At 40.8% G+C, this 72,089-nt stretch overlaps 1 protein-coding gene across 17 annotated transcripts; it reads left to right on the top strand.

Annotated features, from left to right (window-relative positions):
- Positions 1–16,116: 16,116 nt before the first annotated feature.
- Positions 16,117–56,576, top strand: LOC144333621 (uncharacterized). Of its 17 annotated transcripts, none has more exons than XR_013402537.1 (4): positions 16,132–16,252; positions 27,796–27,883; positions 40,138–40,237; positions 54,186–54,922. XR_013402537.1 is itself a non-coding variant. In XM_077958721.1 (3 exons), exons 1-3 carry the CDS (start codon positions 16,207–16,209, stop codon positions 42,045–42,047), a joined length of 339 nt encoding a protein of 112 aa, XP_077814847.1. In that variant the 5' UTR covers positions 16,137–16,206; the 3' UTR covers positions 42,048–42,349. The 17 variants fall into 17 exon arrangements, 1 of the variants encoding a protein (XP_077814847.1); XR_013402535.1 differs by having other exon boundaries at positions 54,142–54,922; XR_013402525.1 differs by having other exon boundaries at positions 50,576–54,922.
- Positions 56,577–72,089: the final 15,513 nt, after the last annotated feature.

Below are 72,089 nucleotides of genomic sequence, written 5' to 3'. Positions count from 1 at the left end.
AAGGCAGGAGAATTGCTTTAACCTGGGAGGCAGAGGTTGCAGTGAGCCGAGATCACACCACGGCACTCCAGCCTGGGCAACAGAGTGACAGTTTGTCTCAAAAAAAGAAGAAAACAAGTTTCCTAGGAACCTCCCCTTAGTCCCACTTTCTTATGCTAAACATCAGGAGGAAAATGAGTAGTGCGCTAGTAAGGTAAGTGACTGATAGACCTTAATCTTCCTTCCTTGCTGTTTAATTTTAATAAAGACTAATACCGAGCTAACATTTAATGGGATATCGGTTTTATATATACAATAAACAGATTTGGCTGCGGAGAGAAGAGGTGTTGGAGGCATGTAATTATGTTTGTCAGAAAACCAGATTCACCTGAGAAAAGCTCCAGCTCAGTATCTGAGAGTTGTTTACTCCCTGCTTCAACCCCATACCCACAAGGTTATTAAAAGTTCTAAATATTCACCTTCTTGCAGCAAAATACTGGAGTTCCAGAAACAGTGATAGCTGAAAGAGTCACTCTCAAGTAGGTTTGAAATATTATGTATCTTGAAAGAATCATCATAAATCATGGGCCACACAGCACTGCCCTCCATTCAATGTACAGGCATTTTAGGCCAAGCCAACCTGGCCTTTCTCTCCCAGGCTCTTTTTCTCCATCATACTCACAGTAAGAGGACACACATGAAGGTGCAATGTTATGGACTGAATATCTGGGCCCTTCCAAAATGTATATGTTGAAGCTCTAACACTCAATGTAATGGTGTTTAGAAGTGGTACCTTTGGCAGGTTCTTAGGGTTAGATGACATCATGAGGGTGGGGCTCTCATGATCGGATTTTTATCCTTATAAGAAAAGGAAGAGAAACCAGAGCACTCTCTCTCTCTCTCTCTCTCTCTCTCTCTCTCTCTCTGTCTCTCTCTCTCTCTCTCTCTGCTGTGTGAGAACAGTCAGAAGGCAGCCACCTGCAAACCAGGAAAGGAGAGCCCTCACCAGGAACAGAATCTGCCAGCATCTTGTTCTTGGACTTCCAGCTTCCAGAACCGTGAAAAATAAATGTCTGTTATTTAAGTTGCCCAGTCTACCGTATTTTCTTATAGCAGCCTGAGCGGACTAAGACATGCGGAATTCAGCAGGAGGCTAAAGTTCATGCTCCCACAGAGCCAACAATAGCATCATCTTCAAGTAGAAACATCCCCAAAGTTCATAGTATCCCCATAGTAGAGACAGCTTTCTTTGTGGCCTGACTCAACTGCTTGGGGTGAATCACTCAGCTCAGCTAGTAGGGATAGAAGCAGCTTTGTAGGTGAGGTGGGTAGGGGTGGAAGAGCTGTGAGTTCCGCTCACTGGAATCCAGTCGCACACCCACATATCTCAGCCTCGAAAGGCCTGCAGCTCCCATGGCTCCAGCATGGAAAACAGCTGCTTCCTCTTCCTCCTCCTCCTTGACATTTCTCTGTCTCCTTGTCTTGCTTCATAGCATCTGTGCTGCAAGCTTCTCTCTCCAAATGACCTAGGTACAAAACACAACCTCTGTGACTTTCCCAAAAGATCTCATATGGGGCCACAGCCCCTTGGTTCTCTAAAGGGTCACTTAAAAAATCACTGATGTGAGGCAGATTGATGAACAGGAGAAAAGTCATACACATTTATTCTACGTGTATACACAGGAGCCTTCAGAATGAACACCCAGAAGCTTATACACCACCTTAGGTTTACAAAAAGAATCGGGGCTTGGATCCTGGTCAAACAGGTTAAGGGAGGTGGGAGAAGAAGAATAGAATTATATTGAAGGGCAATACACATTACTAAGGAGAATGATTGGATCCTAGAAACAGAGATTAACTTGTCAATAGTTGTTGTGTTTTGTTTTGTTTTTTGAGATGGAGTTGGAGTGCAATGGTGCTATCTCAGCTCGCTGCAACCTCTTCCTCCTGGGTTCAAGCTATTCTCCTGCCTCAGCTTCCCAAGTAGCTGGGATTACAGGCACCCACTACCACACCTGGCTAATTTTTTTTTTTCCCTGTATTTTTAGTAGAGACAGGGTTTCACTATACTGGCCAGGTTGGTCTCAAACTCCTGATCTCAAGTGATCCACCTGCCTCACCCTCCCAAAGTGCTAGGATTACAGGTGTGAGCCACCACACCTGGCCAATTTATAAATAGTTATTTTTGTAATATGAGTGATTCTTGGAGACAGTGATTATGCTTGTAAAAGGGTCTTCTCAGGTGTGCTTACATCTTGATCTTCTTTGCAATAGATAATGAGATAACAGGGAGGGGAAGAAAAAACAATCCTTCTCTTGGTGAGTCTGGAGCCTAGGCAGATAAAAGAATGTCAGCTTCTTCCAGAGAGACAGTTGGGTGGGGGTGGGGTCAGAGAGACCTTGAGGCATCTTCAGTTGAACATGTCAAAATGCCGTATTTTGGGGTATTAGTTTCTATGCTGCAGCACTGGGCTGTCTGTCTCCCATTACTGAGAATAAACAGAGCAGATCACACGGTTGCTAATCCCTGCTCTCAGGCCACCCTTTTCCTCCCAGCTGTGTATCCACACCCTATGCTGCACTCCCACAGCACTTGGGAGGTGAACTGAGTTTCAGAATGATGATGGGCAGGGTGAGCTGTTATGGTCTGATGTTTGTATTTCCCCAAAATTCCTACGTTGAACTCCCAACTCCCATTGAGATGATATTAGGTGATGGGGACTTTGGGAGGTGATTAGATCAGGAAAATAGAGCCCTTGTGATGGGATTAGTGCCCTTACAAGAAGAGACAACAGAAAGCTTGCTTATCCCTCTCTGCCATCTCCACCCTCCACCTGCAAACCAGGAAATGGGTCCTCCCCAGACCCTAAATCTAGCATCACCTTGATCTTGGACTTCCCAGCCTCCAGAACTGTGAGAAACTAACGTTTGTTGTTTAAGCCACCCAGACTGTGGTATTCTGTTACTACAGTCTGAGTTAACTAAGAAATGAGCTAAAGGGAGAAAAGCAAAGTCTCCCAGTTCTTTAACAGCAATGGACAGGAAGGATGGCTACCAAGCACCCACCATTTACTGAGCACTTGATGTGCATGGGATCTCTTGGGATCCATGTGGATTTCCTGTGAGGAAGCTGCCATCATGCCCACTGCAGAGAAGACAGCACTGAGACTTGGAGAGATCTGCGTATGTATGGGAAGCATCATTTGAACTGAGGTCGGTGGGTCTTGACAGCCCATGCATTTCCTATCACAGGACACACCTGACACAGTCAGACATACTGACACTGTCGGAGGGCATGATGTGTACTGTGAAGTGTTATTTATCTTCATTTGGAAGGGTCTGCTGAGTCTCTCTCCTTCAGCCCCACTATACACTGCCTTTCTTCATCTCTGACCAATTCAGCATAACAGGATGGTCTTGTCTTCTGCAGCCAAAATTCAGGCCCTGGTGATGTTCTTGATTTGTTGTAAGAGACTTCAGTACCCAGGGCACTCAGCCTGGTTGATTCTGTCGCAGTTCATGAATTCACATCAAAATGCACCTTTCCCCCTATAATTAAGTGAAGGCCTGACCTTCTAGACTCATCTGTGGCCTCTAGAGCCCCGTTTACAGCCTATAAACCCTTGAATTTCTAGGTGTTCTGAGCACTTATTAATTTTTTTCTTTTTTTAGATAGTGTCATTTTCTGTCACCTAAGCTGGCATGTCATGGTGCAATAATGGCTCACTGCAACCTCGACTTCCTGGGCTCAAGCGATCCTCCCACTTTGGCCTTCCAAAATGTTGGGATTGCAGGCATAAGCCACAATGCTTGACCCTATTAAACTTTTTAATTCATGACGGCTCAGCAATAGAAGCTGGATCCAGTCCCCCATTCTGAGCTAGAGGTGAGGGCATGCAGAGCCTGTGAGCAGGAAGGGAGCACAGAGTGGGAAAAGAGCAAGACACAGGGATGCAGGAAAGCACCGAGGGCACAGGTGTGACTCCACTCATCCTCTGCTCTTCCCTGAATTCATTCCCTTTCTTCTTCCTTGAATCACTCGTTCATCTGAATGTGGCAGGAGCACACCACTGTGCCTCTCCTCTTCCCTCTAGAAGGCTCTGCCATGGAAGGCACACAACTGGAATGGGAGTCGAAAAAAGTGTGCTTGAATCCTGGTTCTGCCAATATCTCCCTACCCAACCTCAGGCATGTGGCTTGCCGTCTCTGTCTGCTGAGACCATTGTGAATGCCAGTGAAATCCTCCATATGGCCTCTTCGCTTGCTGCTAATCCCTCTGTCAGCAAGGCTGCCACCATTCTCCGATCATCCCTGCCTCTGAGCCCTCCTCCCCTGGCAAATTGTCTCCATCATCTTGATTTGGCAAGCCATTCCATCCACCATGGCCAGGCACCACACGGGATAGCAGATTTCCATCTTGCCACCCGGACTTCCAGTACTTCCAGGGAAGACTCTGTGTCAGGGTCTCTCCTTGAGCCCCAGCACCCTTGCTTTTAACTAGCAAGGACCCATGACTGCCCTCTACTAATTAACTTAAAGTTGCCTTCTTATATATTTTATGTTCAGCCTAAATTTTTAAGTTCTCCATACCTAGTAAACAGCAACCTAGCTGGATGAATAAACAGACTTTAACCTACTCCTGTGCTAATCACTGAGTTTTAGCCAATCAGCGGTGGCCAACTGTTAAAACCAGTTGAAGTAAGACAAACACCAAGCTGTAAACAATCCAATTGTTCTGATGTCACTTCCATTTTCTGTACATCACTTTCCTTTTCATCCATAGATCTTCTTCCACCACTTGGCTACGCTGGAGTCTCTCTGAGTCTACCCTGAGCCTACTCTAGCTTGGGAGGCTGCCTGATTCATGAATTGTTCTTTGCTCAGTTAAACTCTGTTAAATGTAATTTGTCTAAGTTATTTCTTTTTAACACCTCTAAGCACATGAAGAGATAAACGAATGATTGAAGAACGAGAAAATAGTACCTGGGTACATGCCCTGCCAGAATCTCCATGCCCTTATGTTACATCTCTTGCCTTCAAGTCAAGTGTGGATGCTTCCAAGATGTAGAGAACCCTCTCGCTTAAAAGGAAATAGACTTGGGATCCCTGGGAATAAACAAGTCTGTGAAAATGTCCTGTTACCTTGACGGTATCCTTAATATCTGCTCCTCCTCCCCCACCCTCAACCCGAGGTATCTTTCCACACTCTGCTCTGTCATCACCCACTTGAGAAGTCCTCCTGTAGCTTGGGTCTGCTCCTCCCCTGTCCTGCCCAGCAGCCTTCTCACCTACTCCTTTGTGCCTTTGTGATTTGTTTTCATCTGCTTTCCTTACTCCAATCTGAGCTAGGGGTAGTCATCATTTCTCCATGAAGCCTTAATCACACAGCCCGGTGTAGATCTGCCCTTCACTACGATGCATCCATAGCATCCTGCACTCATTCTGTTCTAGTGTTGCTAAAAAATTGCAATGGACATTCACCCAGTTACCTGTCCTTCCACTCCACTGCAATCTCCACATGCCTGTCCTCTTGCCTGTTGTCTTTCCAGACCTCAGCAGAGTACTAGACACGTATACCTCACTTAACACATACATGTTTCTAAATGAACGCATTCACAGGGATCTCAGAAGTCTTCCTGAGATTCCTTGTGCTTACTTCTAGCTAGCAAGAATCCTTCTAACAATGGTTTTTCCTGTCTCTTTTCCAGTAAATCATAAAATACATGTCTTTCAGCAGATCAAGTTCCTGATACATACAAGGCTCTCTTTAAATGCCAAAGCAGTACATGAATGAAGGGAAAGTCTAAGTTCTGCCACAAAGCAAAATCTGTTTCTGGTCCTTCTGAAAAGTAGCTGGATGGTGTCTCAACTCAATGTAATCACGTTAGGCTGAGCATCACTGAGATGCCACGGCATTCCAGGAAGAGTGTGGGGTTTACACAACCTCAGGCTGAAAAATTTATCCTGCCTCAAACCTCATGTCCACCTGAAAGGGTGATGTGTTGTTTCTTGTTGACCCTACATATAGATAATGATAAATCTGGAACTTTGCCATGATACCAATTTGAGGGTCTATATTTTATGTTTACTTGATAACTACTTAATTCAACAAATATCTACTAAAAATATCAAATAAAATAGGAACACCAGAGAAAGTACCAGCTAAAAATATCTGATCGAGAGGGGATACAGTGGCCAATAAAGAGAGACATTACCTCCCCATGTAGCACGTTCAGTCTTCCAGGTAGCAGTCATTCAACAAGTAGGTATCAGCCAATGACCCAACTTTTAAAATAATAGTAAATAAAATTCTGTCTTTAGTTGAATGGAAACTTATGATATTGACGACAATCTTTTAGAAAACTGAAATTATAGCTGAAGGTTTTTTGTGTGATTTTCTTCAATAAGGTGATCATATAGTTTTTATACTGAACATCTTAATTATTAAGAACACCAGATAAAGCTAGGGAGGCTGAGGCGGGTGGATCATGAGGTCAAGAAATCGAGACCATCCTGGCCAATGTGGTGAAACCCTGTCTCTACTAAGAAGTACAAAAATTAGCTGGGCATGGAGGCATGTACCTGTATTCCCAGCTCCTCGGGAGGCTGAGGCAGGAGAATTGTTTGAACCCGGGAAGTGGAGGTTGCAGTGAGCCGAGATTGTGCCATTACACTCCAGCCTTGGTGACAGGGCGAGACTTCATCTCAAAAAAAAAAAAAAAAAAGTTTTACTCTGGTAAGATACAAACACATAAAATAATTCCATTAATAGTTAAAAAGATGGTGACTTGTTGATATTCATTTTGACTGCTCAAACTGCAAACAAACAGCTAAGGAGTAACTAGGACAGTTACCGTAATAATTGAGTCCTGTTCAAGATAAGCCTATGGCTTCATTTTCATGAGCAGTACCTAGAATTTTGAGAACATGCTTGATATCCAAAATGACGATTTATTAGATATTTCAACACAGTTTTCTGTCATTATTTGATATGTCATGATAGAAAATATGCTTAAAGAGTTAGGTTGATAAAATGGATTAGATTTTGCAAGAATTTGTACAATATCTTTTATTTTTCCTTGATATTTAGGAAGAAGCTATTCAAAATAGACTCTTTTCTAAAGGAAATACGTTGTTAAACTACATTTTCTTTTAAATGTTAATTAAAGTGAACTGAAATTGTATTTAAATATTATGGAAAAGATAGTATAAAGCATGCAAATATATTTTTAAAAGGGGAGAAGACCACAATCCCAGCATTACAATAAAATCACATTCATTTTGGCATCTTTTCTCCAGTCTTTTATATGAAGAAACAATTTTAGATTGTGGTATTTATAGCAGCATGCTACTATTTAGGTTTTTATCTGAATAATTATGACACATTTTTAAATAAGTTGAAATATCTATTAGAATCGTACAGAGAAATCTATTCCCTTCTCCCAGCTTCCTCAAATGGAAGCATCTTACACGGCAGGAGCACCATATCAATACCAGGAAATTGACCTTCATGCAATCTACTGATTACATTGCCTTATTCGAATTTCAACAGACTTTATAGGCACCTGCGTATGTGTCTATATATGTATGCCTGTGGGTATCACAGACACATACATGAGTGCCTATATATGTGTGTATTTTTTCTTTCTATATGACAGGTTTTTTTTTTGGGGGGGGGGATGGAGTCGTCCTCTGTCCCCAGGCTGGAGTGCAGTGGCGCGATTTCTGCTCAATGCAACTTCTGCCTGTATATGCATGTATTTTCTCTATATATGATAGTGTTTGTTTGTTTGTTTGTTTGTTTTTGTGAGACAGAGTCTTGCTCTGCCCCAGGCTGGAGTGCAGAGGCCTCGGAGCTCAACAAACAGTTCAGCTTGGCCTGACTTATACTCCAGTCTGTTGAGAATTTCTTCTGCACAAACATCACATGGCCTAGGGTGAGTCCAAAGGACTGATGGGCAGCAGAGGAAGCAATAGCCAGGCCTTCTAGAAATCAAGTCACTGCTATTGACAGAATTTTGAGGCACTTGATTGGGATAATACAATTGTCTCATTTTAACATTTCCACTGTTGTGCCAAATTAAAGAGCTAACTCTTGCAAAGGAGTGAAAATCAGGTGGGATGGCTCAAGTTTCCTCTGTCCTTCCCTGTGTCAAACATCCCAGACAGAACTGGGGTCTTCAAAAGCTGAATCTCTGTAAGTTGTGGGTTCCTCCAGTGCTTTGCTCTTTTTTGTTTTGTTTTGTTTTAGACGGAGTCTTGCTCTGTTGCCAGGCTAGAGTACAGTGGCACGATCTCGGCTCACTGCAACCTCTGCCTCCCGGCTTCAAATGATTCTCCTGCCTCAGCATCCCAAGTAACTGGGATTACAGGAATGTGCCACCATATCTAGCTAATTTTTGTATTTTTAGTAGAGACAGGGTTTCACTGTGTTGGCCAGGATGGCCTTGAACTCCTGACATTGTGATCTGCCCCCTCTGCCTCGCAAAGTGCTGGGATTACAGGCATGAGCCATCACGCCTGGCCAACTTTTTTCTTTTATATATTTATTAAATATGTATCAGCATTATTTAAGCAGTAAAAATCTATTGTCAACAGTATCATTAGACTTTCTACATACAAAGTGATCTATTTGTTTTTGCATTTTAAATTCATATTAGGAACATTTACTCCTAACTATTCTACTATACCATTTGAAATGTATATTATTAATCCAACTGAATGCTAGTATCAGGTCAATTTACTTTTCATAAAAAAAAAAAAACTGTTTCTATCATGAGCAGACCCAAGTTTGGACATAGTGTGTGCTGTGTGCTTTTCCAGAGCGAATGTGGAGCTGGGATAAAGGAATCCAGCACATTGCCATATTTTACCTATCTAAACTCTCCACAGCCTAAGGATCTAGTAAAACAGTAAATAGATTGATGCATTGGGGCATGTTTTGTCAATTTTAATTTCTGTGTTCCCCAAACTTTCATTTACTTCCCATTTCCTTCAGAACTAAAGAATACGTTACAATAATAATAATAACAATGGTAAATACTTGCACAGTATTTACTAATTCCAGGCACTGTTCTAAATGCTTTGCACAGTTTCACTCATCTTAACCTTACAACAGCCCCAGGAGGTGGGTGATAATTTAACTCCATTTTATAGGTGAGAAAAGTGAGTTGACAAATTTGTCCCAGGTTTACATAACTAGTAAATAAGTCCGTTTGGATTCTCTATCACAATTTAGCTCTAAAATTTATGCTTTTATTAACTAAACTATACTACATCCAAAAAAGATATTCTTAGCTTTATATTCAAGTACATTTTCCAGTTGTCCTTATACGACTTCCCAATCTCATCTCCCAGGACTGTGCTTCCCCAGCCCAGTGGAAACCACCCTCTTTAGACCTGATTTTTCTTCTGCAGCTGCCTGAGCTCCTTCATGATGCAGGCACGTCTCTTCCCATCCTGTTAACTTCTAATGGGAAGGGATTGGGAGAGATAAAATGAGACTCCTCAGAGATGTACTTTTGTGGTTTAAATCGAGTGTGATCAAGGACATGCCATCATAAAATTTCAAGAAGGAATGCCCCAGCAATTAATCGAGTGCAAATGAAGTAGTCTTCAATCAGAAGGTGAAGGAAGAGCACAGCTGGGAAGATTTCCTAAAAGAAGTGCCATTTGGCCAACAATTTTAAGATAGAAAAGGAATTCACCAGAAAGCAGTGGGGAAGATTTGTGCGTATGGGAAAAGTTATTGCAGACATATAGAGCAGCCTTTTGTTTTGTTTTATTTTTATTTTTTTGTAGAGACAGGGTTCTCACTATGTTGCCCAGGCTGGTCTCAAACTCCTGACCTCAAGTGATCTTCTCACCATGACCTCCAAAAATGCTGGGATTACAGGTGTGAGGCACTGAGCCCAGCTGAGTAATCTTTGTTAGCTTGTGAAAACACAAGCAAACCTGTGAGTAACCATGTGTAACCTGGATTCATTAAATTTATATGTGTATTTATATATTTATACACATGTGTGTATGGCCTAGTGAGGCAGGAGAACAGGACCTGGAGGCAGGGAACCTAAGGACTTTCAAGAACTAAATCAAGTGGAAACACTTCAGCTATGATAGGAAATATCCTCTGCATTTACATAGTGTGTACACCAAGTAAATGTCTTTGTAACTTGACTTCACTATTCATTTATATCAAGTAACCAATGGAAACCTCTAGAGGGTATTTAAACACCAGAACATTCTGTAACAGGGCTCTTGAGCCCCTATGCTTACACCCACTCCCACCCTGTGAAGTGTACTTTTGTTTTCAACAAATCTCTGCTTTTGTTGCTTCCTTCTTTTATTTCTTTGTTTGTACAGTTTTTTCAATTCTTTCTTCAAGACACCAAGAACCTGAACATTCTCCACCGGTAACACTGGCATTGTGACTGCTACTGTGTATGTGTGTACAATTATAGATGTACACATGCGTACTTAGTGTTTCCTTAATAACGGTCAGCATCTTCCTATTTTTACTCCCCATGTCCCTTGGTCTAGCATGATGCTTCATATGCAAACAAGTGTATTAGTCCACTTTCAAACTGCTATAAAGTGCTGTCTGAAGCTGGGTCATTTATGAAGAAAAGGGGTTTAATTGACTCACAGTTCCACACGGCTGGGGAGGCCTCAGGAAACTTACAATCATGATGGAAGGTGAAGGGAAAGCAAGGCATCTTCTTCACAGTCACAGTGTAAGAGATTCAGGCAAGTCTCATATGGCAGCAGGCAAGAGAGAGAGAAGGGGGAAGTCCCAGACATTTATCAAACAACCAGATCTTGTAAGAACTCCCTTGCTATCAGGAGAACAGCGTGGGGAAATCACCTCTATGATCCAATTGCCTCCCATCAGGTCCCTCCTTCAATACCTGGGGATTACAATTTGAGATGGGATTTGGATGGGGACACAAAGCCAAACCATATCAACAAGGCTTTGAAACTTAGCATGTATTTTGGGAATAAGCTTTTATTCTCTTCATACAGTGTCCTTGAGTATACCTCTGAAATCCTTGAGTAAGAAAGCAGAATAATATGGGTTTTTTATATAAGTAAGATTCTGAGTCTCATGAGAAAATTGTATCTGAACTATCCACAAATATTCTGCTGTTTCAATAAAACGGCATGCCTTCACCACAGTCTACCTGCAAAGTACATTTCAAGGTAAATCCTGTAGGCTATAGGGATTTTTGAAGATTCTTTTAGCTGATTATCCTATTATATGTTCCCTCTTGCTGTGGCAATCAGTGTGATACCTACCATCACAATTAAAAATTAACAAAAAAATTTACAAGAAATAAAATGATTTGGTGGATGCTTCCTCTGTATAGCAGTTTGCAAAATGTGTTCTGCTGTGGGCTTCTGAAATAGATATTTTATGAACAGGTATAAAATTCACAGGCCTGTCATGTACAATTGCTACAACTGATTTGTTAAATGGCTGCCATTTTCCTTGGGAAAATATTTGTGTTGTTTTTTTCTGCTGATAGCAAAGCTCCATGCCAGGAAGGCATTTGCTCATTCCTTGGAGCTGGCCTCACAAAACAATTCACAGCAAAATTAAAGCAACTTAAGAAGAAACTTGAAAATCAGAACAACCATGTGCTTAAGCAGGAGAAGACCCACTAATCTAAAACGGAGACAAAAAGCCTTAATTAAATGCCAAATCAAACCAACTCTTTTTTCCTTTTTCTTTCTTTCTTTCTTTCTTTTTTTTTTTTTTTTTTGGAGAGATTTTTAGCCTTTTAGTAATTCTCTTATTATTAGAAACAAAAGAGAGGGAGTTGCAGAGCACGGAGCTCTGCAGATAAAATGTCCCAACTTCCACCTTCTATTCAGCACAGGGGACTAGAAAAAGAGGATTTTACTCAACTTATACATAGGGATTGTTGTTTTAAACTACTGACAACTGTGCAGGAGAAAACCCACGCGGAACGCCTCCTTTTGACTTTCTCATTGGGAGCTTTCTCCTGCCAGTCAGATTCTGGCCCAGAAGTCCCCCCAGGCAGCTGTCACCCTACAGATTTGCAGGGATGAACTCTGTTACCGGGCCTCCAGTGGAAGTGAGAAGGAAGTTGATTTCTGCAGAGGAAGACAAGGAGATGACAGGTTTCTTTGATAGATGTTTGAATTTTGTTTTTCTAGGGCAAGGCAACTCATTTGGTGGACATAACAGGCAATCTGGCCTCCACACAGACAATCCAGATGGTTGTTATGAGTTGAGAGGAGTTGGCCATCGGGAGGCTCGGGCCAGCTCTTTTATTACAGGCAATCTTCTCCCCACAGCCTGCAGGCTGCATGGTTTCCTCCGAAGGACTGAGTGTTTAAAAATTCAAACATCCATACGAATCTTTATTTTTAAAAATTAAGTGCTATATAGAAGTATGCTAAATGCAAGACCGTGAAATACCATCCAGTTTGGCCATCTTCCTAAGGCAAAATGCTCATGAGTTTGAAGCTTGGGACACATTAACATAGAGCGAATCCTGGCTCTGACCTTAGCTCACTGTATGGCCTCAGACCACTCAAATCTCTTCTCTGGATTTTATCCACCTCTAAACGTAAATAGTCTTGGGTCCCTATCGGTTTTGACAGAAAATGATAGGTTTAATTCAGTAAGTCTGTCTCAATTTGAATCACTGGGTTTTTATTAGTACAGTAGTCTCTCCTTAATTGCAGGGGATACATTCCAAGACACCCTGTAGGTGGCTGAAACCACGGGCAGTACCGAACCCTATTGCCATCAAGTGGAACATGTTTCAGTTCATGTCTTCTATCCACAAACGTAGAGCCTTTTTCATCTTAACTAAGCATTTAACACACACTGCAGCTGTAACTTTTGCAACTTGAGGTGTGACAGCAAAACTAGCATGAATTTCTTTTTTTCTTCACAATTTCATGAGTAGAAGACTGAATCTTAGCAGCCTCAGCATACATTTTTTTTTCTTTCCTGAAGCCGAGAACTTCCCTCTTTTCACTTAAAGACAGCATTCTACGGCTTCTTTTCGGTACATCGACATTGCCAGCATTACTACTCTTGCGCTCTGGGATGGTTACGCAGTAAAGTCAGGGTGATTTGAACACAAAGCTTGGTGGCATCACCATAGTTGATCTGATCTCTGAGGTTGCTGCTCAGTGAGTCATGAGTGGGGAGCATGGATAGCGTGGATCCACTGGACAGAGACTGATTCACTTTCCAGGCGAGATTTCATCACATGACACAGGACAGCAAGCAAAGTAAATTTCCGAATTGTTTATTTCTGAAATTTTCCATGGACTATTTTAGACCACAGTTAACCAAGGGTAACTGAAACCTTGGAAAGAGACCCCTCAAAGCAAGGACTATGGCGTGCACTGGATGCCGGAAACTGACGGGTACACGCTCTCAGGGAACTCAAAAAATGCACTACTATCATCAATATTTTAACCTTGATACTGAGTGTAATTATTAAGAGTGTAAAGTCAAAAAAGAGGACTTGAAAAGTCATAGACATTCTGAAGCACTGACTAATTAGAGGACTCAATCGACACTTCCAGAAATACCTGGAACCCAATACAATGCGAAACAATCCAAGCGCTAAGCTAGGCTAAGCCAGCTTGGCAAGAGGTGAAGGTGAAATGGGTGAAGAACCTGGGAATGCAGAAGGAGTTAGAGAAGCTCTATTTGAAAATGCGGGAGTTGAATCTAACTACACCTTCCTTTACAGGAATGAAAGTGGAAGTGTATCCAACTGGAAGAATGAGTCCAAACCAAGGAGATTTTGAGAGTCAAACTTAGGGAAAACCAAGAAGAAACTAAGAGTCCAGAGATTGAACCACCAAATGTAAGAACTAATCTCCTATTAATAGGAGGAATCAACATGTTCTTTCCAACAGACCTGTAGTCTCTGATGGCACACAGTGTCACTGAGGTCAACTGGGTGGTCAGGTGTTTGAGCCACCTTGAAACACCAGGGGCAGAGGAAAAGAGCTCCTGCTGCACCTGCTGGGGGCTGTGAAGTTGGGGTTTCCCACTTCCCGAAGCCCTGGAAATGGGCACCCAGACATTTTCCAGAATCCTTGAGATGGACAGCCTGGAGTTTTCCAGGCCATTCCACAGGTCAATCCTGCTGGCTGATTCCGCCACACAGGAGAGTTTGCCTGGGAAGGGACCCCCAGTGGCTGCTACTTTGACTGATAAAGCAAGCCCAGGAAGATGGCTGAGAATGGTTTGTGCATTCCGATTATCTCTGACATTTTCCCAACTCACAGTTGGAGCAGAGCTATGACAAAGGCATGCATGTTGCTAATGGAGGCATCCTCTTGGCTGCTAAGGGCTGAATTCTGTACCTCCACATTCATATGTTGAATCCCTAACATCCAATATCTCAAAATGCGACTGTGTTTGGAGACAGGGCCTTCAAAGAGGTTGCTGAATTAAAATTCGGTCATATGGGTGGGCCTAATCGAATCTCACTTGTGTGTTTATAAAAGGAGATTAGAACACAGACATGCCAGGGGAAGACCATGTAGGGAAACAGGGTGAAGGAACTCCCTGCAAGCAAAAGAGAGGCCACAGAGGGAATTAACTCTGCAGACATTTCGATCTCAGGCTTCCAGCCTCCAGAACTATGAGACAATACATTTCTACTATTTAGCCACCCATTCTTCATACTTAATTACAGGACCCCTAGCCACCTAACAGACCAGCATAGGGTCAAAAAGCTATCATGACCAAGTGCCCACACTGGGTCAGCAGTCCCAGAAGCGGTATCAGAATCACCTGTGCAAATAAAACTCGGAAGTCCAAGAAAGAGCCATTGGCACACAAACAGGACCAGAACAAATCAGGGAACCAGGTGATGGCCTATACTGTCAGAGATGCCTGTATACAGTACAGTCAGCTGACCAGAGGGTTCTCAATCGTGGCCACATAGTTGAATCACTTGGAGAGCTGCTAAAACCCATGACACTAGGTCACAACCCAGACAAATAAAATCGAAATCCCTGGAGGGTGAGACCCAGGCATCAAGAAGGATTTAAGATCTCTGCAAGATTCAAATAGGCAGCCAAAGTTGCGAGCAGCTGGCTTAAAGGGATTATAAGGCTTTGTTACAGTATCTCAGCATGGATTACATTTCAATTTAGCTCTTTGCTATTATTCTTATCCTCTGAAATGTTTATGCCACACAATGGCCTATTCCTGGCTCTGAATTTTATATCATATATCACATAATAGATTCCTCACTTAAGTTGTAGACATAGACAAAACTTTTCTTGTTTTCGATGTAAGATAAAGGGAGAGAATGACTGGATCAAAACAAAAATAAGATAATAATACAAAATAAGTCATGGGATGGCATCACATTTTAAGAGTCTTCATTACTGACAAAAGCACAAACTTACTTGTTGGTGGCATGACTTTTGCCATTTTTCCTACCTTAACTGTTTAAGCTTGCAGCAATTTTATAGCTCACTGTACAGGCTAAGGCTGTTTGATGCCTTTCTTTTTCAAGCTGTGTCAAAATACCTTCAAGCAAAAAAGATGATTTGAAAGGTATAAACTTAACTAAAGTAATAGCACAGATACAGTTTTTGTGTTTGGGCAGATTTTAAGACATTTCTATGTATTTTTCTGACACGATGGATCCTACGGACTGCCATAGACATAGATTAGTCTGATTTTAGGCCATCGCTTTGTAGCATTATGCAGCTTTTATCTGAAAGACATTTCAAGAGGGGGAGCTAGTTAGCTAATTAATTAGAGATTGTGACTTCAATTTTGCAGACAAGAGATACTTTCCGAGTTTAAGGAAAACCCTAAGAAAGCTGCGATTCCATGTGTGCCATGGGAAGTCTCCTGTCCTGTTTCCACTCTGCCTTCTCCATAAAGCAGGCTGATTATCGGGGCTGCCACACAAGCCCAGCGTGGTAGCTGATTAAGGTTGAAAAACAAAAAGCAAATAGGATTTCTAATCATGTATCTCATAGAAATGGAGCTACAAAAACCCAAAGAATTGCCATTACACCCTAAGTCACGCAATTTAGAGCAACTCAGGAAATAGGTGCACACAAGCAAACCATGTGGTTAAAGTCTTTGGACCTGGTTTGGAGCAAAGCTGTAGGTGATTTGTCAAACTCATCTGCAAAACCAGATTTCTAGCACCTCCCTGCTGTGTATCTCATTTCTGCTGATGTGTGGTGCTTCCTAAGATGGGGACGTTAAGCATGCAGCAACTACAGTCATTTGTTCTCAGAGGTGAGTGTTGCAGTTCTTTTTATTACTTTTTCTCTTCTTTACTCTATTCCTCGCCTCTCTCCAGACATTCCTTAAACCACCTATCAACTCTCCCTTCACAGTCTCCCTTTTCTGTCTGCATTTTTTTGGAACCCAAATCTAACTTAGCTGCTTTTGTGGTTTTTCTATTCACTTTGTCATTTTCTCCCTTGGCTAGAAAATAAATTCCTGCTCACACTCACACCTATGCAAGGGCTGCCCTGACATAGCAGGAGGCCAACTTCAGCCTCAGCCTCTTGAACAAACATTCCCAAGAGGGAAGAGCAACATGAGAGTGTGTGTGTGTGTGTGTGTGTGTGTGTGTGTGTGTATTGTGTTTATTTGTGTGAAATGTCAATAGGGCATACTAATAGCTTGTGAACAAGTATCTATATCAAGATAGACACTCCCAATAAATTCAACATGTGTTGAATATTTAACATGAATCACACATTGCTTGTGAATTGTGAGGGATATAGTTGTACTCGTGTGTATAGATATGTGTACATTTATACACATACTCTCTATAGGGTAGCTTATAGCTTACAAAGTGATTTCAAATACATTTTCTCACTTGACCTAGAAGAGAGAATAAAGTAGAATGTGCACATCTCACTCCACAGGGAACCCCTCTGGTAGGCGGGTCTCAGAGCTAAGGTGGTAAATGGGGCCGGGCACAGTGGCTCATGCTTGTAATCCTAGTACTTTGGGAGGCCAAGACGGGTGGATCACCCAAGGTCAGGAGTTTGAGACCAGCCTGACCAACATGGTGAAACCCTGTCTCCACTAAAAATACAAAAGTTAGCCAGCATGGTGGAGGCAGAGGTTACAGTGAGCCAAGATCACACCACTGCACTCCAGCCTGTAGGACAGAGTGAAACTCCGTCTCAAAAAAAAAAAAAAAGATGGTAGATGGAGTGTGACAGTTTGTGTTGGAATTTTGGCTTGGCAGAATTAAAGCCTAAAGTGCAGGGCCCAAAAAAGCCAGATATGCAGCCTAGCTTCACCACTGCCTAACCAAATTGCCCTTGGGCACATTCCTTAATCTCTCTATGTCTCTGAAACAAGAGGAAAAATCTGTCTCTTAGAGTTATTTGTGCAGATTGAGCTACTATGTGTAAAATGATAACCATTATTGCATTACGTGAGTATGTACTATTAAATATAAGCAATCATTTGTGAAGCACTTTGAGATGCACATTGTCTAGATCCCTGAGCCACCTTGGTTGTCCCTTAGCAGTCCCCAAGAGTCCTTTCCTTTTCTAACATGGGTATGCCAGGGGAATTTGGTTAGTTCAGGTGGGATGAGCACAGTGGGGCAGGAACTGTGTCCAGTGGTTACTGGGCAGCTTTGCACCTGGAGCTATCACAGTTAGTTTTGTTGCACAAATATGTGCGGAGCACTTTTCATTGGTCAAAAGCTAAAGAATAGTGCGCTTGTAGGCAAGCAATGAGAACTAAGATGGGAATGGCAAGTCACGCTCCAAACTTGGGTGGCTTTCAAAGTTGGGAGAAAGCCTGATGTTTCTGAGGACAGGGCTAGAAATGGGGAGTATCCAAGCCTGGGCAGTGGATGGGAGTTGCTCATCATTGTATCATTGCCTTGATGTGTTTGCACCCAGACTGGAGTTTCTGCAGCTCTAGACACAGGAATGTAAAGGAGATGATACAGAGTTTTTGTTGTTGCTGCTTAATTTCTTGAGCCCCAGCTTCTTCAACTTCAAAATGGCAATAAGCCATATTATGCTTTATAAGGGGGAGTGAAAGTTAAATTGAATTGAGGTTATAAACCACCTATCATGGTGCCAGGTACAATTTGATGCTTAATAAATATTCATTCTTTTCTTACCTTCTACTCTTCCTCTTACCTTTTGGTATGGTTTGGGTATGTCCCCACTGAAATCTCAACTTGTGTTGTATCTCCCAGAATTCCCACATGTTGTGGGAGGGACCCAGGGGGAGGTAATTGAATCACGGGGGCTGGTCTTTCCCGTTCTATTCTCATGATAGTGAATAAGTCTCAAGAGATCTGATGGGTTTATCAGGGGTTTATGCTATTACTTCTCTCTCATTTTCTCCTGCTGCCACAATGTAAAAAGAGCCTTTCATCTCCCACCATGATCCTGAGGCCTCCCCATTCATGTGGAACTATAAGTCCAATTAAACCTTTTTTTGTTCCCAGTTTCAGGTATGTTTTTATTAGCAGTGAAAATGAATTAATGCACCTTTCCTCTTCCTCCCTCTATCTCCCCACCTCTGTCCTCTCCTAGCCCTGGGCCACCCAAAGTCAAAACCATGGGAAAATTACCCAAATCCTATGCATTATGTGATGGTTCTGAGCATGAAAACTGGCACAGGGAAAGTGACTGGCTCATTGTAGTTGATGTAGAATGTGCCTGTCATGGGGTGGGGGTGTATGGACATGATGATGCTCTACCCAGGTTGCTCTTCAACAAAGAACTAAACTGTCCTTGGGGCTGGGGATATTGGTGGACTACACTTTTGATATGAACAAGATGCAGGGACATACTAGGTAGAAAAGGGTGGGATCCTTGACAAGGCTCCCACCCTCAAGCCTAAACCACGGCCCTAAATGAGAACTTCAAATCCATTTTCCCACCTGAATGTTGCCTTTTGGCCCACTACACCCCTATCCTGTGCCCATAAAAACCCCAAGCTCCACTGGCAGAGGAGCAGAGTGGCATGGCAGAGAAGGACACACACACAGAAGAGAGAAGCATCTGAATGTTGAGAGGAGATGATTCAGCTGGACATTGGAGACTTCTTTGGGAAAGGAGTTTGACCAGGGATGGCTGACCTCCAGGGAAGACTGCCTTCTCACTCCATCCCCTTTCCAACTCCCCATCCTGCTGAGAGCCACTTTCACCATTCAATAAAACTTCCACATTCACCGTCCTTCAAGGGCATGTGGCCTCATTCTTCTCAAGCACCGGACAAGAATTCGAGACACACTGGGTATGGGAACCCAAAAGGGCTGTCACATTGGCCCTTTGTCCTTGCTGGTGGAGGACAGCTGCCCCACGTAATAAGGCAAAAGGCCCACTGAGCTGGAAAAATGCACTCTGGGACATCGGGGGTTGCAGACACCTCCTCCCAGACAGCAGAGCTAAAAGAGGATTGTAACACACTTGGACACTGCCACGAGGCTTGCACAGGGCCTGCTTTTGCTGGAGAGGCACAGCTGGCAGTTCCAGCATTCACTCACTCTGGTTCCTGCTCCTGTCCATGGCATGTTCCCTCCAGTAAGGGGTTAAGCTCAGCGGCCAAGTAAACAAGCCACATCCCTGTCGCAAGTCCTGTGAAAGGGTCATGGGAACTATCCTGTCTCATCTTCAGGGATTGCCTGGGCTGCAGCGAGCAGGCCCAAGATCTTGCCTCTTCTGGGGAGACCCACATGTATGACTAATCCATGCCAGGGGTTGGGGTAGAGGAGTAATAAAGCTTTGGTTATCTCAATCTCACTCAGACACTCTTCTGAAGAGCCACGTGAGTCCCTGAGCTTCCTAAAACATAAGTAAGGCTGTCTTGAGCCTCCATGGAAGATAGCTTTCCCCTCTGCCCCTCCTGCTTTCTCCTGTCCCTTTGACTTGTGCTTACCCCAATGCACTCCTTGATAAACATTCTTCACTTTAAATCTTTATCTCAAGGTCAACTTCACTAGCTCACCCAGCTGCAGGTGGTTGCATGGAACTCAGCCCTTTGCACTCATTTGTTCTTACCTTGCATAGTTAGAACAAGAGGCAAATGTGCAGAGGGGAGAGCCCGAGTTGAGGTCTCTGGATGCACGATGTGGAGACTGCTGCACAAAGAATTTATGGCAGCAAAAGTCATGTATACTATGAGGCTGAGAGAGGACTTTGAAGCTGTCCTGTAGAGGGAGAGTGCCACATAGGTGCCTAGCAGAATCATAAATAGATTTTTTAGGCTCTTATGCAAGACTCCTTCTTGCAACTGAGATAATTTTGGCTCTAGAGTTCCCACACCCCTTTCAGTCTTAACTGGAGGACAAGTGAATGGGGGTCCCTAGCCTCACCATCTTCAGGAACTTGCATCTTTGGTTCTGGTGGGCTTTTCTGAAGGGCAGAACAGAAACACATGATAAAGGTGGTGTTGAGACTTCAAAAGAGATCTTTACAAATAGAACAGGGCCAGAACCAATGTTAAGATTAAACTTTAAGGCCAGGCACGGTGGCTTACACTTATAATCTAGGAACTTTGGGAGGCCAAGATGGGAGAATTGCTTGAGGCCAGGTGTTCAGAACCAGCCTGGGCATCATAGTGACCCCCTATCTCTGCTAAAATAAAAATTAAAAAACTTAGCCAGGCTTGGTGGTGCTCCTCCATAGTCCCAGATGCACAGGGGCTGAGGAGGGAGGATCGCTTGAGCCCAAGAAGTTGAGGCTATAGTGAGTTGTGATTATGCCACTGCACTCCAGCCTGGGGGACAGAGCAAGACACTGTCGAGAGAGAGAGAGAGAGAGAGAGAGAGAGAGAGAGAAAGAAATGAAACTTTTGGAAGGAATGAGAGTGATCACCAGGGAGTGCTTCTGAGGAGGCTTGCTCTGATGGAGCTAATAAAGTGCCTTTATCTACTATGGACTAAGCATTACAAGCCAAAAATCCAAAATATGAAGTGCTCCCAAGTCCAGAATTTTTTGAGCAGTTACATGACACTCAAAGAGAATGCTTATTGGAGCATCTCAAGTTTCAAATTTTTGGATTTGGGATGCACAATGGGTAAGCATAAAGCACATATTCCAAAATCTCACGTAATTCAAAATCCAAAACACTTCTGGTCCCAAGCAGTTTTGATAAGGGATATTCAATCTGTACTACCCTACAATTAAAATAAAGTTCTACCAATAAAATGAGTTCTATGCTTAAGACTGAAAAGTTATAAAACTTTATTCTTTGTCTAGGAGAGACAAGAAAGCTGTAGGGAAAGGGATGCAATTATTATTGTTGGTTTTAACCTTTTTGAACTCAGTCTGATTCACAATGAGATTGATGACAGTGTTTATTGAGCTTTTCCAACGTGACCAGCAATATGTGAGGTGTGGCAGTCCTGATAACAACCTAAGAAGTAGACTTTCCATTTGACATATAAGGAAACTGAGGCTTGGAGGGATCAACTTGCCGAACAGCACAGACAGAGGAAACGGCAGCAGTGAGATATGCCTCTGGATAGTCAGTCTGGGGCTTGCCCTCTTCACAGTAATAACAGTAGCCACCCATAGGGGCCTGGTGAGGACTGGAGACAACACATGCAAAAGAACCAGCAGATTCTCGGCTCAGTGCCTTCATACATGTAAGAATGTCATGTAAGAAAGTGCCTGGAAAAGGGCGGCCTTTGCACATTCCTTTTGCACCTCGGAAAACTTCATTAAAGTACACCATGTAGCCAAATGGTTAGCCTGATTTGATGTATGACTGAGAAATGGGTGATGTCCTCCTGGCCTGAATTCAGGAAACTGCACATCAGGGGAGCAGAGCTAAACTCTTAGGGACCCCAAAGTGGAACTGCTTAAAGGCTAAATCACCCCCACACCGCACGCGGCTCTCCTTACAGTTAACGGCACAGGTTCATGTGTGCGTGCACACTGTGCGATCCTCCATGGGGAAGGGGAGCAGCAGTGTTCCCAAGGATGAAGCCCTTCCAGCCGAGCCCCCATTGGTAATGAACCTGACAGAGGAAAAGATGCTTCTGTTTTTGGGAAAAGGCACATTATATGAATCCAAGACACTAGTGGAATACAGCCGTGTAAGATATATCAGTACATTCATAAATGTGCTCCTATCATCCATCGAACAAAACGAATGAAATTAAGAAAGGAGCGGTCATCATAAGTCATATCTACTCAGAAAAGTATATTTAAAAGCAGGCTGCCTTGGACAATGCTTTGCTCATTAAGATTCTTTTTAGGTGCATTGTTTACTGTGTAAGCCCTGATTAATTTACAGTTTTTCTTTTTGCCTGACTCATAATTGCTCTATGGAAAATACAATTTTGGAAAATACAACAGTAACTACATAGGACTGGTATGAACAGTAATGGACCCACTGAAGGCGAGCTTTACTCTTCACTCAATGAATGTCCTTCAGTATCTCTAAATTAGCTGGAACAACACCTATGACTTTGGGGCCCATTTAAATAAATTAAAGCCAGAAATGAGTGTGCTAACTTTGCTTGGATCCAAACATTCGTCACTGTTTTCCTGTCTTCCCTTTTTACCATTAAATTCAACCTGACCTTTAGAATTTTTGTCCCCCAAGCAGAAGTTAGATGATTCCTGCGTATCATCCTTGCATTAAATGTCTACCATGCACTAAGCACTAGGAAAATAGGAAGGAAACAACACCCAGGATCCTTTTCTCAAGTAGCTCTCAGTGCAGTGGGCTTAGCGTGGAAACAGAAGCAGCAAAGATGTTGTGGGAATTGTCTGTGTAACCTGTGGCATGGCTGTTATTTAATCCCAATTAAATGGATGAGAAAGTTGAGGTTTAGTAAAGTTAAGGAACTTCCCTAGGTCCATAGCTAGCAAGTACTAGAGACAGAATTCCAAACCAAAGCAGTCTTAGTCTGCTCGAAAAGCCCAGTTTTGTCCCACCCGTTCCCTCAGCCTTTGGTCAAATGGGAGTGAACAATACATAAAACTGGCCGTGGCCCTTGGCTGACCTCAGATCTAGTGGTGGCCTTATACCCAGCATGCAAATTCTCACAGGGGTTCCCTTGCTAACTACTTCATGTGAGAAGGCAGCACCATTCCTGTGTCATGTATGAATGCAATTTTCCTAGGATATTTTTTATTTTCTGTTGCTTGTTTTTAAATAATTAATGCCATTGTAAGAGCAGCCTCTCTTAATTTAGGAGGGCATTTCCACTCTGAATTTCCAATTCCAAACATTTCAATTTTCCACCAAGACATCATTCTTGGGTTTGGGATTCCTGAATTTTCTCCACACAGAGGTGATTGCTTTCAGTGGAAAAGTTAGCAAAATTGCATTATTCTCCCTGAAGTATCTATGAAACTAAAACAATGTGACTGCCATATGACGTGCTGTAGGCATTCTCAATACATTTGGAAAATGCAAAAGTAACTGTGATCTAACATCTCAAACTGGCTATGGATTTATTTTCCTGTGGTCATGTCTGGACCAAAGAGAAACAAGAAAAGCTGGAGTCACACTACCAAAGGCCAAAGCTAAGCAACAGAGCTCTGGAGTCAGCTGCCTGGGTTCAGCACGCAGCGCTGCCGTGGACGATCTGTCTCTCTTGAATATATGACTTACCAGTTTTACTTTCAGTCTCTCCATTTCTAATTAAATGAGATGCAATAATACTGGCACCTTGCTATGATGTTTGCAATTATTATTTCTAGGAAACAAATTATTATTGTTACTCAGTATCTGGTACATCAAAACTAAGCCAGAAACGTTTAAAAAGAACAAAAGTATCATTTCTACTTAATTCCCAGGTGTTGGGAGAGTCAAGGAACAACGTCTATTGTTTGAACAGCAATAATCCAAAGTTGAAGTGGGACAATATTCACCATCGTAGCTTGATGGAATTAGCTTTTCAAAAGATCGAATTTATTTATTTAGAAACTGCCTTACTCCCTTTTTGTAAACATGTGGCAAATCAACAATGATGATGACATTCTTTTAATTCAAAGCATCCGTTCAATCTACAATCTGCTCTCCTAGATGGATTTTAAGAGTGGGGGTTTGTCTTCCAACTAATGTTCCACTGTCAATTAACTATCATTTCCTGTTCCTATTAATCAATTAGATCTTTTCCACTGCCTTAGACTATTCTTCATTCAACATTTGTTTTTTATCTAAAATGTCCCAGACTTTTCTAAGCATTAAGAGTAAAATGTCTTAGAAGACATAAATCAAGTCAAGTGGGTATCACAAACCACTCAACTAGTGGCCGAGTCAGAAATCTAAATGATGTTCTTAAGGAATCTTCCTCCGCCTCCCCTTTACCTGTCCAGCCATCCATGAACCTTGCTGTAGCAGCTTCTGAATACCAATATCTCTTGGGTTCCCCCACTCCTCTCCATTTCCACTTCTGCTCCTTTGGTCTGGACCCCTGTGGAGTTTGAGAGAACAGTCCCAAGTCTGCCCTCACCTCTGACACCAACTGCAAAATTAAGGAACAGTCCTTAAGGCTTCCCTACCTTCAACACCAGTTGCATGTTTGGGAGTTCCCAAGACCACTCTTCATTTTGATACTTCACTGCAAGTACTCACAGAACTCACTGAAAGTGGTTATACCCTTAGTTGCAGTTGAGTACAGGTAACCAGCACAGATGAAAGTCAGCCACAGGAAGCAGTGCATGGACCAGTCCAACAGGGTTCCAAACGTGGAGCTGCTGGCGTGCCCTCTGGTGGATGGTGGGCAGCCTTAGTTCTCAGGTAAGATGTGTGATAACATGCAGAGAGCATTGCCATCCAGGGAAGTTCCCCTGAGCTTTGGTGTCCAAAGCGTTCACTGTACTCAATCGCATGAAGCTAACTGGCCTCTCCTTTCATTGATCTCAGTCTCTAGTCCCTTGAGGGATGACTTCACGACCCAAAGCCCTCACCTGAAATCACATTGTTAGATCCTCCAGGTGTGAGCCAAGGCCCCCGAACAAACAGAAACACTCCTATTGGGCACAGTATTCCCAGAGCCTAGAGATTCCTTCCCAGGACCTGAGGACAAGTGTCAGACTTCTTTTTGGAAAGAGTAGATTCCTTACCTAAAACACATAGTCTTTCCATGGAGTCACACAATATTCTTTTCACTGGTTTCTCTGACTCCAGGCTTGCCTCTCTCCAATCCATTCTCCATCTCTCTAATAAATAGTTATTTTTAAAAGCAAATGTGATAAGGTCACTCATCCATCAACATTTGCCTGGGAATTCTTCATTACTCTTAGGATCAAGTTCAAACCCCTTCATGTGGCTTAAAGTACTTGATAAAGATGGAAGAATCAGAAACTACTATATATTTTATTTTTTTTTTAAATGTAAAGAGTACTGTCTAGAACATTCCAGAAGAAAAAACCAGTATCTACACAAAATGCTTGGTCAGGAAATCCAGCATGTAAGGAAAATTGGCATCAAATTGAGAAAGGGATGAATCAATGGTGACTAGAATAAGGCCTTTTTGAGGATACTTTTTTCTTTGCTAGGACTGACATCAGAGTATGTGAAACCATTTATCGGTATATCAAAGGCACTGACAGGGAAAAAAGGAGAACGGCATTGTGCAAGAAAAGATGGGCTTTGAAATCAAACAGCCTTTCAATGGCAACTGTGCCATATACTACATAACCTTGGGCAGCTTGCTAAACTCTTACAGGCCTTAGTTTTCAGATCTTTTAATGCCTTTAGAAATGCTTCTCTTATGGATTTGTTGTGGTCAAGATGCAATGAATTCTTGTACTATTTTTTTTTTTTTTTGAGATGGAGTCTTGCTCTGTCACCCAGGCTGGAGTGCAGTGGTGCGAGCTCAGCTCACTGCAACCTTCACCTCCTGGGTTCAAGCGATTCTCCTGCCTCTGCCTCCTGAGTAGCTGGGATTACAGGCAAGCACCACCACACCCAGCTAATTTTTGTATTTTCAGTAGAGACAGGGTTTCACCATGGTTGGCCAGGCTGGTCTCGAACTCCTGATCTCGTGATCCACCCACCTCAGCCTCCCAAAGTGCTGGGATTACAGGTGTGAGCCACTGTGCCTGACTAAATTCTTGTACTTTCTAAAGACTCTAGTGTATTTGAAACAGTCCTAGGCCTTAGAGAAACAACATCGAATAAGAGAGACCCAATCCTTCTTCTCATAAAACTTAAGATCCCTCATCAATACACTTGGCAGAGAGTGGGCATTTAAAAAAATTGTTTGGTTTGCTGATTCTCAGAGATCTTCCAAGTGAACACTCATGTCCAGTCCAGTCTGGGGGTTGACCCTAGTCCTTGACATGGGGTAATGGGGACAGCATTTCCTGAGGACTTCACAGGAGGCAAATCTATGTCAGATGTTTTGATGGTATGGAATTCATAATCTACAAGTGGGCTTTTAAATCATGTGTTATATAGTACACACTTAATTTTTTATGGAGACTAAAGCGGGAGAGAAACAGTGTCCTCAGTGGAGGGTGACTGGCTTTGGTGATCTAGAGCCCCTAGAGCCCATGGGCCACCTTGACACAGAAAGATCTGTGCCTGCCATGACTACAAAACATGTAATTTATGTGAAATAGTCATTAACTTTGGATTGGCGTTCTGAGGGTGACTTTTTTCCTTCTTTTCTGCATTTTCAATATTTTTTCATGATTTTTGAGTAAGCATTGCTTTAATATTAGCAAAGATAAAGCAGACTTCTTAGTCAAAAGTTAGTAAAAGTGATTCAATTGTTACATTAAGAGTAACAGCATGGTGTTAAGGAGGTAAGAGTGAAATTTGCCAGATATTGTCTACTATGAAAAGTGTTGTTTGATTGTGTTTGACTCTGGGGCTATGTATTTGCTGAGAAATATTATGGGGTGGGGATAGGGACTGGTCCTGCCTCAGTGGCTGTCATATGGAAGAGCTGGAGTTTAAGGAGCAGGAACAGAAGAAGGAGAATAAGGAAGTGCAGTATTTAAGGAGAATGGACTTCAGAGTCAGAAACCTGGGTATACTGCTCTGCTTACCTGTAAATCAGCTCATGAGCTCAGCTGCGTTTCTATGCCTCTGATTCAATAAGAATTAAGTAAGGAAATGCAACTTCATGTATGTTGTGTGCCTGAAACAAAGTATCTGAAAAATGTTAAGGCAACTCTGCAAAAACTCAGTGAGGAGCAATGCTGGCAATCCCCTCTGCAGGAGGCAGGTGGAGTCGAGGCCTGCAAGTCAGGCTGCAGAGAGCTTCCATTCAGGTCAGATTCTGAAAGGCAAAGAACTAGAGTCGACACAAAGGACCCAATGATTACAGTGAGTGAGTGAGGGCTGCTGAGGTCGTTGTGAGTAATTCTGTTCATACGGCCCATCGAACATGTTGGAAGGAGAAAAGAAAAGTAGTCGAGCTGCTGTTTAGAAATGGTCAGGGGGATAGAGAGATCACATCTCTGCTAAAAATAGAAAAAATTAGCTGGGTATGATGGTGCACTCTTGTAGTCCCAGCTAGTTGGGAGGCTGAGGTGGGTACATAGCTTGAGCTGGCGATGTTGAGGCTGTAGTGAGTCGTAATCGTGCCACTGCACTCCAGGCTGGGCAGTGACAGTAAGATCCTGTCTCAAAAAATACAGAAAACAAATGGTCTAGGGGAGCTAAGGAGAAACCTCTTCCTGGACTCTCCATGCAGCTGCAGAGGGACTGATTTTCATATCTCTGAGGATGAACTTCTTTGCACCCAGATGGAAGGAAACAGCATTTTATCAGATTGTTATGTTAACTCTCCCAGGCTATGGCTCATCCTAGGCCATGCCTATCTCAGTCTTCCCTTAGACCACCTGATTTTATGGTCTCTATTTCAGATGAATGGAGAAACGAAACTGGCTTTTGAAATCATGCTTCTGTATGATATGTCCACAGTATTTGGAAACCTAGAATAAGGATTTAATGGTAAGCAGGGTCACTTAGCCTTAGATGTGTATTGCTTGGTTCTTTTGCTATTGCCATTTTCTTCTTTTATTCTTATTCTGTGTGACATTTCAGCTTCGTTAAGGATTAAATGTATTAAAAGTAATTGCAAAAACCACAGTTACTTTTGCACCAACCTAATACTTTACTTGATGGTAAATTTCTATCTCAATTAGACACACTTTTCCCCCAGGTTTCTTTTCCAATAAACAAATTTATCCAAGAGTGCCAAGGCACAAAACCAACCAGTTCCGAATTGATTAGTGATAACAGTGCCAGATCCAAGCCTTCCCCAGGGAAGCAGTCTCCTCGCTGGTGCGCTCCCCAGTCGCAGGGCACACCCTGACTGAATCTCCAGTCAACACCTCTCTCTTGGCCACAGAAATGGAGACATCTTTCACCAGTCGCAAGGCTCCGTCCAAAGACAGCAGGGCGGGCTCCTCTTTCTGTGTGTTCTTCACACCAGCCCGGGCGTCTAGCAGGGACCAGAGCAGCCCTAAAAGAGTCTCTCTGGGAAGTGTCCACCAGGTCAAAGCTCCCCGCCGTCCTTCATCAAGGGCTCTGATGATGATGCAAGCTTAGCATGAAAAGAAGCACCTGGAAAACAAGATCGTAGACAGTGTTGCAGGAACGGCCCCTGCAGTCAGGACCTTATTAATGGAATATTTATGCATCTTCAGTCTTGCTTCAATAATCTTTGTCAGGGCAAGACAGTCTCCACAAAAACCACTGCGTCCAGTGATTGCTGAGTCTGTTAATTTCTAACACTTGGGGCTGTCCTGGCTGTAAATTGACAACTTTTCACTCAATGTCTGAAGCGACTGTTGAAAACTCTTCTCCAGCAAATGTCAATATATATCTCTGCTGAAATCACAAGGCACAAAGGGCAACTGCAAAGGGGTTGCAGCACTGTGTGGTTCCATCCTCCTAGGACCTGAGTACCTGGCTGCAAAGGACAACACCCCACAGCTGTGCCTGTGGCAGCCATTAGAATTCCTGCTGTCTCACAGTGAGATGGAGGCCCCTAGATAAGCATTCCTAAGTGCCCCAATCATGGTATTCATCATTAGCTGGACGGATTCCTTCTCCTCAGATAAACCACAGGCCATGAAAGAAGGTAATGTATAGACCATGATACAATGCAAAGGGCTGTTGTAGAGGTGTGTACCAGGTACAGTTTCACTACATAAGAAGGAAGCATCAGTTCTGTGTGCAAAAGTTAGGGAAGGCAGCACGGAGAGGGAGATTCCTCGGTTCAGTTTTGAATGATGAGCAGAAACTTGCATCTTTGCAAATGAAAACATATGGGTCTGTGCAGAAGCACCTTGACCCATGAAATGCAAGCACTTTCACATGTCATGTATGGAGAATCTGAGAGAAAGCACAGAGAGAAATGAGGCTGGGGTGCCAGAGGCCAGACCGTGGAGGAGCTTGAATATATCAGCTGAAAGGAGGTTGGCATCATCTTACAGTCAATGGAGAGCCAATTAAAGGTTTCAGTGGGGGCAGGATTATAATGAAGTTGCTGATTAAACAAAAGAAGATATGCCATATGAACACCAAAGATATCTTCTTAAATCCAAATGCATTTATGCATTTTTTTTAAACCAACATTCATTTACCCCTATCTCTGAGTCAGGCCAAGAGGTACAGCAAACTGCACCAGATAGTGAAGCCCATTGCCTGAAGGGCCTCACTTTCTAAACTTTGGGGGATCTGACAAGGAATGAGGGGTAGGTTTCCTATTAACTTCTTTAATTAGCAGACAGCCTCATCTCTGAACTTTGCTAACCACGAGAGAATAACTGTGTTTCTGAAGAACCCACCACTTCCTGCTCCTAGCTCAGATGTCGTGAGTAATGGCCTCCCACCTGTGTCTGTGAAGTGTCTTCCCTGTTTTAGGCTGCAGCCAATCCCTTGGCTCTCTGTGGTATCCCACAGCCTGCATGGTATCGCCTTAATTTTGGTTAGGTTCCCAGATCCCAAAGAAAGAAAAAGTTTTGCAGCCTGTGGTTGGTGATATCAGACCCACAACTAGACTTCCCCTGGGAACAGGCCACTGAGCTGGGATTCTAGGCCTTTAATATTTTCACAGCATCACACTGCAAGCTTTCTCATGGTATTAAGTTTCTGTGGGACTGATGATCGTTTGCAACAATCCTAGTTACCTACCTGTGGCTAAATGTTTCAGCTCTGCCGTAGTCCAGGATGGCAATGAACCCATCATGCTTGGTCTTAGATCTAATGTGTAACTAAATTTTAATCTAAATGTCATAAATGTAATTTTTTTTTGAAAACCAGCTGTGAACTCCAAAACACATTATAGAATGGTAATACCATCCCATTCTCATTCTCTCCCCATGTAATCTCTCCGATTCCAGAACTCAGACAAATAAATACAGTTTCCATAGAGAGGGTATTTTTCTTTGTTTTGATTTGTGGAGTGCAGGTTTCAAAAATGCTCCAAGTTTCTTACAATCCATTTTCCCCTTTCTGTCTGCCTGTCTGTTTGAGAATCCATGATTTGCTCAGAGTAAAGGATGCCATCACAATTGTGAAATCTTAAATTACCTTTGCTAGGCAGTAATCAAGATGGCAGTAGTAACATATTAAGAATGTTCTCCCAGTGGCAGTGAAAAGAATGCATTTTCAAACAAGGGTTTGCAAATATGAGGACTTACTATGCCAAAGTTGTGTGGAATTGGGGATGAGATTTTCTCATTTCTGGATGTGGCATTAGGCCCTTATTGAGATGCCAAAATGGATTGCACATCTACCAGGCATCAGACACTTTGCAGAGGGCTTTGAACATAGTGTCTAATTTAATTGTGCTAACAAAACTGCAGTGCAGATATTACTATCCTTCTTTTAAAGGGATATCCCTTGAAGCAGTTAAGGAACATTCCTGAGATTGTACTGGGGTGAGCTAGGATTTGAACCCCATCTGACCTCAAAAGCCATAATTTTCTATTTCACTGGTGTTTTTGTTTCTTTTTGTTGTTGCTGTTGTTTTGCTTTGTTTTCCATTTCAGAGATAGCAATCCGTGTTTCCAGGCAAAGACATTGAGTTCTGAAGATACAAGGAAGTTCACCAGACAAATGTTGAGGGGGGGCCTGGTGGAAGATGATTGGATTATGGGGGAGGATTCCCCCATGCTGTTCTCATGTGAGTGAGGGAATTTTCACGAGAGCTGAGAGTTTCAAGTGCGACACTTCCTCGCTCTTTCAATCTCTCTCTCACCTCCATGTTAGACGTGCCGTGGTTCCCCTTTGCCTTCTGCCACGATTGTAAGTTTTCTGAGGCGTCCTTAGCCATGTGGAACTGTGAGTCAATTAAACCTCTTTTATTTTTAAATTACCCAGTCCCAGTGTCTTTACAGCAGTGTGAGAACAGACTGATACATCCCCAAACACTGACACTTCCCCTGGTTAGAAGGATGCTGAGAGACATGAGATGTGGCTTTTGCCTTTCTGAAACTCCCAATCGAGTGGAGAAGATAGATTTATAAGTAAATAATTCAATCATTTGTTCATTTCTTAAGCCTTTTGTTCATCACTTATTTTTATGCCTGCGATTGTAGTAGGCATGGGAACAAACACATTGAACAAGTCAGACCCAGCCCTGCACCCAGGGAGCTTGCAGAATAGTGGAGGGGATATATACATCAAATAAACGTAAGCCAGATAGATACCAGCTGGGATCACCACGCCCTTAAGATCCAGAGAAGTCCTGCCCAAATGCCCATCTCATCAACCATGAGAAGCCCTTTGTTTTCAAGATCTCTGTAAGTCCTGGGAATTTTAGCTCTTCTCCTCACCTTTGGTTTCTAAAGGTGTTCTTATTCTTTACTTTTCTGTTGGGGGCCTGTTCTTCCACATGTCCCTGAAAGCAAGCAGGGACACGTAGCCCAGGCCTGATACTCTCTGGAAGAACAGCTCCTCTCACAGAACTCCTCTGATGCTGCCCTGCAGGGGAGGTGGTTACCGTTCCAACCAAGAGACTTAGAGCTGAGCATTAAACTCCCTGTAGTTGGAACAGTTCTCTTCCTTTTCTGGCATCTCCAGCTTGATCTGATAAATTACTCAAGAGCTTTGCTCATCTCTGTGCTCTCCCAATGAGCCCCCAATTCCAGCTTGTGGTTTATAATGACCCATTTTTTTCATCTCTTCTTGCACCTCCAACTCACGCTCTTAGGGCCCTGCTTGCTGTCTCTAAGTGTCTGATCTGTGCAAGTTCCTAAACAAAAAAAGCATCCTTCATGAAGCATATTTACGTGATGAAGTAATACTGTTTTTCACTCCAATACGTATGAAGTTACAAAACTAATGATATACTTACTGGTGAGAGAGAATGTGTAGGATGTCATGAGTGGTAATAAGGTGGATCAGTTAGAATAGGATGGGACCTACAGGGGAACCCGACAAACGGAAGCTAACTGACCTGGTTGGAGGGTGGCAAAGTTATTTAACCCCACCCCTCCCCATATGTGTTGCTGGTCAGTAAGGATCACTCTTAGTCACTCAGGAATCCAGGCTCCTGGAGGTGCTGTCTCAATGCACGCTTCTGTAATCACAAGAGCTGAGATGCAAAAAGAGCATAGCTCACCACACACTAATTCATTTGCTTTTTCTTTCTTTTTCCCCTTTCTTTCTTTAATTTAATTTAAAAAAGCTTTATGAGGTATAATTGACATACAAAAATTGCACATATTTAATGTATACAATTTGATGAGCTTGGACACATACATATATTTGTGAATCTACCACCATAATCAAGGCAATAATCATAACTATCATCCCCCAAAGCTTCCTTGGGTCCGTGTGTGTGTGTGTGTGTGTGTGTGTGTGTGTGTGTGTTTAAAACACTTAACATGAGATCTACCTTCTTAACACATTTGCAGGTGCATAACACAGCACTGTTGAGTATGGGCTCTACACCGTACAGCAGACCGTTAGTGCTCAAAACGCCTGCATAGCTGTAACTTTATGCCAGTTAAACAGCAATCCCCCATTTCTCTTCCCCCCGGGGCCCTGGTAACCACTGTATGTTCTCTGCTTCTCTGAGTTTGATTATTTTAGGTACCTCATTAAGTGGAATCATGCAGTATTCGTCCTTCTGTGCCTGATTTATTTCACTTAGCACAATGTCCTTCAGGATCATCCAATGTTGTCACAGATGGCAGGATTCACTTCTTTTTTGAAAGCTAAATTATATTCAATAGGATGTATATAGAAAATTTCTTATCCATTCATCTGTTCATGAACATTTGAGTTTATTGCATATCTTGGCTATTGTAAATAATCCTGCAATCAACATGGGAATATAGAGATCTCCCTGAGATCCTGATTTCTTTTGGGTATATACCCAGAAGTAGAATTGCTGGATCATATGGTCACTCAGTTTTGATTTTTTTTGTAAAATCTACAAACTGTTTTCCATAGTGGCTGTACCATCATACATTCCCATCAACAGTGTATAAGGGTTCCCCTTTCTCTACCTCTTTGCCAAAACTTGTTATATTTTGCTTTTTTCGATAATAGCCATTCTAACAGGTGTGCTTTAAATTTGCATTTCCCTGATAATTAGTGATGCTGAGCACCTTTTCAGGTACCTGTTACCTATTTGTATGTTTTCTTTTGATAAATCTCTATTCAGGTACTATGCCCATTTTAAAAGCTATTTCAAATTTTGAATTTTCATGTCTTTGCTCTGGAATTGTCTTAACGCTGGGTACCAAGAGCACACAATGAGGGAATTACAGTCTCCTTAAGAAATGATATTGGGAAAAATAAATATCCACATGCCAAAGAATAAGGTTGGATCCATATCTTACACCACACACACACACACACACACACACACACACAAAAAACTCAAAATGGATTAAAGACAAATGTTTAAAACCTGAAACTGTAAAATGTCTAGAAGAAAATATAGGAGAAAAGCTCCATGACATCGGTTTTGGCAGTGATTTCCTGGATACGACACCAAAAGCACAGACAACAAAAGGAAAAATAGACAAGTAGGGCTACATCAGCTAAAAATAGACAAGTGAGGCAAGGTCAACTAAAAATAGACGAGTGGGACAAGGTCAGCTAAAAATAGACAAGTGGGGCTACATCAACTAAAAATAGATGAGTGGGACAAGGTCAACTAAAAATAGACAAGTGGGACAAGGTCAACTAAAAATAGACGAGTGGGACAAGGTCAACTAAAAATAGATGAGTGGGCAAGGTCAACTAAAAATAGATGAGTGGGGCTATGTCAACTAAAAATAGATGAGTGGGACAAGGTCAACTAAAAATAGACAAGTGGGACAAGGTCAGCTAAAAATAGACAAGTGGGGCTACGTCAACTAAAAATAGATGAGTGGGACAAGGTCAACTAAAAATAGACGAGTGGGACAAGGTCAACTAAAAATAGACGAGTGGGACAAGGTCAACTAAAAATAGATGAGTGGGACAAGGTCAGCTAAAAATAGACAAGTGGGGCTACGTCAACTAAAAATAGATGAGTGGGACAAGGTCAACTAAAAATAGATGAGTGGGGCAAGGTCAACTAAAAATAGATGAGTGGGGCAAGGTCAACTAAAAATAGACGAGTGGGGCTACGTCAACTAAAAATAGATGAGTGGGACAAGGTCAGCTAAAAATAGACAAGTGGGACAAGGTCAGCTAAAAATAGACAAGTGTGGCTACGTCAACTAAAAATAGATGAGTGGGACAAGGTCAACTAAAAATAGACGAGTGGGACAAGGTCAGCTAAAAATAGACAAGTGGGGCTATGTCAACTAAAAATAGATGAGTGGGACAAGGTCAACTAAAAATAGACGAGTGGGACAAGGTCAGCTAAAAATAGACAAGTGGGGCTATGTCAACTAAAAATAGATGAGTGGGACAAGGTCAACTAAAAATAGACGAGTGGGACAAGGTCAACTAAAAATAGATGAGTGGGACAAGGTCAGCTAAAAATAGACAAGTGGGGCTACATCAACTAAAAATAGACGAGTGGGACAAGGTCAACTAAAAATAGACGAGTGGGACAAGGTCAACTAAAAATCAACGAGTGGGACAAGGTCAACTAAAAATAGACAAGTGGGGCTAGGTCAACTAAAAAGTTTCTACGCAGCAAAGGAAACAATCAGGTTACAAAGGCAACCTAGGGAATGGAAGAAAACGATTGCAAACCATGTATCTGATAAAGAGTGAATCACCACATTGATTCTTCAAGTGATTTCTATGCACTTCTCAGCCAAGGCATTGCCGCTTTCCCAGCCATGCCCTTCATCAATGAAGAAGGAAGCGTCCACTATGCATGAGGGACAGCAGACAGCTATCAACAGTGACCTTTCTGGTCACAAATACTACATTCACTTTTTATTTTCAAATTGCAAATACTTTCACTCCTTCTCCAAAAGAAACCATCCAAAGCCTACTCCTGGGTCAGGCTCAGAGTCCAGGAGCTTATGACTATTTCACAGGCAGGTCTGGCTGCAGCTCTTTTTGCTTTGGAGATCTATATACTGACCAAAAACAAACCCAATGAAACAAAACGCAAAAACAAAACAAACAAAAACTACTTTCTTCCCTACAAGCAAAACACAGTGATGGAAGGACTACATAATTTCAATGAACACTCTGAAATCCTGCTGACAGACATTGCTTTTTAAGATTCTGTTCTACTTCTTGAGCCATTGTTCAAATTGTTTCTTCTTTTTAATTACCATATTGACCACATATGAGGAGGTCCATAGGAAATACCTGTCTTTAGGGCTGCACAGGTTTCCTAGCATGCTCTCTCCGTAGAGAAGGTTGGGGGCCCAAGCCTCAACTTAAGTCCTGAATGGTCAGTAGCTTTTAGACCACACTGGTGGATCTTCAAAAATACAACTCTTTCAAATCTACTTTGTTTCAGTAATCACATTCAAAACTATTTTTCAGACATGCATTTTTGTTTCACTAAAGTTAATTGCTGATATTTTGAGCCTATCAGTTTCATGGAAGAACCAAGCCAATTCTCTTTATACCTGAAACATTGTGTCTAATTAAAGTAATTCAGTAAAATGTTGGTAGTTTAACAAAGAGGATAATGACCTTCTTGATTTGTTCCTTGCCTCAAGACTGAATTTTCATCAATCTGAGTCTGAAAGCTTGGAGACTGACAATCGGTTATATTTCTCAACCCTTCAAGTCATTGAATTAGGAACTTTCCATTCCTTTTCTTCCTGCTTGTAAATTGAACAATTTTTTTTCTGATCTCATCTCTTTTTCATTGACCTTTGTCCAATGTAACCATTAACAACCAAACCATGTTACCAAAGTCTCTCTTCCCATCTATTTGCCTAAAACTATGCTCTTATTACAAACTGATTTGTCTTCCAACTTACCATGGATGGCAGTTTTCCTGAGTGTTTCACTGCAACCTAATATGGATCACCATCCTTACAAATGTTAAGAGTTTTCTTTCTGCTCATTGTCCATTCTAAAGTCAATGTCACATAGTTTAGAGTTATTGTTACGAATAAATTCCTTCTTTGGTACCAATTGTTCTGCTCCAGTACTACACAATCCAAAAAACCAAGCAACTTAATGATAAAAAAAAAAAAGTTTATTTCCCACATTACATGCCCATCACACGTCAACAGTGGTATTCTGTTCATCATAGTCAAAAAAGGATCTGTACTGGTGGCTATCTCATCGTTGACACATGCATCTAAGAGCTCAGGGGTTGGAGAGGAAAGAGTATGTAAACAAAGCACCAGCTCTGAAAGTTGCCACCTGGAAGTGACACATTGGGAAAAGGTGAGTCACATGATTAAGTTCTGAGATACCTATAGGTGAGAAGGGATTATCCTCTCCCAGAGAAAAGTGGTACATATTTTTGAATGCAGAGGGTACATAAACTAGTAGGAAGTGTTAAGAAAGATCTTTTCATGGGCATTTTTAACCAGAAAAATAAGTGGGTTGTTAGTACTTTCAGAAAAAGGGTCAACATGTGTTATATACCAAAGACAAAAAGAAACACGGCACAATCTCAGAGAGAAAACCAGTATAGCATGAGATGGCTCGGGGATTGTTGGTGGGGCCAGACAGTGGCACAAAGTCACAGTGCTTTTGTAGAAAGACACAAAAACTACCATGGGGAAGGGAAGAGGATGTTCAGATTTTAGGATTTTTGAAGGTTTCTTGGAGAAGTAGGACAGTAGACACTGACAATATTTTGCAGACAGTCTTATTTGGGAACTTTTGGGGTAAAGGTTGGCATTTTCTTGAAAGAAGCATGCCAAATAGCCAAGCCCTGCTGTCCCAGGGCACAAAAAAGTGACAGCAAAGTTATCACCAGCCCAGGAATTAGCAGCAGATGTGGCAATAGGTCAAGGACTCGTGTCAACATATGTTAAGGCTCTCTGATGGCTGGGTATAACTTTAAATTGGCTTGGATTCATTTTAAACTCGTGATCTCAAACCTTAACTGATGCTATATAGTAGTAAAAAAAAAAATTATGTTTTCCCTGTACTAGTTTTTCAAACCTTCTTCTGTTAATCAGACCTCTACCATCCATCCACATGCACCCTCATGATCATTCCAAATAGAGATCATCAGGCTCAAAATCCCTTATATGCCTACCGCTAAGCCAATGACCTCTCTCTTCATGCACCAATTCATCTTTTCCCTTGCCTGTCAAAACAGAGGTCACCATGAACTCTCACTGGATTATTGCAGCAGCATCCTAACAGGGTTCCTAACTTACTTTTCTCTAATTTGTTCTACAACAGCAGTAAAAGTAATGTTCGTAAATTACAAAATGATATCATATTACTGTCCTATATAAATCCTTCCAATACTTTTTTATCCTCCTTACCACGACCTTCTCACCATGACCATCTTACCACAACCTTGTCACCATGACGTTCTCACTAGGACCTTCTCATCATAAACTCACCATGCTTACGATTCTAGGCAAGATCTGGCCCCTGCCTATCTCGCTGACCTCATTTCCTGCCACACTCCTGTTTGGTCAGAACCCCCAGTTACAGTGGTTATCTTTCTGACTCTCAAGCACAGAGCTTTATGGTTTTGGTTGTTGCTGTTTTTTTTTTTTTTTTTTTTTTTTTTCTTTTCATTTCTCTGGGCCTTTACAAATGCTGTTACCTGTACCGATAGTGGTTTCTGTTTACCTTTCATTTAACCGCTTCTAATTCTCAAAGCTTGGCTCTGTTTAAATATCACTGTCTTGAAGAGGACTTCCCTGACCAGAAGAAAACGGCTTTCTACTTAATATTTTTTAAAACTTATCTCGTTTTTTTATTCATTACACAATGCAACTTGCCAATGTTTTTATTCAGTCGACTTTTCTTTACTCGTGCTGCTGCAGAGTTTTTGGTTTTGGTCTTGGTGTCTCCTCTTTAAGATATGTAACCGAAAAGGCAGGAGCCAAGTGTCTTTCTCACCATTTTGTACTCATTGATGAGTATGCAACCTGGCACACAATAAACACTTGTTGAATAAATAAATCACAGGCGCGTAGCCCAAGGAAAGGGCTGCTCCACTTTCACATCTGTACCAATCAAAATAAACTGCCAGAACAGCTTCAAGACTTTGGAAAACAATAGATTTAGGGCTACAAAAGTGACAGTGATTTCTCTTCCTCCTTGTTCTCTTATACTGCTTTTAAGGTTATCTCCAAGACTGAAATGAATCTTATACTGACAAAACAGATGCTTCCAATCAGTAGAAGTTTCTACCAATTCTTCATGTTACTCAAGAATTAAAGGAAGCTTCCATTTAGAATGGCAGATAATGTTCCTTCCATCTAATTAAAACACCCATAAAGGCATATTAAAGTGAAATCTATCAACACAGTACGTTAAAGATAAAAATGGACAATAGACTCAAGAAGGGGCAATATTTCCCCTACATATATCTTCTATGTGTGTAGGTACCAAGAAATATATTCTTGGACTACATATCTCACTTTCTATCCTGCATGTCAAAATAAGCCAGATGGCTCCAAAAACGGTAGGAAAAGACTTTTGAACACTCTTCTGTTGCCTGCCTCTTCTTAGGGATCTCAGGGTTTGTAGTGTCTGTAAAATGAGCCAAGATACAACCAAACAATAAAAAAAAGGTAAACAAAAACAAATACTGATGAACAGAGACAGAGATCCTCTTGCTGAGTGAACACGCTACCTGAGTGGCCCAGGATCCCATGTCTGCTCACCTTCCTCCCGTCTATTCCCATTCGGACTCCCAGCCCATGAGACAACGAAGAAAAAGGGCATGAGCAGAGTAGCCTTGCATCTTGGGATACTGGCCTTCTAAGAAGAATGTTTTTTCCTTTTTTTTTAACTTAAGGAACTAGGCAGTGGCAGAAAAAGCTCATAGGCAATGGATGCAGCTTGTGTTCACTTTCTTGTAAAAATCAGCTCAAAAAAGAATTGCAGGATGCTTCAAACTCTCTACTATAGTTGAACAATGACCAATTGGAATATTCAAACTCAAGCTAGCAAAATGAAACTGATGAAATCCTTCAACCGAACATAAATTAAGGGAGTGCTATGCACTTCCATCTGAACTTAGAATCATATAGGAAAGACATTAGTCCATGGATACCTAAAACCCGGGAGAGGTCCCTCATCTAGTCAGAGATGAGAAACACACATGTAGCTCTGAAACAAATGGAATATGCATATGTAAACTAAATAAAAATAAAAATTAAAAAATGCCTCTCATTACAGTTATACACCATAAGGGGTGCTGCCAAATTTATATCCAGAGTTAAATTCATATCCTAAACTACCCTATTTATCACAGAATAACAAATAGATATGAAACAGAGATTGATTTCAAAAAAATTTGAAAAATAAAAGACAACTCTAAGGAAAACCAAAAGAATGAACTGAAAGTGAATAAAACTAGTCAAAATATAGAAAATAGCAAAATAGATCAGAAATTTTAAGGATCAATCTTTTGAAATAATGAAAATGAAAGAGCAAATCTATGACACAGAAAAATAGAAGTATTAGAAGTCATAAAGTTCATATAATAATAGTGAATAATAACAGTAGTATATAAAACCTGAAAGACTGTCAGATACGGGGTTAAATGCCAATTACTTTTACAATCTTGTTGTATGGATACTTTCCTGGAGATAGATATATATATATATATATATATATATATATATATATATATATATAATTTTTTTTAAATAGGATTTTGCTCTGTCACTCAGGCTGCAGTGCAGTGGATCACCACAGTCTCGACCTCCTGGACTCAAGCTATCCTCAGTCTCCTGAGCAGTTGGGACTAAAGGAGCATGCCACCATGTCCAGGTAATTCTTTTATATTTTTTTTGTGTATGTGGAATTGGGTCTTGCTTTGTTGCCCAGGCTGGTCTTGAACTCCTGGGCTCAAGCAATCTTTAGTCTTCCTGTTTCGGTCTCCCAAAATGCTAGGATTACAGGCATGAGCCACCATGCCTGTCCTGGATATTTTTAAGTTGCCAAAATAGTAGAAAGAATGAGTAGAATGCTAACAAGGATAACACTATGGATTTTTTTGTTTCAAAATTTAACAAAGGATTAATTGTGAAATAGTTAATAAAATCCAGAGCACAGACACATGGACTGCTACCCAATTAATTTTATAAAACTTCAAAAAGGTTTCTATCAAGATTTGAGAATGCACAAAAATAACAATTGTGAAAAGAAAAGCCTTAGACGAATTAAATTTCATGGAGGTTAATTGAGCAAACAATGATTTGCAAATTGGACAGTTCCCTGAACCAGAGAGACTCTGGTGCTGCTGGGTGATTGGGGAAGATTTAAGGACTGAAAAAGAGCCAGGTGCAGTGGCTCACACCTGCAATCTCAGCACTTTGAGAGGCCAAGGGGGGCAGATCACTTGAGATCAGGAGTTCGAGACCAGCCTGGCCAATATGGTTAAACCCCATCTCTATTAAAAATACAAAAATTAGTGGGACATGGCAGTGGGCACCTATAGTCCTAGCTACTCTCAAGTCTGAAGCAAGAGAATCGCTTGAACCTGGGAGGCGGAGGTTCAGTTGCAGTGAGCTGAGATCATGCCACTGCATTCCAGCCTGGGCGACACAGCAAGACTCCATCTCAAAAAAAAAAAAAAAAAAAAAAAAAAAAGAGACAGAGAGAGAGAGACAGGGTGAGACTCTGTCTTAAAACAAAAAAGACTGAGAAAGGAAATCCCAGGTACAAAAAAACAGAAGTGAGGTCAGAAACAGCCAGATTGGTTACAGCTGGGCAGTGTCTTACTTGAACTTGGTTTGGACAGTTGGCTGCCTTTGATTGGCCAAAACTCAGTAATGGGCACAAGGGTATGTTCCAGTCTGTTTACACATCTAGTTAGGTTTCAGTTCACTATGTATGAATAAACCTTCAGGCCTATTTTAAAATATGTAAGGAGGCAGCTTTAGACTAAACTTTTTCAGCAGAATTTAACACTGGGAATTAAAAATAGGTTATTAAGCTAAAATTTTTGTGTTACTTTAAAACATGCAAAAATACATTTGTTCATCATTAATTCAGTATAGGTCCAAGGTCTTTTCCTTGAAATGTCTACTGATCATAATTGTGTATTACATGTTGAACAAGTAACCTATCATATACATTTCAAGTGTTGGTATTTTGAAAGTGAAAAGTGAATTTAAAGACGTTTACAAAGCAATCCACGTCCAGAAACGTCGTGATGCTGCATTGGAGAGGCTGTGGGGCTGCCAAGAGAGCATGGAGGTTCCATTAAAATTCAGACTCTGGAACAGGCCCCGTGTAACCACTAAAACGACAATTTTAGCCGTCACAGATGCTCTACAGCCGTAAAGTGCCTCTAAACAGCTAATAGTGTGAAAGTGTGAGGAGAAGTGAGAGCTCAACCAGAGTTCCTGAAGGCCAGCCCTGTGATATCTGTTCCCACCACAGCGGGTGGCTGTTCCCATATCCAGCCACAGCAGGGTTCCAGACCCTCTGTGCAGGGGAGAAAGATGTGGACCCTGAGGATGCTGACAACCTGGGTGCAGAGCAAGGTTGGCCAGGGATCTGCATGGCCTGTCCTCAGCAAAGACAGCCTCGAGAGGACCAGAGTGGGAAGGTCACGTTGAAAAAAGGGATGTGACCAAGGGACAGGAATCCCCTGGGGCTACATCTTCAACTGCCTGCTGAGGAGCCTGGGAAGCCCTCCCCCACGAGATGGCTAGAAGACAGGAGCAGCGGATCCTACTGAGGTCACTGAGCGCCTGAGGCTGGGCAGGATGCAGCTGAGCAAAGGCTGGCTTGGCAGCTCTACGCTCTTCCTGTTTAGTCATCCAACAAGAAGAAAGAAAAGTGAAACTCTAGCAGTAAGATTTTTCTTAAAAAAATGGCAACAAAGACCTTTCATTGTTCTATATACAACCAAATAAAGATGTAGAGAACTCATTTAAAATTTGTATTTAGTCTTTTCAAGGTGAATTTTTCAAAGTAAAAAACTGCAAGCACTCTTAATGTCTAAAATCAAATTTAAAAAATAGTTCTGAATGTTCTAGTGAATGAAAAAAGGCAAGAACCAATATAACTGGAACTATTTGAAATAATAATTAAAAAACAGTCCATTTATAATTCAAAGAATTTACTTAGATTATACCTTAGATAGCCTAAGAGAATCAATTGAAAAAATATTAGACTTACTAACTTTGATAAGCAAAGTAAACAGATAAAATATAGATACAGATTATTCAATAATTTTTTGAGAAATGAACAGTAAGCTTTTAGAAAACAAAATGAAAAAAAAGACCCTATCCAAAATAGTAATAGAAACATGAAGTACGTAGCTATAAATTTTGTAAGATTTATGCAGAAAATATATGAAAACAAAAATATTTCTATGATCTATAAAATACAAATAATACACAGGGATTTATTATAGTTTGGATGGAAAAATGGAATACTATAAACAATTTTTATAACAAGCTTTTAAAAAATTCTTCCACAATTAATTTATGTGATTAAAATAAGTCAGACCAAATTGCTAATGACAGAACATTTATGAGAATGAAATAAACCACAAGCTGTCATCTTTGCAACCAAATGGAGAGTGATAGAAGAAAATGGAAAAAAAAATAGGTTACTGATTTTTGTAGAGAGATGGAAGCATTGTTTAAAATAACACGCTAAAACATGCCTGGAAATCCATATCCACCCTGACTGCCTATGAAATGAGCTAGAGAATTGTCCTTATTTTTATTTTCTAAGCAGGTTTGAGTTATGTGTCTGCGTCTATCAATTGCAAATGAAAGAACATAATTGCAACTAGCTATTAATTTATAAAGATAAAATCTAGCCTCTATAGCAGCTGAAATGCTTGTAACACTGGGAGTGTCCTGTTCTGAGATGCTCAACACTGTGGCCACATGTGGCTACGGGGCGCTTGAAATGTGGCTGGTGCAGCTGAAGAGCTGAATTTTTTAATTCTATGTAAGTTAGTGAATTTCAAATTAAATTATGTGGCTGGTGGCTACAGCTTTGGACAGGCCCGCTCTATAATGATAAAATCTTGTAATTAAGGTAATAAAAGCTGTTTTTGCATTACAAATTAGAAGTAACTTTGGAAGCCTCTTAATGTTGGAGAGCATGACATGTGAAAAGAATTCTCTCATTTACCTGTAAAAGCTCGGATCTGTACACATTTGCAATCTTTTCCTAGAATAATATGTCAATTTTTATCAAGTACAAAACTTTAGCCCAGTAACTCTAGAAACTTCTAGGGAATCCTATCAAAATAGTCAAAGATGTTGATAATAATTTGTGAATAAAAACTATTAATACCACATCCTTTATGATTTTAAAAACATAAAATACATTAAAATGACAACAAATAGAAATAATTACCCATTAAATGAGTAAACAATGGAAGTAATGAAAATTTGGGAACTTGGAGAAGATTAACTATTATACCTTCACCTAAAGTCAAGTTTACAGGAATTATTCATTAAATTGCAAAATATTTACAACATAGCATTTTTAAAAAATACAAATATCTCTCTGTATAGACATATTATATATAATATATAAATATAACATACTATATGTGTTATATTAATATAATTCAATATATGTGATTATATTATATATCATGAATATTTTATTAGTATGTCATATATTAATGTTATATTTTATATATTAACTAATATATATTTTATAAGTATAATGGAATATATTATATATAACATGACATGCTATATAAACATATTAGAATACATAATATTCGTATTCACCAATATTTCAAAATAACTTACAGAATATGGAATTTTAAGAAAACTTGCTTCACATTTGTTATAGTTTGTCCACTTAAGAAGTCTTCAATAAAACAATAACACTGTAAATGAAATTAAGCCTTCACACTTTAATAGTAGTTTTTCATTTACAAAATATCTTCACATTTCTTTTTTATCTATTAAGATAAAACAATGTAATTAAATTATTTGACCAAAATTATGTATTTTTCCAGTATTATAGCCCAAAAGAGAATTCAGCTGTTATATCTGTCATTTTTTAAATTGGTGTTGAATTTAGTAAGATCTTAGAGGTGGCATGAATCTTTTTATTTCTGAGTTTGCATCTTTGTCTGATAAGTTGCAATAATCTAATACATAATTCAACTACTCAAAAATAAATTACACGGCTATTTTATTTTTATTTTACTTTTTGTATAAAGAAGGGTCTCATTATGTTGCTCAGGCTAATCTCAAACTCCTAGGCTCAAATGATCCTCTTGCTTCGACTTCCTAGAGTTCTGGGATTACAGGTGTTAGGCACAGCACCCAGCCAACACTGTTAATTTAGAGTCAAATTCATTTTGTAGTCAAAAGGATGCTTTCTACTTTCATGTCTTTGGAGATACTTTAATCCCTGTGGAGTATGTTCTCGTGCATGTTTTATAGCTTGTCTGTGCTCAAATTCTCTAGCATAAAAATAATGTATTAAATAGATAAAGACACAGGCATAGACACACAGATTGTTATGTGCAAACTTGAACCTATGCTTATTAGGTCAACATTTCCTTCAGCAGTAACCCGGCAATTTTTACATTCAGTCTTTAATGCAATTAAATTGAAGCTGGATTGATAATCTGAATCACTTTATTCTCTGAGGAGTGATCAATATATTTTAAGGACAGGATTTACCCCTACTTTTTTACCTTAGGATCAAACTTGTTAATAAATGAAAGCTTGGGATTGTCATGGTCCTTTACCAAAAATAACTCAAGGTATTTTATAAAAATCATCTCAGAAGTTCTTTCCAGTACTAACACCGTGTCTTCTTTTGAGAATAAGTCCAATTTCCAGATGGGGAAGATTTACTTAAAGCCTCAAATTATTCTGTCATTGACTGTTAAGGTTAGGGGATATGATGAAGAGCAGATGGACTAAGCTTGTCACATTTCAGATGAGAACACTGAGAACCCCAGCTAGAGCAATGAGGTGCCTAAGGTCACCTGAGTGCCAGAAATGGCATTGGGAACCAGCCTTTCCAACTCTCTGCTAGTTTTTGTTACCAACATGCACTCACAAGAGCAAAGGCAAACCAACTCACCTTTTCTAAGCTCCAGACAAACACAGTTTTAATCAGCTCTCTAATTAAAAACATCTCTCACAACAAAATGCCGTTTACTTGGTTGAGTTGCAGCATGCCTTTTGTTTGAGATAGAAGATGATGAAAGCTTCTAATTGGACTTTTTCAAGTATCACATTTCCAAAAATCAGTAAACCATGTTAATAGCCTGGTGTCCACTCTCGTCTATCATTCACACAAAACAGAACAATTTTTGTATCTTCAGATTAAATGTTCTTTGAAATAATAGTGTTAATATTATTTCCCGCATTTGTATGCAGCTTTTTATAGTTACATGCATTATTCCATTTTAGGGTGCTTTGTTTGGCAGCAATAAATAACTAAAACAGAAAGGGGTCTGGAAATAGGGCACTGCTATCACAACGACCTAAGATGTGTATACTCTTGGCTTTGGGAAGGGGCAGTGGTGGAGGCTGACACCGCAGTGAGGAGCTTGATAATGGAGGCTGGAGGTGCAGTAATGAAACTGATAGAAAGCTTAAAAGATGATGACCCATGTGTTATAGTTATGAAAGAAGTGGTAAAACTCCTGGGAAATAGAAAATGTACCAAATTAACCTATGCATGCAGATAAGATTTCTAGGCAGAGTATTGAAAGTGCCAATTGGCTTCTGTTAGCTCTGTATGAAAAGATATGGGAAGATAAATATGAGCTAAAGAGAGAACTATTCAGTATGCAAGAGGAATTTCCAATTCAGACTTACTGGGTTGGAAAATCAAACTGTTTCACATTTCCAGGCTCTCTAGCTGGCAAAAGACTCTCAAAATAAGAAATGGCCTCTGGATAAAGAGTAAATCAAGGATGTGTTCATAAGATCCTTTGTTAAGACCCTGAAAAGACCTCTGCTTAGAAGACTCCTTCAGCTAGAGAAAAATCATTCTAAGACTCTTAAAAGTGTTATTTCACTGCAGCTGTACATATGGCCTATGGTTCTCCCAAAAAGAATCATGGGTGTGGTTTTTGGGACATGGAGTGAATCACAATCAGATTTATAAAATGCCCACAAACTTTTTTAAGGAGTTGTATAAGTTTGGAACAAAAGAGGTAGAAATCACTCAAAAAATAAAGATGCTCTTGAGCTCTCAACTTTCCACAGGAAACAAGGAGGCTCTTCAGGTGAAAATATGACCTGTTTTTTATAGGAAGAAATACATGTTTCAGAGGTAAGAATCCCAGAGGATTTCTTTAAGAAACATGGTAAACCATTAACCACAGAACTACTTCCAAGGGACAGAATTGAGCCTAATAGAGAAAAAATTTCTATGATCAAACACAGGTTCCTTACAATACGTGATCAGCTGGATTTCAGAAATGCTATGGACAGTGACCTCTATGTTCTTCTTGTTCCTCCTCCTTTTTAATAGGAATGTCTATTGCACATATCCTGCCCTTGTCTCACCATCAGGTATAGATGTGTAGAAGGCAGATAGCATGGTTTTTTTTTAAATTCATGCATCTCTGAATCAAAGAGAGAAGCCTAATCCACACCTGGGCTGATGTAGGTAATAAGATCAGTGGATTTTAAGCTCAATGTTGTGGTTTGATGAGTTTTTAGGGGTCATGAGTATGTTTTGCACATGGAGGAACATGTACCGTTGGGGCCAGAGGCTAGATTATTGCAGATTGTTACACTAAAGTTGCCAGGTGAATCGCATCTCCCGGTATCCATGCACATGTATAATCATCTCTCAAACTGATGCTGGGTTTGGCCATGGATATTGTTCTGGCCAATGGGGCATCAGCAAATGTGATGCAAGCAGATGATTAAAAAACTGCTATTGTGCTCGGGGCCTTGCCTTTCTGGAGCACCGCTGACTGCATGAGAAAGAGGTCCAGCCCAGACAAGTCCCCTCAGGGATGAGGTATCACAAGCAGAGAAAGACTCAGCCATCTCACCCTCCCCGTTCAGCCCAGTTCGGCTGAGTGTGTCATGTTAGAGAGCACATGTGAATCCAGCCAGAAAACTGACAGCCAACCCAGAGAATCCTAAGAGATAATAAATCATTGTTTTAACAATGGACTGGATAAAGAAAATGTGGTACACATACACCATGGAATATTGTACAGCCATAAAAAAGAACAAAGATCATGTCCTTTGCAGGGACATGAATGGAGCTGGAGGCCTTAACAAACTAACACAGGAACAGAAATCCAAATACCATATTTTCTCACTTATAAGTGGAAGCTAAGTGATGAAAACATATAGGCAGATAGAGGGGAACAACATACCGAGGCCTTTTGGAGGGTGGAGGGTGGACGATGAAACGTGGGAAGAGGTAGAGCATCAGGAAAAATAACTAAAGAGTACTAGGCTTAATACCTGGGTTATGAAATAATCTGCACAACAAATCCCCATGACACAAGTTTCCCTATGTAAAACCTGTACATGTGCCCCTGAACATAAAATAAAATTTTTAAAAATCATTGTTTTACACACTAAGATCTGAGATGATTTGCTACTTAGCAAGAAGTAATAGAAACAAGAGGTTTCAATAGCAACAGAAGAATCTAGAAAAAATGAGCAGCATCTTTAGCACTATAATGAGAAAAATTATTTTTCACCTGCAATCCTATTTGCATTAAAACCATCAATTAAGTGAAAGGATACAATGATGCCTTCAGACAAACCAGTTCTCAAATTTTTACTTCCCATGAAATCTTTGATGGAACACGGACTACAATAAATAAGAAATTAAACCAAGAAAGAGGAAAGGATGGATTACAGTGAAGAAAATCAAAATGTTTCACCCCAAAATAAACTTCTGTGACATATTTTGAGTTGGGTATTCAAAGAGCCAGCAACCAGAATCAGCCCCCAAAATCTGTCTCTTGGGAGGAGATTTGCATCTGGTGAGAATCTACATCAATGCAGTCAGGTTTTCTCTGACACCTTCCCTTGTCCAGATGTAGGAAAGACGAAGAGTTTGGCATTTTTAAAGGCCCAAAAAAACGTTTGCCATCTATTTTCTCTGAGAGCTGTGATCTGGGAGATTTCACCTATACAACAGGACCATCTTTGTTCTTCAGGCTTCCTCTTCTCCCTCTCTCATAACTTTTATCAGGACCCAACCCCAATTCTTTCTACCTCAGGATGGTATACAAGCTTCTAAACCCCATTGGGGGGTTAGGGTAATCACTGTGGTTCTCCCCCGTATGTATGTTAATAAATTTTTATGACTTTTCTCCAGTGAATTGGCCTTTTGTCAGGTGATTTTTCAGTGACTCCTCCTAGTGTGAAAGGGAAAGCTTTTCCTTGGCTCTTACACCAGAAAAGAAATATCTAACCCACAAGATACAAAAATATGTGAATAAGCAAATTTCCAGTATGTTTATAAAGAAAATTCCCATGGGAACAACTATGCACAGGCCTGGCTTATTTGAGGAGGATTACAGAAGACTCCTAGTGGATGTCTTCAAGGAAAAAACCTCAATATGTTAAGAGAAGGTTTATCCTTCTGTCAGGAAGGTAGACCATGCATTAATTAACAGTAATTAGAGATCTAAACGGATAGAAAGAGACAAAGCATTAGTTCCAAGGGAAAACAAATTCTACAAGAAAGAAAATGATCATCATAATGGACCCAAATCAATACATTTTTGGGAAAGGGGGAAGGGACGCATCTATACAGGCATGTACACATATGTCTGCATTGGGGTGGTGTTACGAGAAAGCTGAATCTTCATCTTACACCTTAGGAAGCCATTGGTACCATCTGAAACTGAAGACTTAAGAAATAGAAGTATATGGCTACTTTATAGAAATATGTTAGTCAATGTATAGTAAATATATTCTACTACAGGAAAAATCAGCTGGATGGGTTGGAAGTGGCCACCTCTTTGAGATGGTAAGAGACTTGAGAAAGGTAGAAGAATTAGCTGTTTTTGTTATAAACGTTATAGAGCTACTTGACTCTAAAAACTATGTGCTTGAACATCTTTGAATACATGAAAAGAAAATGTTATTAACTGAACATCTGTGTTTGTGATTGAAATTCACAATCACTGCAGAAGCTAACCGTTCTTATTCCTCTGCATTAGCTGGTAGTCCAGGGATGCTTTGCAGAGAGGCATAAGAAATAATGGGAGAATAGCAAATGACCCAAAAAACAGAAATTCTGAAAGGGATGGAGGGCAAAATCTTCAACTTTATCAAACAATTTATAGCACATCTCGGCTAAGGAGAACACACTGCAGGGCACAGAAGCTTCAGTCCTAGTTCATGAACTTACAGAGCTGGAGGATTTTGGTGAGCAACAAGGGAGGTAGATTCTGAGCATGAGCTGAGGTTGTTCTTGTGCACAGCCTGTAACAGGATGCCTGAAATTAGAGACTGAACAGAATTTATGTAAGTAAAACAAATTCTATACCATGAGATTTTGAGGAAAGAGATAATTAAAATTTAACTGCTGGAAGAGGAAGACAAGTGTCTTGAACGCATGGAGGATGGGAGAAGTAAAGAGAAAAAAAGACCAAGAATGCTAGAAAAGAGATTAATAAAGAATTATCCATGAGCCCAGAGTCCAGGTGAAGGGCCCATGGAGGACAGCAACAGCTGCCACTCAGAGCTCTCTCTCAGTTTTCAGTCTCTATTACAAAATGAGATCATTTCAATTAAATAAGTGTATGTGACATAATCATGTGCTGCCACCCCTTCATTTTCTAAATTGCTGTCCCCAGGACAGAGGTCAGAGAACAGAAAGAACATCTGCTACAAAATAAATCATAGAAACTCTGGTTCATTGCTCCTGCATCTGTAAAAATGTTCACTGGTTTCTGCTATCTCATCTTGGGAAGAACAGTTTACCTCGTTCCCTGGAAAGGTTGGCCAACCTCTCAGGTGTTTTCAGGTTGTGTGTTTGTTTATTTCCATATTAAACCAGTATTGTTTCTGCCTTCATGGAAATATTACTTGAAAGAATGGTCATAGGTAAAAATAAGCAAGTGGGGAACACATCTGATAGTGAGAGATGGCATGTGGAGAGCTGCTGTAGAGATGACAACAAGCTTTAGATACTTTACATTTTGTGGTCCAGGAAGGCTGCTCTGTGCAGAAGATTGAAGCTGTGAACTGAATGTTAAGAAGGAGCCAGCCAATGATAATCACTGGGGGAGAACACCCTTAGGAGGAATACATTCGCTTTACTCAAATCATGATCAGTATGGTCAGAGTGATAAAAGAAGAAGTTGGAGAACTATCCCAGGAAAAGGATGTACATTTCAGGATAATGGAGATGTGAAGACCATCAAGTCTTTCTGGATGTATCCACGTGGTGTAGAAGTCATTTCAAAAGTCATATGTCTTTCAAATGTGTTCATCCTCATATTATTCATGTCAAAATAAATCGCCACTCAGTTGCTCAAGTCAGTATTCAGAATCCTTAATTACTTCCTTGGCTTCACTCCCAAACCCAACTTATTAGCAAAATTAATCGATTCTTTTATCAAAGCATGTGTCATATCTAATGACATCTTTGTCTCCACATTCATCCTAAGGTTCGATGTTTTCTCCTGCCTCCTTACGACTTACTCTTCAAACAGTGATGAAAATTATATTATATAAACAAAGTCAGATAATGTCATTTATTTTCTCACTGCTATCGATTGCTGTCCCATTAATATTCTGTAAAACAGTAGGTCATTGGATACATTTGAATAAGCTAGATAGCAGGGAAAGTAAATGAATTGCTTGAGATCATACGATTTTGCTTATTAAATAATTCAATAATATTTATTCACTGTCTACTATTTCTAAGTATACTGGGTATACAGTGGTAAGCAAAAATAAATAAATATTTTTGTGGTTCTGTCCTCAGGGACCTTCAACACCAGTGAGAAAGAGACATTTCATATAGTATCAGACAAATAAATACGTAGCTACAAATTGTGATAAGGGCAACAAAGAAAAAGAACAGAGTACTACAAGAAAAAATAATGAAAGAGAACATTTGGATTTCAGGCAGATTCTTTTTGAGGAAGTGACACTTGAGCTGGAACCTGAAAGATGAACAGTAGTTAGGCAAAAAATTTCAGGCCTTAGAGTTTGGTGTGTTTGAAGAAATACACACATATTGGTATACTTGAAATATAATGACCCAAAAGCAAAGGAGTCTGAGTAGAAGATGGGAAGATAGATGGTAGCTAGATCATGTATGGTCTTGTAGCCTTACATGCTTTTGAGTTTCAATTGGAAGTGGATTGGGAATTTACTCAGGAGTTATAAGTAGATATTTAAAAATTTTCCAAATATGACTTTAAATTATGGGTAGAAAATGGGTGAATGGGAGAATGGCATTAGAAACAAGGAGACTTTAGAGAATGTCCTTGCAAATATTTAAGAAAGTGATGATGGATTTGAATAGAAGCTTTGGGAATGGGGAGACAGGCAGATGTGAGACATACTTTAGGGGTAAACACAATAAGGTTTGGCAATGAGTTACATATGGAGATAAGAAGCAGGTGACAATTTAGTTCTAGAGTTCAGGACTAGGCTGAGGATTCTGGACTGTCATTCTTTTCACCTATGCTTGCTGGCTGTCATAAAGCAATAGAAGACACTTTTCCTTCACTCTTGATTGTTGGGCTCTCTTGTGTGTAGTATCAATCTCTAATAAAAGGATAATTAAAGTCATATATACCGACTTTTGCTAGGCTTTTAGCTAAATACTCTATGACTAGTTAGTAACAGAACCTGAACACCAGTTTCCACATTAAAAGCAAAGCCAGGTTTTGAAATCAATGTTCATGTAATACAAATTTTTTTTGTACTTTCACTGAAATATATGAGAAGGGAAACAATAGTAAGAACAACATTGGATAGTCATTTCTACCAAGGACTTGGATTCTTAAATGATTCAGAGCTCTGAACTGACTGTCTGTGAGACCTTCCACTTGCCAATTTTTAAATTAATTCCAAATTTTAAAAGGATCGCAGTGTTTATGCTGGGTTTTACCACAAATAGCCATCAATTAAAGTAGGTCCCCAAATCACTGCAGTTTAAGGAAGAAGTTTTCCAATACTTTCTCTTGCTCTGTTGCTGCTTCTATTAATCACGAGACTTCTGACATGGCAAGGATGTTTGATTAGTGGGTCCACAGCTCTAAATACAAAAACGTATGTTCCTATAAATTTTAGAATCAGCACGTCGAGTTAACAGACACACCTTTAGGTACACACATGCACACACAAATTCAGTTGTGCTATCCATGAACATGGTACATCTGTTTATTAATAAGGTCTACTTTAATATCTGTTAACAAAATTGTGTACTTTTTCCTAGAGTTATCTTACTTATATTTGTAAATATTGCAAATAATGTTGGTTAAATCTCATTTTCTCACTGTTTGTTGCTGGTATGTAGGAAAAAAAGTTGATTTTTATACATTAATATTGTCTTCAGCAAATGAGCTAAATCTGATATTTTTCTGTAAATTGTTTACTGCATGTAAATGCATAGCATTTGAAAATGATGAGTTTCTTCCCTTTACAATTTTATAAGTTTATTTCTATGATGGGTAGAATCTTCAGTTTAATAAAATGATAGTGGTCAATCTTATTAAAAATCACGAAGAGAAAACTTTGATATTTCCCAATTATGTAATTTTACTATAGATTTTATGATACTTCTAATTTTTAATTGATGTGAAATATTATAAGGTATAACATTTTGTATTTATTAATATAATCATTAATTTTAAATCCTTTAATTTTATATGTGGTAAATTACATTCAGCCCTTCTTCTTTTCCCCCCACCTGAGTTAAAGAACACAAATTTTGCTTCAGTATTCTTTTCATTGCAGAAGTTTTGGTTCATAGCGTTTTTATCATTATTCAGTTCCAAGTATTTTGCAGCTTTTACTATGATTTCTTCCTTGACACACTCAAAACCTAGGAGTGTAATTTTTATTTTCCAAACATATAGTAATTTTCTAGTCATATATTTCATTATTGATTTTCACCAAAATCACCTGGTTATCAGAGAACATAATCCATATGACTTTAATTATTTGACATCATCTGTTTTCCATTCTATTTTCCAAATATACAAATGTACTTAAAATATATTCAACATCTATTAAGTGTAAAAGTCTATGTATTTGAGAGAAATTTGTTATTCTAATTATTCAAATCTACTATATAATCATTGTTTTTGTTTAGCTTACTTTATAAATCTGAAAACATTGGGAGTTTGAAATTTTACTTTGTCAGTTTACTTCTTCTTGTAAATGTATTAAATGTTTTCAGTTCATCTGACACCATGTTATTAGAAACATGTACTTGTAGAATTTGTCATCATTATAACTCATTCTTTTATTCTTATGAAATCACTTGTATTTTACAATGCTTCTTGACTTAGAGTTCATATGATCTGATGCTGAAAAGGAATTTTTTTTTGTTTCTTTTAATTTCAACAAATAATATATTTTATTATTCAGACTTCTAAGATTACCTCCAATTTCCTGGAATTCACAATCTTTTGCAATCTCCAACCCTTGAGTTTGGACTAGTTATTCACTGCTAGATATAAAATACAGCAAAAATAATGGGATATCACTTGTAATATTAGGTCATAAAAGAATGTGACTTTTGCCTTGCTTTAGCTCCCTCTCTGACTTTTCTCACATGTTCACTTTGATGAAACAAGCTGTCATGTGGCAAGTTTCCCTATGCAGAGGCAAGAAACTGAGTAGCCATTTGGAAACAGGCCACCAGTTCAACATCACTGAAGGAGATGAAAACCCCCAATAACCACGTGAGTAAGCTTGGAATCGGATCCTTCCTCAATCACATCTTCAGATGAGATGGACTCTAGCACAGCCAATATCTTAACTGCAGCCTTGTGAGAGACCCTGGAACAAAGGATCCAGCTAGACCATGCCTGGATCCCTAGTCCACAGAAATTGTTAGATAATAAGCGTGTGTTGCTTTAAGTCACTAAGATTTGGGAGAATTTTTACAAAGCAATAAAGGACTAATATACTTTTATATAAGCTGTGCCTGCTTCCCCCGTTTTTTTCCTTTTAAGACGATCTTTGTCTTTTTATTAAAGAATTTATTACTTGTTGCTTTAATGTAACTACTTTTATATTTGAGTTAAATTAACCATTTTATTTTGTCTTGTTTAGCTTGATGGAGAATTTTTACCATTCCAATTTTTGCCTCTTTAGCAACTTGGACATTTGGAAATTTTGTGAAACTCCCTTGACTTACAAAAGTTTAATGTTAATAAGTTCGTTTGCTCCCTCTTAGAAAAAGACCTTTATATATAATAGGCATACCTACTTCAGAGTTTGTGTATGTTTCCCGTATCTGAGTCATTGTATTACTGTTGTTTATTGTTTTCTCTGACTCGCATGCATAAATAAACCTTTATTTATTGTCTGTTTATCTTTGTGTGCTGATCCTAATATTTAAAATTATTCCTAGAAATAATTTCAGGTAATAAAAATGTAATATTTCTTAACAACATATTTTCTTTTCTTTTTTATGGCTACAGGAGAAACATTCTACTATCACGTTAATTTCAAATCCAGGAGATATTCTGGAATTCCAGGACATGCAAACCTAATAGAACCCACATAATAATGGAATAACTTCAAATTATGTTTAATTTGTGGTTGTAGCCATTTTGAATACCAGCTTACTGTGTGGGTAGGCATCAGACAGATACTGGACTTTTATTTTATTTTTCCATCCTATAATCTACATTTTGTTGCTGTTTCTTCTTCATTAGCAAATGTCTCCAAGAAAAAGAAGCACATTTTAATGGAATTTATCTGTACAAAGTATCATCTTCTGTTAGATTTTAGCCCAGCTATTTCTTTTTGTTAGCTTTAAAAAATTTTTATTAAAATTTTCAAATGTATGTAACAGTAGAACATACAATAAAACCCCCTAGGTACTCATAACTCAACTTCAACAGCCATCAACGTTTTGCTATACTTGTTTCAACTATCCTCTTCCCCTCTTGTATTATTTTTTTTTAATTTTAAGAGTCACAATTTATATAAAAACAATTTACATTAAAGTTACTTTTAGATGTACAAAGAGGTTTTGAAATAAATCAAAGTAGTAGCAATAGAGCACTTAACTATTTTGTTGATTGAAAGTAAATGCAAGAAATTCTATTACTTAGGATACAAAATGATACATTTATTCTACTTTGGAGGTTTACCTTTCAAATATATATTTAATCTAATTTCATTTGATATAAGTATTCTGTAATCACTGACAAGGAATGTCTAACATACTAACTCAATATTTACCAACTACTAATTTCCTTGATATGTTTCATAACTTTCCTTGACTCTAAAAAAGATTCTTTTTAAAGATATATTTCTATTTCCAGGTTTTGTATTTTGTCAGTAACAGGTCTAATATTTTGTTTCTATAAATTTATTAATATGTTTTGTTGGCACACCTCAGCAATGAAGTGAGTATCCTCATAAATAAAGCTTAGATTTTAGACTATAAAATTTAACCAATATTACATAACAGGATTTGACACAAACTTTGGTTTGGTCTAAGTTATGGCAGTTGTTGTTTTGCTTAAAAAGCTTTCATGAGGTACAATTCACATACCATATAAATCACACATTTAAAATATACAATTCAGTGGTTTCAATGTATGTAAATATATGTGCAACCATTCCCCCACAGTTATTTTTAAACCATTTAATCTCTTCACAAAGAAACTCCATATAATACATTTTTTGCTATTGCTGTCCTCTTCAAGAGTTTGTTTTATCTCGCCTGACATTTCTAGAACTGAAAGTCTCTAAATCAATAATTTTTATAAAAAATTTTCCATAAACAGCTTTCATTAGATGTATTTTTATGTACGTTATAGTTTTGTCACTATTATAAGTACTGTATTTTTTACATCTAATTATTTGCCTTTGCTGGCATAAAAACTCCCTTTTTATATATTACTCATATATTTAGCAACTTTCCTAAACTATAACTATTTCTTATAGCATGTTTATAGATTTTCGTGAATTTTGTATGCAAACAAGAATTTTGTTACTATCTTGCCGATTCTTGTATTTTCTGTTTTTTTTTTGTTGTTGTTGTAATGCATTTTCTAGTACTTGAAGAAAATATTGAAGAATAAGGAAGAAGTGTCAATGATTGTTTTAGTTCATTTTCACACTGCTGATAACGACATACTCAAGACTGGGCAATTTACAAAAGAAAGAGGTTTAATTGGACGGAGGAAAGCAAGGAGGAGCAAGTCACATCTTACATGGATGGGAGCAGGAAAAGGGAGAGAGTTTGTGCAGGGAAATTTCTGTTTTTAAAACTATCATATCTCATTAGACTTACTTGCTATAACTGGAACAGCATGGGAAAGACCTGCCTCCATGATTCAATTGCCTCCCATTAGATTCTTCCCACGATGCGTGGAAATTCAAGATGAGATTTGCGTGGGGACAGAGCCAAACCATATCCTTCTACTCCTGGCCCCTCCCAAATTTCATGTCATCACATTTCAAAACCAATCATGCCTTCCCAACAATCCCCCAAAGTGTTAACTCATTTCAGCATTAACTCAAAAGTCAACAGTCCAAAGTCTCATTTGAGACAAGGCAACTCCCTTCCACCTATGAGCCTGTAAAATCAAAAGCAAGTTAGTTACTTCCTAGATACAATGGGGGTACAGGCATTGGATAAATACAGCTGCTTTAAATGGAAGAAATTGGCCCAAGCAAAGAGTCTACAGGCCCCATGCAAGTCTGAGATCCAGCAGGGAAGTTCAAATCTTAAAGCTCCAAAATGAGCTTTTTTGACTCTATGTCTCACATGCTGGTCATGTTGATGCAAGAGGTGGATTCCCATGGTCTTGGACAGCTCTTCCCCTGTGGCTTTGCAGGGTACAGCCTCCTTCACAGCTGCTCTCATGGGCTGTCATTCAGTGTCTGTGGCTTTTCCCGGCCCATGGTGCAAGCTGTCATTGGATCTATTATTCTGGAGTCTGGAGGATGGTGACTCTTTTCTCACAGCTCCACTAGGCGGTGCCCCAGTAGGGACTCTGTGTGGAGGCTCTGACCCCACATTTCCCTTCTGCACTGCCCTAGCAGAGGTTCTTCATGAGGGCTTCACACCTGCAGCAAAGTTCTGCCTGGGCATCCATATATTTCCATACATCCTCTGAAATCCAGGCAAAGGTTCAAAAACTTCAATTCTTGACTTTTGTGTACCCACAGGCTCAACACCACATGGAAGCTGCCAAGGCTCAGCATTTCCATCCTCTGGAGCCACAGCCCAAGCTGCAACTTGACCCCTTTTAGCCATGGCTGGAGTGGCTCAAACACATGGCACCAAGTCCCTAAGCTGTAAACAGCATGTGGGTCCTGGACCTGGCCTAAGAAACCATTTTTTCCCCCTAGGTCTCTAGACCTGTAATAAGCGGGGCTGCCATGAAGATCTCTGACATGCCCTATAGACGTTTTCCCATTGTCCTGGGAATTAGCATTTGGTTCATTGTTATCTATGCAAATTTCTGCAGCTGACTTGAATTTCTCCTCAGAAAATGGAACTTTCTTTTCTATTGCATTGTCAGGCTGCAAATGTTCCAAACTTTTATGCTCTGTCTCCCTTATCAAACTGAACACCTTTAACAGCACCCAAGTCACCTCTTGAATGCTTTCTTGCTTAGGAATTTCTTCCACCAAATACCCTACGTCATCTCTTTCAAGTTCAAAGTTCCACAAATCTCTAGGGCAGGAGCAAAACGCCACCAGTGTCTTTGCTAACACATAACAAGAGTCACCTTTGCTCTAGTTCCCAACAAGTTCCGTATATCCATCTGAGAGCTCCTCAATCTGTATTTCTTTCATTGTCCATATCATTGCCACCATTTTGGTCAAAGCCAATCAACAAGTTTCTAGGGAGTTTCAAACTTTCCCATATTTTCCTGTCTTCTTCTGAGTCCTCCAAACTGTTCCAACTTCTGCCTGTTGCCCAGTTCCAAAGTTGCTTCCACATTTTCGGGTTATCTTTTCAGCAGTGCCCTACTCTACTGGTACCAATTTACTGTATTATCCATTTTCACACTGCTGATAAAGGCATACTCAAGACTGGGCAATTTACATAAGAAAGAGGTTTAATTGGACTTACAGTTCCGTGTGGCTGGGGAAGCCTCATAATCATGGAAGAAGGCAAGGAGGAACCAGTCACATTTTACATGGATGGCAGCAGAAAAAGAGAGAGAGCTTGTGCAGGGAAACTCCCGTTTTTAAAACCATCAGATTTCATGAGACTTATCCACTATCACTAGAACAGCACAGGAAAGACCTGCCCCCATGATTCAATTACCTCCCACTGGGTTCCTCCCACCACATGTGGGAATTCAAGATGAGATTTTGGTGGGGACACAGTCAAACCATATCAATGATAATGAAAAATCTTACCTTTTTCTAAGGTAAGTGCAATGTATTTTATAATTCACCATTAAGCATGATGTAGATTTTTGATAGATGCCTTTTCTGGTAAAGACACTTGCATTTTATTTCTAATTTCTTAAGAATTTAAAAAATTAATACAGCTTACTGATTTTCTTCAGTTTTCCACATCTATTAAAATGATTATTTTATTTAAATCATTCATGTGTCAAATCATGGCTAATGGATATTTTGATATTGAGCCAGCAATACATTACTTGGATACTCCCTATTTCATTATTGTTATACATTATCAGATTGAGCATCATAAAATTTTATCTAGAATTTTTACACCACTTTTCATAGATGAAATTGGCTACTTTCTTTTCTCACAAAAACAATAAAAGACTAACATAATAGAATCACAGGCAGGGGTAGGAAGTTTATTCTCCCATATTTCTTGTCAAGTTAAAAGTACTGACTGAAAACAGGCTCTGTTAAAAAAATAATAGCGTGCCAGAGTCTAAACAGTAGGCCAGTCATCTTTATGAAACATTATGTATCACCACGGCTTCAAAGGGAAGGTAAAACAAGAACTCTTTCAAACTAGCAGCACCTCCATTAGAAAAAAACTGAGGTGCTGCTAATTTGAGAAGACTCTTGTTTTACCTTCCCTTTATGTAATAATTATTAAATTTTATATGTGTAATAGATTAAACATTTTATATATGCAATAATTATTACTTTACATATATAAATATATATGAATTAAATATGAATGTATATGAAATGATATATAGGGCTTGTATTACACATATAATTTACCCTGAAAATATTGACACATTTAAAATGATAAAATCTTCTGATTCAAAAATACAGTATGAATTTCTGTTTGTCATAGGCTTGAATGTTTCTGTGCCTCGGGAGCATTTTCAAATTTTCTTATTGTAAGTCACAGATATCTTAAAATTTTTCCTAAATATTGTTTTATTGTTTTTGTTAATATTTTTTCTTCCTCTATATCTTTTTTTCATATATGGAAGGTATATATGTCATCTTTTTAATTTTATATGCCCTTTTTTATGAACTGAATTTCCTTACTGTTTGTAGTATTTCTTATACAAGCATATAGTCACACCAGCTACAAAAGGTCAGTACTACTGCACTGCCTGCTTTTCAGTTAGTATGTCTTTAGTTTCTTTCTCTTATCTAGTTGCATTCACCAGAATGTCAGAAATGATGTTAGGGAGATACCAAGCGAGCTGTTGAGGATGCAAAATAAATCAGACACTAGCTGCCTGTCCTCACAGGGTTAAATGAAAGATTCGAGCTTAAAGAGAAGGTAGCTGACTGGGTGCTAACACACTCTTTCTTTGTGCTACTCTTTTTGACAGTAACTATCAGTATCCTGTCATTTATTTCATAATTACTTGAGTTTTGGCCTCTTTCTCCCATAAAAATATAACTCTATTGTGGAAACAGTTCTGTCTTTGAGATCATCATTTTATGTGCAGGGCCTAGAATGTGTAGGCATCCACTACATATTTGGTGACAAATGAAAGCTGGGTGGGCGATGTACAGCCACAGGCCACATCCAGCCAGGCTTCTATTTTTGTGCAGGAAGCCCCACAGCATCACAGCCATTCCCATCGCTGTGCGTGTTTTCTAGAGCTGCCTTTGCGTTACGTCCAGCAAAGATGAGTGATTACAACAGAAACCACAGGCTCACAAAGATGAAACTATTCACTGTCTCACCTCCTACCATTGATGGGAAACATCTGACAGCCCCAGAGCTAAAAGATGAATGTCTCAAAGGAAGATGTTCCTTCATAGCAGGCCATTGGGATCAAACACAGCTTTAATTTGTGGAATTATTTGTTTAATAGCTCCTGTTCCAACCAAAGGTGAGAGAACCGGCATTTGTTCCTCCAGAGGATGAAATTGATTTGCCTGCTCAGTGTCAAGGACAGTCACAGCGGCAGGGAGTCCTGGACACCCCACCATCCAGAAACAACATTGGTTTGGCTTCGGTTTCGCAGGGCAGCCCGGCCCAGGCCCTGTCTCCCTGCCAACTCCACCGGGCGTCCCTCTGCAGGTCCCCCCCGCTGTGTGCTCTGTCAGCACCTCCAGAAGATCCAGTAAATGTCACCCTAGGATGCTCCCCATGACCAAATTAGTCCTGACTGTGTGAGCTGCTGTCTGGCAGCCGTCACCTGCCACGTCGCGGCTACACTGTCCGGAGTGCGTGTTTACCCTGAGAAAGCGTAGCCTAGTGCTTCTGAGGAACCGCAGACCCCCAGGCAGGAGCCAGGAGAAGACCGCCAAGCACGGCGAGGCCAGCCATGCTACCAAATAAGGCACCTCTCCTGCAGGGAGCCGGCACCAAGGTACTGGCGCTGGGCACGGGGCAGGTGGCGCCTGTGTTCCCTGCCCACGGTGCCCAGCGGGCCTGTGCCTTCTGTGGGCAGCTCCCAAGCCATCCCCCGGCCAAGAGTCCAGACTGAGGACGCGAGCTCTTTCCCTCGCCCCTTGCCCGGGGCCCTGGCTTTCCCTGGGCTCTCCTCGTAGTTCACCTGCTCTCACTGAGACAAGGTGAACAAAAAACGGGGCTTTTGAACAAATAACGTGAGCGCAGGGCCATTCACAACAGTGTAAGGGGGTTAAGACACCTCACCCAGGAGCACGGCTCCCGCCCCCACAGACACGCACAGCAGACACTCCCAACACACACACACACCATACACACCACAAAGAGACACACGCACCACACACACCCCACACCACAACACACACAGACATCTGCATCACAAACACACATACACAACACACAACACACAACAGACACATACCCAATACACACCACACATAGACACACACACCACACCAAACCACAACACACACACAGACACCCTCACCATACACACAAACCATACACACCACACACAGACACGTGCACCACAACACACACACAGCACACACTACACACACAGACACCTGCACCACACGACACACACACACCCTATACTCCACAACACACACCACAACACACACAAACACACATCATATACACCACACACACCACAATACACACACAAATACCCACACGACACACATACACACACACCTTACATACCACACAGACATGCTCACCACACACACTGTACACACCAAACACACCACAACACACACGATACACACCACACACACAGACACCTGCATCACACACCTGCACACACACACTACACACACCACACCATAACACACAAACACCCCATCATACCACACACACCACACACACTCGCACCACACACAGTACACACCACAACAAAGACACAAACACCCTCACCACACACACACAATACATAGCATAACACACAAACACCCCACAATATACACACCATACACACCACACATACCACACATCAGACACACACACCACAATACACACAAACACCCACACCACACACACACCTTACACACCACACAGACATGTTCACCACACACACAATACACACCAACACACCACAACGCACACCATACCACACACCAACACCCACATCACACACCTACACACACACTATACACATCACATCACAACACACACCCGCACCACACACACTATACACACCACAATGCAACACACACACCCACACCACACACACTATACACACCACAACACACACACAAGATGCTTACCATACACAGCACACATACACATTACACAAAAATGCGCACCACACACACTACACATGTCACACACCATATTACACAAACATGTGCACCACATACAACATGCAACACACCAACCATACACACAAGACACACCACAAAACAATACACACAACACACCACACAAACCACACACCACAACACCACACACACCATATTCCACCACACACAAACACACACCACACAAACATGCACACCACACACACACACCTCACAGCACACCCCACAAACACGCACTTGATACACCCTACATGCCAACAAATGACACACCACACCAAATACAACACATACACATAGCACACACAACACACATGACAACACACACACACACCATGCACCAAAACATACATGTACAAGCACTCATACTGCACAGACCACACACCACAGCACACACACACCACACACCACAACACACACAAATACGCACACCATGCCACACCCCATACACTACACAAACATGCACACCACACACACACATCACACCACACACACACAGTGTATACACACACTCACCACACCACACACACATAGCATATACACACACCACACATCACCACACACACACACACAAACATGCACACCACACATATGGCACATACACAGCGTAACATGCAACACACACATATACCACACACCACAATACACAAATATGCATACCATACAGGCTACATACATATGCACACCACACACCACACCACACAGATATGCATACCATATACACTACACAAACACCACACACATACGCCATACACAACACAGAAACACACACCATACACACCACAAAAATATCATATCACACACATCTCACACACCACACACAGCATACACTACAACACACACAACATACACATACATCACACACCACAATATAAAAGCATACACATCACACACATACCACAGCACACACTACACCACATCCACCACACTACACATAGCACACAGTTACACACACCACACCCCCACACGGCACACAGATACACACACCACACCACACACATGCACACCACATACCACAATATACACTACAAAACACACCACATACACACAAACACCACATACATAAGTACAGACACATACAACAGAGGGGCAAGTGTGCTTGCTGGAAGCCCCCCTGTGCAGCCCAGAGGGGACTCCATGTAGAGCCTCCAGGGCAGATGCTGCGGCCTGCGATGAGACCTTCTCTGCAAATCAGGTGACTGGGGTTGCTGATGACCTGTTAGCACTTTGTGAGTATTCAAAAGATTTTATCATGTGTAGAATGCTCTTCAGAAATCATCCAGTTTAAGTACATTTGCTTATTTTGTGCACAAATCAAGGTGGGCTTGGTGCAGAAATCCTCCCCATGCAATAGCCTCAAAGACCCAGATCCAGTCCCAAGCATCCCTGTGCCCTAAGGTCCCCTGGGAACCACACAGTGGAGCCCCTAGATATGTGGCCCACCACCCTTTCTCCTTCTCTAGCTATGTGGAAGTCTGAGGGGGACATCACTCCAGACATGGAATCTTCTGCCTGCGCCTCTGCAGCAGGAAGAATAAGGGCTTGGTCCCACTCTTGACACCACCGGGCCTGGCAGGTCCTTGCCCGACTGTGCCTAGAGAAAAGGACAGTGCAAGTAGAAGAAACAAACCTTCCCGGCGTCAAGTCTGTCTCCCAGGCACAGTCCACTGCGTGTGCCCAAGGCCTCATTCACTAAAGCTGCTAAATAGGAGATAGAAGGAGACGCATTTCTGGCTTATAGTTGGGAGGTGGGGAGGAGAAAAAGAGAGAAAAAAAAGAGACAGAGTGAAATGCTCATAGACACCCACAGGATAGCGCTGAGGTGTGCAGGGGGAAGTTGTCCATCCACTTTGTGGGGCCACGTGTGGGAGCAGGGAGCAGGCAGCCGGCAGGGGCAAAGATGGGTGCATCCTTCCTATTGCTCATGCTGCACAGGCCTGGAGGAGCAGGGCTGGTGACTATGGGTAAGAAAACTGCTGAGCCCCACACCAGAAAAGATGCCTGCATTGCATTTCAGTCAAGTGGTGTTCAAGGCAGTAAAAATGTCTGAGCTAATTCTAAGGACCAGAATTCGAATAGAGCCAGCCCCTTCTATTGGCTGGGAATGTTTGTTTTGAAACAGTGGGCTCATTCAAAGGGATCATTGAGGAGATTCTTCAGGGCCCAGTTCAAATGTCATGACCTGTCTACAATTATTTCTTCTGTATTTTTGTATCACCTTATATATAACACCAGTATAATATTTACTATGAATTCTGGATGCAATACATTGTTCAGCGGTGTGCCTTGGAGACAGCAGGTGTTTGTTTAGTGTTTTTATTAAATGAAAGAGTGGATAAGTGGGTGAATGAACAAATGACTGAGTGACTGCTTTGCAGGAAGGGTACCTAAGCGGGAAGTGCAAGCTTTGATCAGCTTGCACTTTACTATTTTAATTAGCTTATGTATTAGTCTGTTTTCACACTGTTACAAAGAACTGCCCGAGATTGGGCACTTTATAAAGGAAAGACGTTTAATTGACTCACAGTTTTGTTTGGCTGGGGAAGCCTCAGGAAACTTACAATCATGGCAGAAGGGAAGCAGGCACCTTCTTCACAAGACGGCAGGAGAGACTGTAAGCAAAGGCGGAAGGGCCCCTTATTAAACCATCAGATCTTGTGAGAACTCGCCCACCTAAGGAGAACAGCATGGGGGAAACTGCCCCCGTGATCCAATCACCTCCCTCCCTCAACATGTGGGGATTACAATTCAAGATGAGATTTGGGTGGGTACACAGAGCCAAACGATATCAGCTCATGAAGAGAGCTGTGTAACCCAATAAAATATACTGGGCAATAAACATCAAATTCTCAAATTAGTTTCCTAAGAATCAAAATATCAGTGGTAGTAATGCTCAAGGCCAAAGCTAAGATGCTTGTGCAGAAACAGATAAAAAGTTAACTTGGCAATGCCTGCTGTGGTATAACTTCACATCTGCCAATTGTTTTTGTTTGCTCAAAGTTGAAGAAATAGACCAAAGGCCAATTGTGAAGTTGTGAAGAAGAAAATTCACTAGATGACAAAAAGTAAAAACCTCAGATTATGTAATGTTTTCCCCTAAATATTGGTAACTCTGCAGCTGCCAACAAACAGGACAGCATGTGAACATTTTTGCATTTAGAAAGTATTTGAATTTTAACTTGCAAAAGAAAATAAAATTATATCAGTTGCATTTTCAAGACAATTTTTAAGTAAAAAACAAAACAAAACAAAAAAACCAGCCACAGAAAAGGCTGTGAAAAGCTATGATTGCTACTCTGAGGATCTGGGCTTTTTCTTCTCAGCAATGTAGTGAAAACAGAAATGAAAACCTTGAAAGGTAGGGGAAAACCCACATTCCATTAAGATCCTGGCAGAGGATGCAACCATTATTCCAGAAGCCCCAGCAGCCTTTCATTTGCATCTAAGGAAAGGTGGATGGACTGCCTCTAGGATCTAACTTTCCTCATCCAGGGGACCCCATGTGAGATTCATAGCAGGCTGGCAGGTCACCACTTTTACTCATCCTCAAATGGGAAGCTGAAGCTCCAGGGTCGGGAAAACTGCACCACCCCCCATCATTAACAAGTGATAGGACCAGGTTCCCGGTCCACTTTTCCCAAACCCAGTGCTCTGTCCTGGTCCCCACTGGCCGAGGGTTATCAGAGCAAGCCCTCTGTCAGGTTCCACCCCTCCACAGCCTCCACGCTGCAGTAATTCCTGTGAGCTATTCCAAAGTTCACTTTGTCTTACAATCTATGTTGACATTAACTAAGAAAAGTAAAAACATATAGAGAAAATAATAAAATGATCAACTCAGTTGCAAAATCACTATACTCAAAAACCACAAGTTAGTGACCTTACTGTGCAGATCACTCTGCTAGCTTGCTTTTGTTTGTCTCCAGCCTATGGATGATGACGATAAGGTGCAAAGAATGATGAAATAAGGCTTAAAATTTCCAAATCTAGGTTTTCTCTAACCTAACCTTTGGATTCCCCTTCACAAACCCTTTAGAAATATATTTGTTAGATGTGTTTTTGCCATATCCTAGTTTTCCTTTGTTTTCTAAAGTATTTTGACATTCTAAACTGTCCCTTGATGCCAGCACTCAGGGAACTGATGAGGGGACATGAGATTTGGACAGAGGGAGGACGATGTGGCCAGGTGCTGGCCTTCCATGACAAGGGCTGATGGACATAAATACGAAAGCTAGAAAACTGAAGAGGCTACACGATGAAGATTCTTTAAGCCAGCACATAGACAAGCAAAGCTAGATAAGAACAATGCAATACACACCAGAGCAATTAAAGCTCATGCACAGCCTTGTTGGGCAGGTCAATTGATTTTAATGGGTTTGGAACAAGAAGGGGCCTCAGGCATGCTATTTTGCAGACAGAATAACAGAGCATAAGAAAAGGAAAGTGACTTGCCCAAGTTCACAGTCAGTTAGTCAATGATGGGGCAAAAGCTCAGGCCTCTGGGTGCTTTCTCAGGATAGCTTTTATCTGCACCTGATTTCACAAAACAGATTGGAATGTGCTGAGAGGCTGCCAGGCAGGTGGCCAGCATCTGTGCAGTGGGTGCTCTCACTGATGCCTCACCTGGAGAGTAGGAAGGAAAAGCAGATGTCGCCCGGGTGATTTTTCAGCCCTGGGCCCTTCCCTGTTCACACCTCAGGCTTCTCAGCATGTATTGCTTTGCTATGCTTTCCTCAGCTTACAGTAACAACTCCTTTTGCTTGCCACCCACACTGACATAAGCCCCCACTTAGAGATGACTTCGTGAATATTTCAGATTTTATCAGGTGCTTTAATTAAATCATTGACATTTATGTCAGAGTAGAAGACTGAAGTTCACTGAGGGTGGTGGTCTTACCCAGAGTCATCGAACTGGAACTGACACAGCCAGAATTTGCACCTAAACCTGTTGGACTCCAAGGCCCATGTTCTGTCTACTTAGAGGATGACAGCCAAGACTTCTCGTTTCCTACCAGTTTCAGAAAATGGGGAGCTCCCACAGCATAGGAATTCTCTCCATAACATAATTTTATGGTTAAAAGCGTGACCTATCTAAAATTCAATTTTGAGTCTTTATTTAGTAAATAACTATAGTACTTCATTAACTACTATAGCAGATATTTAATAAACAACGTTGTAATATGTGCCATTCAAAGCACTTTACCTACATTGAAGCTTTTTGTCTTCTTAAAAACTACATAAAGTAGGAACTATCATTTTTCCATTTTACTGATGACAGTACTGAGGCTCAGAGACGTCTAATAAATTACCTAGAATTACACAGCTGGTAGGTGGAAGAACCGGTACTCAAATCCAGGCAGCCTGGCTCTGCATTCTTGGCTTTTAATCACTAAGCCATACTCTCCTCTCTACTTTTGTAGAAATCTTAGTAGAATGGAGTATGAATATCTTTGCCTTCTCAAATTGAGAATAGTGAACCTAGTTGAGCCTTCTGCTTATAATTCAAGGTGACCTACATGAATTTGGAACATTACATCCACTACAGCATGCCCAATAGTACCCTCAGACATTTTAGATTGCAAGAGTAAATTTCCCCCAAGACTGGTCCCAGATTGCTGTTCTCATGAAGTTCTTTCCAATTTTTATAGCTCTTCTGTTTATTTCTTCTGCTATCTTCCCTCAGCTCCTATGGCTATCTATATATATTATTAATGACCTTGTTTTATAAGGAATTATCTGGTTATATGTCTCTGCAAGATTCTCTTGCCTTCTAACACAGTAAAACACATCAGCTTTATGACAGCAATATGTTTCTCAAATTTTTTCTAGATCCAGTGGCACGTCCCAGCTTGATGTGGCTGTATGAGTGTGCAGTATTGTTTAAGATTCTGCTCAAATGGATTCCCTGATTCTGAACCTTAGGAAGGAAGGGTGTCAGCAGGGAGGCTCTCTGGAGCTTTTCTATGAAGGAAGTCATCACAAACACAAATGCCACATTGTCAACTCTCTAGAAGACAGTCATCTCACGACTGTGGAATGTCCCTCCTTGCCAAACCCTCAGGACAACAGCAGCTGAAACTTTCACATACGGAGGAGTGGAGGCTCCTATAGAAGAAAAGAGGAAGAACCAGTGCTTGATGCTGGCTTTTGACACTTCAAGTTGGGCAATGTTTTTGGTTTCGGCAAAGTTGCTAAAAACCACAATTCCCAAGGTTGGCCTGAACTTTGATTCAGAGCTCGAATTGCTGAGAAAGGTGGGGCTGGCCACAGGTTTCACTTGGCAGCAGCTCGCTTCTTCCCTGCGGGCAGCTACCCCTGCTGTCCTTTTCCATGCAGAGTTCCTGGCCCTGGGTCACCGATCAGCAGGTGCTTCTCTCCTACACCCTGGGTCACAGCACAGCAGTGGCTCTCAAGGCGAGGCCCCCTGGCCAGCCAAGTAGCATCACCTAGAATCTGTTAGAAATGCAAATTCCCTACTGAATCAGAAACTCTGGTGCTGGGGCCCAGCAAGCTGTGTTTTAACAAGTGCCAAAGCTGACCTGAAGCACCTGCGAGTCTGAGAACCATGACAGTAGAAGAAAAGGAAATGCAGACATATGAGAAGAACAAAATGAATTCAGAAATAAAGGGAAGACTCAATCCCAGTGAGTGATCCCTGTCATCGGAGGGGTGTGGCACGTGGCCCTACAAGAGCTTCACAGCGCAACTCAACTTCCCATGAGCCCAGACAGATCTATAGAAGTGACTCTCCAGACTCTATGTCGAGAGGAATTTTGAGGCCATACCTCAGAAGGAAATCACATAGAGACAAATAAGCAAGGGTGTGTGGGCCAGGAGGGGCAGGGGACAACCTGTCAATTTGCCCCTAAGGGCGACAAATTGAAACTGGGGTTAGAGAGTTAGACAAGCACCTTGGATACAGCCCTATAGTGGGGTTTATTTATTTATTTCTTTATTTTTTCTGAGCAGGTCTCACTATGGTAACGTCTGGTCATAAAATTCTAAAGTCATTTGTTTAGAAAAGGATATGGCAATTCACCGAGCCCAGTTCCCCAGCCGTGGTCTCCGGCACACTTCCACTAAGAAGCCCCTAGCAATGGAAGGTCAGCTGTCTCCGGCTCATTCTATCTTTGGAGAAATGTGGACCTGAAACATTTTGGCAGACGTTCTGGCCCTCCCTGAAAGTTTTACCCTGTGAGGGACTCAACAGAGATGATCTGACATTAGGACACGCTGATGCACATGTGCACACAGTAGTTCTCAGGAATGTGACTTTCTTTATGACAGTCCTTCCTCTAGGGTGCTGGGCATGCCTTCCTTTCTCTGTTCTTTGAGTACTTGTACTTATGGGGCCTGTTCTGGGTGCTGAAGAGACGTTGATCAGGTGAGCAAAAAAATCAGGGCCTCCCTTCTGGAAATGTCATCTAATGGGAGCATCAGATATTAAACAACTAGAAAAATCCATATTAAATTTTGTGACAAGTATATAAAATAAAAAGTCCAGAAGAAATCTCATCAAGTTCCTTTCCATGAAAAGAACCAACTTGAATTGTTATCGTCTGTCTTGGGTTGAGTCTTTGCACCCATTGTTAATTGATCCAGTGTCATTGTAGCCAGCTCTTACCTCCACGCTTTTTCTTCCTCCACAGGAAAATTCCACTGCCACAAAAAGTACTACAAAAAGTACAAGGAAATATACTCTGTAATCCTACCTTTATGAAATTTATAATCTAGTATAGGAGATGAACTTAAAATAATTGTAAGGAAGCTGTGAGCCATTTCTGCAATACATGTTTAAGCATGGAAGAGAGAGTTGCAAAGAAGGCATTAACAGCAATCAGGGAAAGCTTCAGTGGGAAGGTGGGATGTGAGCTGAGTCTTTTAGGATGAGCAAAATGTGAAAGGTAAGCAAAACAGGGCAGCCTCTGTTGTGTGTGGCAGGGGCAGGGGGGTGTGGGGGGAAGGGGGAGGGAGGGGAGAGAGAGAGAGATTTCTATCTTAAAAAAAGAGATGCTATAGTGAGAATGGCACACTAAAATTGCACCAACAAGATCTGTTCATTTTTTTTAGGCCCTTCAACTATGGGATTATTTTCTTGCTTGTTTTTGATGATTTATAGATTTTCCTACTTTTATAATCAGGAAAAATAAATACGATATCAAACTTAAAGTTAAAAAATGCATCCAAAGGCGCTGACATACGCCAGGCAGGCAACTTCATTCTCCATGTGTCCAACACAGAACGCACAAGACTCTTGGCTGGGTGTCCTCTTTTCAGGAAAGAAGGTTCATTTTTAGAGAAAATTACACACTGTGTAAGCATGGAAGTCTCCTTTTACTCTGAATGGTTTCCTGAAAATGCTCTAACTACTGCATTTAGTTGTGGCAAACTTGGGTGTTCAAGAGGCATGGAAGAGCCAGAAAGGGTTCATAAAGCCTGGGCCAGGCTCAGCACAAAGATTTTTCTAGGCTCAAAAAAGGGTCTGAAACTGGACCAGGCCGATCTGAGCACCTCCTCATACTTTCTGGCTGTTTCTGATCTATCCTCGACTTGTTACACAGCATTCTTGTTTAATCTTTACAGCACAGTGGGGATAAAGAACACAGAGACTTAGAAAGATGAGGGTGGTCAGTGGGCATCACACAGCTACCTTGATCCAGGCCTGTCTCCGCCCTCCACTGAACCAACCTTAGGCAGCGGGGTGCTCGGCCTAGCCTTGCTCTCTGAGGAACTTTTCAGTAGTAGGTGCATTTATTTTAAGGCAAAACAAGAATCTGTCTCTAAATACATGTTGCAGTGTGAGGGTCGAGACAGCTGATGCTCTCTGTGCCTATTGGTTCTGTCAGTGCCTGTTTGAAAAACAGGCTGATATTTTATCAGTTTTATCTTTGTTAATTCCAAGATGCTTGTCTCTTGATTGCATTTTCATCCATGGCTAAATATTTCAGAGGGGTTTTAAAGTCATAATAATTGATATCCTTCAAAAGTGTTTTCTCCTGTTTTTGATGGAATCACGGCCTTTTTTTTTTTTTTTTTTTTTTGAGACAGAGTCTTACTCTTTCTCCAGGTTGGAGTGCAGTGGTGTGATCTCGGCTCACTGCAAACTCTGCCTCCCTGGTTCAAGCAATTCCCTGCCTCAGCCTCCTGAGTAGCTGGGACTACAGGCATGTGCTACCACACCTAGCTCATTTTTGTATTTTTTGTAAAGACGGGGTTTCACCATGTTGGCCAGGATGGTCTCAATCTCTTGACCTTGTGATCCGCCTGTGTCGGCCTCCCAAAGTGCTGGGATTATAGATGTGAACCACCCCCTGGCCCAGCCAATCTCTGCTTTCTTATAAGCTCATCTTGGGGGTGAAAAGTCTCCTTCATTTCTCCTCTGACTTCTGGGCACTCTCATCTTCCTCCCTGACAACCGGGTATGTATGAGAAGCAGAGACTGC

The sequence above is a fragment of the Macaca mulatta genome, chromosome 13, assembly GCF_049350105.2.
Source record: "Macaca mulatta isolate MMU2019108-1 chromosome 13, T2T-MMU8v2.0, whole genome shotgun sequence".
Taxonomy (NCBI): Eukaryota; Metazoa; Chordata; class Mammalia; order Primates; family Cercopithecidae; genus Macaca; species Macaca mulatta.
Note: the sequence above shows the minus strand (reverse complement) of the source record. Positions and strands in the feature narration are given on the sequence as shown.

Bases quoted from the DNA above. Each gene is read 5' to 3' on its own strand.
- LOC144333621 (XM_077958721.1), top strand. From the start codon at position 16,207: ATGGGGACGTTAAGCATGCAGCAACTACAGTCATTTGTTCTCAGAG. The intron at 16,253-40,137 runs GTGAGTGTTGCA...TCTGTCACTCAG, and splicing joins ACAGTCATTTGTTCTCAGAG to GCTGCAGTGCAGTGGATCAC. The intron at 40,238-41,854 runs GTAATTCTTTTA...TTCCCACCACAG, and splicing joins GAGCATGCCACCATGTCCAG to CGGGTGGCTGTTCCCATATC.